Below are 72,089 nucleotides of genomic sequence, written 5' to 3'. Positions count from 1 at the left end.
AATCAAGATTTCAAACTAGGACTTACCTCTATCGACTCCTCTTCTAGACATAATGGTTGCGTGAGAAAAGATAGAAAACTCTGACATCTAGCCTCTTGTGCACTAGGTGTTTCCTATGAGATTAAAAATCCTAATTATTAATATCATGGAAATTAGTTTTGAATTTATTTCTAAAAATAAGGAAAATAACAAATAAATGATACTTATACATATGGACTCTTGCTACAAATGGAAATTCCAAAGTGTCTGCAATTCCAAATCTACCTAGATTCATCACCAGTAGTTGCACCATGTACAATAAAGAATATAACTAAATTTCATTAGCAAAAACATTTTACAAGAATGCATCAATATTTAATCACTTTTAAAGAATCTAATTACCTTTCCCTTTTCAATGGGTTGTGCCTCACCCCCCTCACTCTACCATCCATTGATAGGTGATACCTACAAGAGAAAAGAAAGATTAGAAACCATATATGTTCCAATATTAAACATAAAACAAATGAGAACATGACATAATGTATTGTAGTTGTATCAAGGCCAAATGAAGTAGTCAAGAGTGTGACATCATCAACCTATTTGAGCTCCTCCTTAATCATCAACTGAACATGAATGAAGATCACATACATGTATAAGTCAACATGGGTTAAAATTACTCTATTATAAATATTAACTTTAAATAACATATATCATAACAAAAAAAATTATGCACATACCAACATAGAAGGATCTCATGCCTCTACATGCCCTTCCTCTCTCATGTTAGGGTGTGTAGTCTTTGTATGTGTGTCTGGTGTATCATCATCAAATATAAATTGATACCCAAAAAGATAATCTATGGGACCTAGATAATTATTCTTGCATATTATGCAAGTATGGGGCACACAAACATGTGATGAGTTTGCAAATGATGCACTCACACTAGCATCATCAACACAAGGAGGCAACATTAACCTAGCTTAGGATATCAATAGGCTACTCAATCTATGGATAACTCTAATAGTCTAAGAGCTAGCCTCTACAATGATATCATGATGTTGCACTAGAGGAGGGGAGAGACATTAGTAGGGGGGACAAAAGTGTTAGCCTTCTTCTATTGAAAATGGGGTCCATCCTAAGGAGCTCCTCCTTCTACACCCATGTCGAGCCTCATGCTCTAGTAGTTCACCTTGAAGTGCAACACAAATTTGGCATATAGTTTTCTAGTGAAATAGAATGACACCTCTAAAGTTTAATAGTTCCACCATCGTATGAAATTCAAACTTATCAAACATATAAATATCACTGGCCATATGATGTGAACATCCACTATGAATAATCCATGTTTCATTCTTATTGACATGAGAAATACAAGTTTTCTCTTCCTCGTCCATTTTCTCATTAGGATCTAATTTTAAAACAACATATACAACTTCCTCACCTTGGTTCTCATCTTCTATATTTGGCTTGGTGTGCTCATCTTCAGTAATGTAGTGTGATTTCTTTCCTTTTTCATTATTTTCATTGTGATCCTTGTTCTTTTTTCATTTTTTCTCCTTCTTGTCTTTCATGTCTTTCATGTACTTGTTAGCACATCTAGGAGAAAAGTGACCAACTTCATTACATTTTAAACATATCAGGGGTAGTTTACCTTTGAATCTTCCTTTACCTCTTGGTAGCCTCCTTGAAAGTAATGCTTTAATATCTACCATATCATTTTCATCTAAATCTGAATCAATCTCATCCTTACTTCTCTTCTCTTTCTTTGAACTTCCAATGGTTAATGAAGATATGATGCATTCTTGATCTTGGGCATACTATTGTCATAGTTACTTAACTCAAATGCAGTCAATCTATGAACTAAACCATCAAGAGTAAGATTGATACTAGGCATAGCTCTCACTTCCTGAATAAAAGATACTCTTATAGCATAAATAAGAAATCATGTTTTAAGAATTTTACTTACAACTTCTTAATCAAGGATAACTCCTCAAAAAATTTAATAGCACTCACAACTTCTTTGATTCAATTAATGTACTAAACAATATTTTCTCCACCTTTCATCTTCATATCATCATACTTGCCTATTATATTTTCTTCTTTATTTCTTAACACATTCTCATTTCCCCCATGTACAAGTACCAGCTTGTCTCACATTTCTTTAGCATCAACATAGTTTTTGAGATCATCAAATTCAACATTATTCAATGTAGTAGAAATCTCAATCATTGCATTGTTATGTTCTTTCTTCGAGATCATCTCATCAACTATCATAGTTCCCTTGGGAGGGGTGTACTTATTCTCTATAAATGTAATGCATGGCCTCCAAATCCAAATAGATGCAACTTCATCCTAGAATCTACCACGATGATAAGTTCTCCTTGTTTAGATTTGGTATCTCTCTCTTCTACATCCTTAGATCTTTTACTTAACTCCCTTTAAACTTTCCTTTCAAGCACTTAGCTCTAATACTAATTCTTAAATAACTAGGGGATGAATCAATTATAACTAGTTATCCTACATGCCTTAAAATAATTTTCTACCAACTTCAACTTCATAAAATTTTAGAGTAATTACTCAATAACAATATCAAACATCATAATGCAAACTGATTTTTTATCTTTGCATCAAATTATAAACTTAATATACCTCATTGTTCCTTAATATGTTGAGTAATTATGATTGTAGATCTTCATATTCATTGAATCTGGACACTTGGTTAATACCTCTTCACCTCAATTTTTTTTCTCAATCTAAAAATTGTAAATCTCATTCATTAGATCTTCTATGAATTTCTCCAGCCATTTCTCTTGTAACTAACTTTGTCTTTGGCTTTCACACTTCTTGACATTCTTTATTTCCATTAAGAGTTAGCCTTAGATATCATCAAGTCTTGAAATAATTATTTCTTCCAATACTAAGTTAATATTACATTAGCGTTTAGTCAAAACTACACTAGGTTATTGGTTAACATTAGAATTAATCACTTATTCATTACATCTCAACGATAACAATGGTAGCTAAGTTATTATTGTGTTCCTTTATTCACTATGGAGTCTATCTTGCATATACACAATTTCAACACTTCATGTTAAATAATCAAAGCAACATGATACTATCATAGTCCAACTAATTGATTTGCACATTGAATACCATACTCTTATCAACACTTATATCATCATAGTTTCTTCAAATCCTCTTCATTAATCAAATTATATGGAACTCAACTGAATTAGCATAATGTCTAACCAACTAAGGCTTGACATCAATGACAACATAACAACTAATATGACTCTATCACATATAATTAATGATCAACATTATCATTTGGGGCTAACAGTAAGATATGAGATGGTTGAGCAAGGTGAGATTATTCTAAGGAGAATATGATAATGAGATGTGTTGTTGAGAAGATCTAAGTTGATGAGGTTTGGTATTGGATGGTATATTTCAGATGTGTTGCCATCAATGTCAAAGGGAGGATATTGTTAGACCAACTAATACAAATGCTAATAATGTTAAAAGGTTAGATATTTGAACTATTCAAAAGGTATATTGGAGAATTCTATCATTTATTATTTTTTCATCTATGTCAAGCCTATTTTCTTGAAGGATATTAGCAAGTTGACAAGTTGGTTACTAATTTATATAAGTTGCTAGATCATCTAAAGGATGTAATCCTAAGAAAATGAATGGTTGAGTAAATATAGGAGATGAATATGAAGAACTGATGTTAAGTGTCAAAGCTTAAATAGATAATTGATGAATTAATCTTTGAAAACATAATATTGGTTGATTATTTTACATTATTTGATGAGATGATGCATAAGGATTTTGCATTAGTCAATAATAAAGGGAGAAATGTTATGAAGTGAAAAGACAAGGACTTTAGGATTTCATGCATTCTTTGAGTTTCCTTACATATAGCTCTCCGTTTGAGCTTTCCTTCTATGTTTACCACCTATTAAACCATGTTTACTATGGGAGGTTTTAGGCTAGTTTATAATGGCCTTAGCTAGTGATGACCTAGTTGTTGATTCTGGTGTTCATGTTGTTGCTTCAAAAAGGCATGGTGCCTCCATTAAACAAACATCCTTGCAAATTTTTTCTGAAGGTCTTTCATGAGGTAATCCTAATATTATCCTTCCTTTGTAAGAATTTGATGCTACTCATGATTAGTTAGAACAACATACCTTGATAGGGTATTTTTTGGGTAGGACTCCTCCTAAAGTTATGCTCTGAGAATGGGTTAACAAGAGCTAGACTCCTCATGGAGTCTACCTTGACGCTGTACAAAACCTTACCAAAGGTTGTTTTATTTCATTTTGCCAAACTATCTTAGGCAGATGTAGTTTTAAGTAATGGTCCTTGGTCATTGTGTTCCTCCCTCCTAGTATTTCAAAGATGGTTTAGAGATTTCATTGTCTCTGATGACAAAAGGCTTAGGTTTCCTATATGGGTTGAGTTCTCAAGTTTACCCTTGCCGTATTGGTCTTTTATTGATTCCAATGCAAAGACTCTTGGAAAAGTTTTTCAATGCTTGTCCTCAAAAATGCGTATGCATTGAGGTTTATCTCTTCGAGGATCTCAAGGATTCTGTGGATATATATAGATTGGTTCTCAAGCCTTCTCTTAGAAGGTGCTTTATTTTAACCTACCCAACCCCTATTATAGGTGCTAATTAGTGGAACACAAGATTAGGGATTGCCCTATGGTTGTGCCTAAGGTTAAACCCCTACCTAAAGAGGTCCCGATCAAACTAGCATAAGCGAAGTAAAAAGAAGAATTGACCACTATTAGGCACAAGGGCAAGGCTCCCTCAACTCCTAATAAATCATCTACAATTTTTATTTTAGTTCCTCCTATTTCAATAGGAGTGTAAACTCTAACCATTGTAGGGTCAATGATGGTTTTGTCAAAACTAAACCTAGGTGTTTCATAGGGGATAAATGTGGTTGCAAGGTCTAACACCTTGGTTATGATTCACACCCATTTTGTTGCTTCCTCCATAGCTACTCAAAATGTGCAGTGTTCTTGCAGTCCTCCTAGACATGCTAAGAAACCAAATGAGAAATGGCGGGCTATCAATCTAGAGGATTTTCCTTTTGGCTTAAACCAAGTTTCAACTTTCTTGTAAAATAGTTACTCCTCTCTTGAGGACAAGGAAGATATGGAAGAATTTTCATGAATTTTTTATCATCGAATGTGTGAGGTCTTACAAACCTCTCCAGAAAGTACTATGTTAGAAATAGTTGTCATAGACTTGGTAATTTAGAAGTTAAAATCTCTAGTTTTATGCTTTCTACTACATGTCGCATCATTTGGCCAAATGGCATTATATTTTCATCTCAGGATGAATTTGGTAGAGGTGGTGTAGTTACTCTTCTATCACCTCATCTTCATTCTTCTATTATTTCACATGGTTCTGACCCCATGCATAGAATAATTTGGCTTTTTCTTTCTATCAAAAATAATTCTTTTGGAGTAGTTAATGTTTATGCTTCCAATGATGCTATATAAAGATCTCAATTATGGGGTTGGATGGTTGACAACTTTTCTCCAACTACTTGGGTTATGTGTGGTGACTTCAATATGCTTGAGTTGGCCTCTAATAAAGATGACATTTTTCCTTTTTGTTGCATAGCTGGGGAAAGGGAAGTGTTATACTACATGCATAATAAATTGGCACTTTTTTATCCCAATACTAACTACCATTGGCATAGTGGGGTCTGGCACACTTGGTCCAACTTTTGACCTAGCTCTAACCATATTTTAAAATGTCTCGATAATGCCATGATTACTGCACAATCTTTTTTCTCCTTTCTAAAGATCAAGATTTGCCTATCATTCCTCAATTGGATGTGACATTATCAGACCACTATCCCATTTATTTTTCATCTTGTGGCACATAGCTATCTAGTGGGCTGTCAGGACTCAATTTCTCCTTAATATGTCAATGTTGATGCATGCTTCCACTACTACTCATATCCTATGTGTCTAGAATTTAGAGCCACATTTGCATTCTCAAATAGGGTGGATTTAGTGGTGGAATGATTTTGTTACCAAAACTACTAGATTTTTGCACATCTATGGGTGATAGTTGGCATTTTTTAGATGACAATATTATGAATCCACTACCATAGCTCTCAAGAAAGCTTTCGAGGCTCTCAACTTTAACCCTTTTGATGTTGATTTGAAAATCTAGCTTTCAAAGCTTTGTCATGACAAATAGGTTGCAGATAATTATGCTACTTGAGGGGCCCAAATCAAAGCTCACCTCCATTGGTTGGAGGTTGGAAATAAGGCTTCAAAGGAATTATTCTAGTCTCTTAGAGCTTGTCATACTAATCTTGGGATTAAAAAAATCAAACAAGGCACTTTTGTTCTCTCTAGTATCCCTAACATCCTATTATCTTTTGTTCATTATTATGAAAATGTGTTTTCTTCACAAGGAAATTTGGTTGCTCAAGAAGAAGCCCTCAGAAAGTGTATTTATGTTATTCCAAACCACCTAGTGATCAAGCAACATACTTTCTATGAGAAACTTCTCACCATTTGAGACCTCAAGGAGGCAATTTTTTCCATGGCTGATGACAAGTCACCCATGTGTGATGGGTTTACTTATGAATTTTACAAACACCTTTGGTAGTCTATTGGTCCTGACCTACACAAAGTTTATCTTGAAGCCTATCATTCTAAGAGTCTAGGAGCTATTATCAATAAAGGAAACATCAAATTCATACCTAAATTTGGTGATCCTAAGGATATTTGTAACTAGCAGCCCATTACCCTATTTAATGTGTCCTACAAGATGATTGCTAAGGCAATTTCTCTTAAAATTTTCCATCTCCTACCTTTAATTGTGTGGCCAAAGAAAACTAGCTTTATTAAGTCCAGGTATATTATTGACAACATCATTGTTGTTTGGGAAGGCATGGAGTGGGCTTGCAAGTCCAATTAGTCGTCTATGTTTTTGAAAATTGATTTTTCCAATGCTTATGACCAGATTGAATGGCCTATCATTTTTGATATGCTCCAAGCTCTTGGTTTGGTCCCAATTTTCTTTAGTTTGTAGAGATTTTAATGCTTGTATTACTATCAATAACTTTCAATTTGAAGCCTTTAGGCCCTTTTCCTCCATTTGGCTGAGTTTCCCTCTAGCTTCAACTTTATATATTCTTACTGTTGAAGGGTTTGGCTACTTGCTAGCCCACTCTATTTCTTCTAGTTTGGTTCATGGAATCTCCTTGCTAGACTCTTCTTCCCAATTGGTGAATGGACACTTTTATTAATGATTCCTTTCTTGCACTTTTTGAGGATGAGGAAAACATCACTAATGGTTTGCAATGCCTGAACACCTTTTGTCAAGCCTTTGGCTCTACTATTCAACAACACAAAATTCTTTGTCATCGGCAATCTTTTTTGCCAGCTCTACCTTGTCTTGAATAGTTTGAATGGAAATGGGTCACACACAGGGAGATTTTCTACTTTTTGGGCATTCCTTTTGCCTTTCAAGCTTCACTAGTTGATTTATGGAACATTGTTCTTGTCAAGATCACAAAGAAGCTGGACTATTGGCTTACCAAACCTCTTTCTCTTGTAGGAAAATTTTAGATTTTCTCCAAGGTCCTAGAAGCTATGCATGTTTACTATTCTTCCCAAATAATCTAGAGGCCTTGGCCTTCTCTCCACATAGAAGCAAGGCCTCACTCTTTGTTCCAAATAGAGTAGACATGCCATTACTAGAGATGAATCATAGAAAGTTCTGGTTTGGCATTGTATTTCTTCTGGGTTTCTTGTTAATAGGCCTATATGGAAGGGGATTGACTTTCAAACCCTTCTCATAATGAAGGAACCAATCCACATACATGGCTCTTTTATTATTAAGAGAATATGGAAAGCTTGGGAAGCTATTAAACTTTGGCTTTGATGGTGTAGTGATGGGTTCCATGATGGGCTCTCTTTGAACCAATAGAACATTTGGTGGTCTCCTCTATTTTCCATTCAAGGTATTCCTTTGGAAAATACTCAAGGTGATAATGCTCTATTCTTTTTCAAACTTGGCATCAAGACTCCTAAGGACCTCTTTTCTAGGGTCTCTATTAGTCTTAGATCCTGGGAAGACATGCAAGTCTAGTTCTATCTTGTTTGTTCAGATTGGAAGACTTGTGATCTATTGCTTTCTGCAATTCCTAATCACTTAATTGACAAGGTGGGTATTCAATTTGTTCAAACTTGGTGGGTAGATTGGAAGTGGTATCTTGCCATTCCCTTTACTAGGTACAAGCCAAGTTTGGGGTATCGATGGCTTCCCCCCATTTGTTAATGATGGATACCCTCAATCAACACTAGTATTTGTAGTCTTCACTTTCTTAGTGGAGAAAGAATTTTGACACTATTTGGAGTGTCATTACTAAACCCAAGATTGCTCATTTTTCTTGGTGCCTTATTTTTCAAGGTCTTCCCCTTCAACTTAAGCATATTTTTATTATGAATCCTTAATGTCCATTTTTTGGACAGCTAGACTCTTTTTTGCATGTTTTTTGGTTTTGTAGAAATGCTCAAAACTAATTGCATTGGATTCATGATTTTTTTAAGCTATTTTAATCTAAACCTTTTTCCTAGCATATGTTTATCTTGGGTGATTCTCCCAAGTTTCTTAGAAAATTTACCCAAATCTAGCATACTTTCAGGATGGAGATTTTGTTTACTCTATGGAAAGATAGAAATGTTGTTCTTTTCACTCACAATTTTCTTGACATAAATGTTGCTATGTACACTATGGCATGCATTTTTAATAATTTAATGATGTAGATTTAAGTGTAAGCCAATAACGTGGCTCTGGAGGTGATCCACCTTCAGGAGCTTCTCAATCATTAGAGTAATGCTCCTTGTACAATTGTCAAAGTACCTCTTGATGCTTTGGTTGATACTATGCTACCCAAGGGCCACTATTGGGGGTGCAATTCTTCTAGCCACCACTTGCATATGCCACGCTTGTAGGCTTCCTACCATCGCTCTCCTAGTGGTGGAAATGGTGGTTGGTGTCACCACACAGCTTCTTTGCCTCATGGTAGCACAGGCTAGTCCCTGGGCCCAATGCCCCCCCCACCCCCCTAGTGCTTGGTGTATTGTGTCTGGTAAATGTTCCTTTTGCTCAAAGTTGGCTATCTCACCCCCACAAACTGATAACAAAGATGCATACCAAGCCCTTAATGTTGTTGTTAGTGGCTGGATTATTCCTAGCCCACCTGCCAATCCCAAGGATGATAGGGGATTTCATGATTGGGATGAGCCACCCCCCTCAGTTGGCACTACTTTGGCTATCTGAGGGTAGTTTCTTATAAGTTTCTCTTGATGAATAGTTGTTTATTCCAGCTTTGGCTATGTGAACTTTCACAGGTGATCTTGTATCCCCTAACCCCTTCTTTATGAATTGTAACTAAGTATATTATTTATTTATAGAAAAGGACTATTCATAAATTAAAAAAGACAAGGACTTAGTGTGTGCTACCAAGATGGAAATGTTGGTTGGTAAGAAAAGGTTGTTGTTTGGTGTAATGTTTATTGAACAAGTGTCAATAAATTAAGAATGTATTTTCATCGAGTAAGTGAGTGTTAATGAGCAAATAATATTAATCAAGCATGCAACATTAACCAAGTTGATGAGGTTATTTAGTAAAGGATGAACACAGGTCAATGAGAAGAGTAGTTTTGGTAAATCAATTATGGGATGACATCAAGTGAGAATCTAGATTATTCTAGAAGATTCTAAGGAAATAAGTTTGATATTAAAATATATGAATGAAATTGATTAGGTAAGATCACATGGACAAATTTTAAGGAAAGGTTTTTGATCCAAAGAAAAGTTAAAGTTCCTGCATGAATTGCATCTAACATGATGCATAAAATATTTTACCTACTAATAGATTCAATGAATGAAAGTTGAGCTATGATCAAACTGATGAAAGCAATTTAAGGAAATCCTAATGAATGTGATTAAGCTAAAAAATTACATACATAAGGAATAAATAAGACAGAGGTTATTGCTAATGGTTTTTGATAGCTAAACAAAGACAAAAGAGTCACCAAGAAGACTAGAGTTAGTATAAAGTGAAAATTAGAAGAAGGAGATTGATGTTATGATGAGCATGTGTTGATCATCCAAGAAAGGAAGAGTTTGAAAAAAATTGTAGAGTAGAATGAAGATTTGAAGAAGTAAAGGTAATATTATTTCAAATAGATTATTTCACATACTTTCTAACCATTATAGTATAAAATATCTTAACTGTGTGGATTTAATAGTCCTATTTGTAAATCCTTTGTAAGGTTTCATTCAAAAAAATGTACAAAGACCTCTAATCATACCACTCACGAATAAGGTGACATATGTTATTGATCTTGGTGAGAATCCCCTAACATGATCACATTTAACAAATATGTTTTGTAACCTTTAACAAGGTCGGCTCTTAACCAAGCCCACTTCAAAAGAGTTAATTTATTTGTGTGTGACAATTCCTATTGTGGGGTAAAAGTACAAAGTTTTTTCACCTTTTAGGCTGACTTATCAAAATGATAGAATTTGAGAATTTCTATCCAAAAATCAATTTTGTTCAAACATATGGTCTAGATAAGTTCATTCTAGCTAAGTTATATTTGGTTTGACACTTTTCCAATTGGAAATGTCTATTAAATGCATGTTTTATAATACTAGTTTGTATCCAATTACTAAAGAAATAAAATTAGTTTAGAAGACTGATGTTTTAATAACTCTTACTATTTTTTATGATATTTTTTTTGTAACATATAAACACCATTTTATAGAGCTCAAATTCAAGAATATTCTCATATAGAGTTTATAGTGTTTAAATTAGATATAGTGTATTGTAATTAAAAAATTCTACAAGCACGTATTTTAACACTAAAAAAGAAGTCAATTTTAGGAAAGAAAAATATATTAAATCATATTTAAAAAAATTAGAATTTATATGACATTCTAGAGGGGAGAGTCCTCTTCAAGAATGTATAATTTTTCTTTTGGTTAGAATAGATTTGTTTTCAAAAATGTGGTGGGAGATGAAAACTATCAATTTCAGGTGAGTCAAAATTTGAATCATTATAAAAGAGAAAATGTAGGTCTAAAATAAATTTTTATATTTGATTGTTCTAGCTATATATGTTATATATAACATAGTCTGAGCTCAAATGGAAATAAGTTTATTTCCATATAGATTTGTGGTGGGAACTAAACTCCTAATTTTTAGCATTTTTCAGCAACTAAAAACTCATCTATAAAAATTAGGAAAATATATCGATTCTTATTAAAAATAATTATTAAAATTTATAATCCTAAACTTCATCCATTTTTACACATTTCATTAGTTTACTTCTTTTTTAAATTCTAAATAATAATACTAGTTTTATGTCATTAAAGGTGAAAAGTTATACTAGATACGCTGAATCAAATGATGACTGCCAATCATGAATTGAATGGAAAAGATATTGAAATCACAACACTGATGTTGTAGAATGAACAACTAAGAAATGATATAAAAAGAGAAAAAGAATTTGTTGAAAGTTTCAACAAACTAAATGAAGCTATCAAGTATTTTGAGCAATTGATGGGATCTCCTAGATCCAATAGTGATACTACTGGATTGGGTTATACTAGTACTGGAGAAGGAGAATCATCCAAAAGTGGTGAACAAAGTAATAGCATTGGTAAGAACTACAAACCTACTATTCATAATTGTGGAAAGATAGGTCATATGTAACAAATGTTTGTAGGAACAATAATGCAAATCAGAACCCTAAGAAGAAATTCATGGGTAACTATCACAAGTGCAACAATCAAGGACATCAAGCACATGAATGCAAGAGCAAGACATCAAGCAATAAAGATATTAAGTTTCCTACTACAATTGTAAAAAGTATGGACATAGAGAGCATATGAGTGCAGATCAAAGCCTAATTGGTCATCAAACAAGCAAGTCAACATAAACCATATTGACAGATCCTACAATTGGGATTAAATACAATGTATAGTTGTCACTATTGTCAAGAGTATGGATATGTTGTTAAAAATTGCATTAGAACACATTTCAAAAGTGAATACAAAACATGCTTGAGTCAAACCACATGCTTTAGTTGTTTGAAGATTGGTCAAGGTAAAAGTACAAAGTTGTGTCACCTTTTAGGCTGACTTATCAAAATGACTAAATTTGACTATTTCTACCTAAAAATCAATTTTACTCAAAAATATGATCTAGAAAAATTCACTATAAGCTAAGTTATATATGTTCTCAAACTTTTCCAATTGGAAATGTCTATTAAATGCATGTTTTATACTAGTTTGTATCCAATTACTAAAGAAATAAAACTATTTCAGAAAATTGACGTTTCAATAAATCTTACTATTTTTTATAACATTTTTTAAATAATATATAAACATGATTTTTATAGATTTCAAAGTCAAGAATATTCTCATATAGATTTTATAGTGTTTTAGTTAGATATAGTATATTGTAATTCAAAAATTCTACAAGTACATATTTTAACACTCAAGAAGATGTCAAGTTTGACAAAGAAAAAAATATTAAACAATATCAAAAAAAATTAAAAATCACATGAAGTTCTAGAGGAGAGAGTCCCCTTCAAGAATGTATAGTTTTTCTTTTGGTTAGAAAAGATTTGTTTTGAAAAATGTGGTGGGAGATGAAAATTATTGATTTCAGATGAGTTAAATATGAATCATTATAAAAGATAAAATATAGGTATAAAGCTAATTTTTATTTTTGATTATTCTAGCTATATATGTTTTCTATAACATAATCTAAGATCAAAGGGAAATAAATTTATTTCCACATTATTTTGTGGTGGGAACTAGACCCTTAAGTTTCAACATTTTTTAACAAGTAAAACCTTGTCATTAAAAATTAGGAAAATATATCAACTCTTATTCCAAATAATTATTAAAAATTATAATCCTAAAATTCATACATTTTTACATATTTCATTAGTTTACTTCATTATCAAATTCTAAATAATACTACCATTTTTATGTAATTGAAGATGAACACTTATACTTTTCTTAGCCTTTTCCTTTATAAAAGGGTGACACGAGTTTGTGCTTTTACCTGTCACATAAGTAGAAATTGTCCAACAAGGTCAAAAGCACCTAGCAGTGAATTCAATAAAGGAAAAGGAAATATTGATGTTGAAGAAGTCAGAGTGTAGATGAACAAGACATGGAAAAAGAAGGAAGATTGCAACACATCAATTTCAAATGGGATCACTTCATCCAATGGATCAGGTGATCACACCATCCCAAACTAGGCAATCAAGAGGTATGTATGGGACTGATATTTCAAAGTTCAATTATGCATCAATTCTAAGGATTTAGCTCTAAAAATACCATGTATGCATGAAGTAAGATGCAAAGTATTGGTTAGAACTTAGATGAAAGCTATAATTTTTCATGTTGCTACTGAGCATGAAAAGTTTCACTGTGGTTGCCAATGGAAAGCTAGTTGTTTCCAAGTTATCAAATGTGATAGTGTTGGCCAAGATCGTTGTGTTTGTTGAGTGTAGTAGGAATTACATGGAAGCTGAGTGAGTCAAAATTGGTATTGGATCAAAGCTTACACTTGTTTAAGCATTGAGCATTAATTGTAAAGTTTTAAGGGCTATATGGTCAATTTTTTACTCATTTACTATTATTTGAGATTGATGAGAGCATGAAGAGCTGAAGGTGAATTAGACAAAAGGATTCAATCTATTTCAAACTAAATTCAACTCTACTTGACACCAGTCATCAAGTTTTTCAACATATTTATCAAGTGCCAAGCTACGTTGTTTGAATTTATGCAAACCCTAGTTAGTTTTTATGGCATCTAGCTCTTCTACTACTATGGTTAAGGAAGTAAATAAAGTTTTGAATGTTTAATTGATAAGTAATGAGATCAAACAACCACATTTCTGGGCAATTCTCGATATTGCATATAAAGGAGACCTATCTAGTGCGTTATCTATGATACAACCATAAGTTTTAATTATACAAGGTGTAAGGTGTTGCTACACTTGTAAGGTTGGAATTACTGGAGACATGGAAATAAGAGAGTTATATGGAAAATTTTGTGAGAACAGAGTATTGAAAGAATAATTCAAGGTTGTAGAGAGAAAAGTGCCCTAGATTTTCCAAACATGTTCAAGACATAATGGATAAAGATTGTTCTTAGTAGAATTCATGAAAATTTTGTATGGTTGGAGGATGGCCCGTAAAAATTGCAAAGAGGATTATTCACAAAGTGATAGAGTATCCAACCCTAGATAGACCTAAGACAATGAGTGATGCAAAAGAGGCAATTAAGAAGAATACAGGGGCATTATGGAACAAGAAAGGGATGACCATAGACACAATTACTAATCCCTTAATTGCATTTGTAGTGAGAATTATTGCACATAAGATCTAAGTTCAATCTAGTAGGTTAAATAATGTACCATGTATGTATGTGGATTTGGGTTACAAGATAGTGAAGAAAGACCATTCTTATGACCTTGCCAAGTTTCAATTCCAACAACTATATGAGAATATTGGAACCATAAGGAAAAAAAAAATGCACAATTTAGATTTGGTTCAATACTTTTTTTTATATCTTTCTATGTGTAGAAGAATTTTCCCACATTTGGGAAAATAGCTGGGAAGACTAACAGGTTAATTAAGTGTAGATTTGTGAATCTATAGAGCAACTAGGAGATAATTTTGAGTTTGTGATGACTAGCTACTTTGAAGACTTTAAGAAGTTAATGAAACAATGATAGGGGATTTTAGTATCACTAGTAGAGAAGCATTTTAATGATGTTTCTTTTCTAGTTGATGTTGATTTCACATATGTACAAGTTGTTTTTCCAAGGGTGAGATGGCTCAGACCATTTCCTTATGAGATTAATGTTGATGAGGCATCTACAACCATCACTGCTTTACTGGCAAGGGAAGTAGATAAGGAGGCTACTACTTTTGGAAACTATGATGTAGAAAAGTCAAAGATAACAATGGATTTGAAGACAACTTCTATAATGAGGAAGAAGAATAAGCTTGTGAACAAAATTAAGGAATAATTTGGTGAAGGGGCAGAAGGAGATGAAGAGGAAGAAGATGATGAAGATGATGAAGATGCATCTACCCAAGCACCACTTGCTCTTACACAGGGTCAAGGTGAGGACCAAGGAGAAGAAGAAGAAGAAATTTATGAAGATGTTGAGGGAGAAGAAGCCAGTGAAACACATGTTGCCACATAGGAGAAGAAGAGGAAAGAAAAGAAGCCAACAACAAGAAAACCTAAAAAGGTTGTGAAACCTTTACAATGAAAGCCTATAGTTCCTATTACCAGGGCTAGCACAAGAGCTACTGCTAAGAAGACTCATGACATTCATAAGCCTAAAGGCAAGAGAGCTAACACATCTACAAAAGAAGATGAACCTGGTCAAAAGAAAAGAAGGAAGTATATTTCCCTAGCTAAATAAGATGAGGAGAGGACTGAATCAAATGATAATAACCAATTAAAAGTGATAAGTCATAGTTCCTCTTCTGATTTGGACAACTTCTGTCAAAATATCAAGAATAATGCTAATTTAAGTGGATTTACACATGTTGAGTTTGATAAACATGGGAAGTTAGATATGGATAAAGTAGAAGAGTCTATTTATGCAATACCAACAACTTTCAAGATGACTCCAATTGAGATTGTCAAATATTTACCCAACAACCTATATGATAGAGTTGAGAAAAGATGGAAATATAGTCCCACAATAAAGAGAAACATTAGAGAGACTACAATTGCAAGAGTGATGCTAGATTTGGACAAATTTGAGATGACAAAAGCTATTAACAAGTATAAGGGAAGATTTTCTCCAAAGTACCAAGCCTTTAATATCTTATAGAACAAGATTGAACTTGTTGTTCAACAAAGCACACAAATATGGAAGGTAATCTATGGGCTGACAACACAAAAGGCCATTAAGAAAGCACCTAAGGAAGTAGGTGAAGAAAAAGAAAAGGAAACTATAGTTGAAGTAACAAATAAAGAATCTATAATTGAAATACATGGGGAAGGCACTACAAGTAGTTGAGGAAGAGAAACAACAAGACTAGGGTGTACCAGAAGTACACATGTTGACTGCGAATCCACAAGAAGATATAGTTAACATTAAGGATGTCTTTGATAGAAATGTTCAGAACATCAATCCCCTAATAGAGGATGATATGTAGAAGATATTGACTAGTTCCACCACCAAGGCACAATTATGTAGTCATCATGTGCTAGTGAGTGTCGATGAGATTGAGAAGGTAGGATTGGCATATGTAAGGGAGAAAACACAAGTATTATCCATTGCCTCCTCTCAATCTACAGAGGTGAAATCTAAAATTTCTATTGTAGTATATCAAAGCAATGACACAATGTCCTCACATGTCAACAAAAAGGTACAAAAAAATTCAATACTCACAATTACAATAATTCAGAAAGAAGGGATACCAATCCAAATAAGTTAGGAAGCCAATCCTACAACTACACCATAAACACAAGGTGGAGTCAATGGTGTACTAGATGAGAGATATACATTGAGCAGCCTAAAGGTTTTGTTGATCCAAAAAAGGACATGGTCTACAAATTACATAAAGAATTGTATGGTCTGAAACAAGCCCCTAGAGCATGGTAAGAAAGTTTACATAACTATCTTATTTAGATTGGATTTCGAAGAACTAATGATAACAATAGCTTCTATATCAAGGAAGGACTAGATAATAAGATTATTTTGGCAGAAATAGTTGTGGATGATACTTTGTTTACAGGAAATGATGATCAATGTAAAGAATTCTTAGAGAAAATGAACAAGGAATTTGAAATGTCAATGTTTGGTGAGATCAAATTCTTTGTTGGTCTTCAAATTTAGCAGAATAAGAATGGTATCTACATCACTCTTGATCAAAACACATAAAGGAGATACTGAAAAAGTTTGGCATGGAAGACTGCAACCTAGTTAAGACTCCTATGTGTACTGGATTGAAACTTACCAAGGATGATGAATCAAAGGAAGTGGATCAAATATTGTATAGATCTATGATTGGAAAGTTGTAGTATGTAGTGCATACGAGACTTGATATTGCCCTTGTAGTTGGTATTGTAGCAAGATTTTCAGCAAAACAAAAAGAAAATCACATGATGGAAATCAAAAGAATCATGAGATATTTGAAAGGAATTGAAGATTATGGATTATGGTATAAATTTGGAGGAAATCTAAATTTAAAAGTGTTTACTAATGTAGATTGGCTAGGAAATGTTGATGACAGAAAGAGTACAAGTCAAGGAGCTTTCTTTCTTGGAAAGAGGTTGGTTTCTTGAATAAGTAAAAAGAAAAAATGTACATCCCAATCCACAGCAGAGGCAGAATATGTTGCAGCAGGAGTAAATTGTTCAAATATTATTTGGTTTAAATAGTTATTGGAAGGTATGAAGGAAGAAATCAAAGAACCTTTTGTTATGTTTTGTGACAATACAAGTGCAATTAACATATCCAAAAATCCAGTGATGAATTCCAAAACTAAGCATATTGCTATAAAGTATCACTTTGTCAGAGAATTGGTATAGGATGAGGAGATTAGATTGGAATATGTCTATACAAAGGAACAAACTGCTAACATATTCACAAAGCCTTTACGTAAGGATGCATTCTTATATCTAAGAGGTAAGTTAGGGGTCATTCCCCTATCTGAAGCTCACTAAAATATAGTTTTAGAGATGCATCAATAGAAATAGAATTGAAAATCTATTAGCTGATACAACAAAGTAATGAAGACATTGCAAATGAATTAGTACTTAAGGTACATTGAAATTCATTTGAGTTATGTTCTCTTTGGCATGTGTTGTCAAAGAGGCAAAATTTATTGTCATACTTTTCTAAAATTTGCAAGAGAGAGAGTTTATGCAAGAGAGAGAGATTACTATGAAAAAGGGAGAGTTTTTTGGTAGATAACTAAAGTTTGAGGTGTAAAATTCTAGAGGGAGAAAATCTTCTACTAGAGAAAGTCTTGTTCTCAAATTTTATTATGCTATGACATGTTTTTTTTCCATCAATGCCAAAGAGGGAGATTGTTGGATACAATTATCTAATTGTGTGTTGTCTTCGATGTTACACAAATGTCATACAAGTCATCTATTAGTACTTATCGAGCTCAATTGGTTTACAAGAAGATTCACAGTGTCTACCAAGCGTTCTTAGACTTTACCTTGTGTAGAGAGTTATTATCAAACTTTCAAGGTTAGCAAAGGAAATTCAGTGTCTACCGAGCTAACTTGATCATCAAAGAAAAATGTGGCAAAAAATAGTTCTTACTGAGCTCTCATGGTCAGTGAAGGAAATTCAGTTCTTACAGAGTTCACTTGGTAGCTAAAGGATTTCACAAAATTTGTAGTGTTAACCAAGTTGAGAAAGTTAACTGAAGAAATTATTTCTTGAGCAATGGATGAGGAGGTATACATTGAGTAGCCTGAAGGTTTTGTTGATTCAAACAAGGACATGGTCTAAAAATTACATAAACCATTGTATGGTCTTAAACAAGCCCTTAGAGCATGGTATGAAAGGTTACATAACTCTCTTAGTTAGATTGGATTTCAATGAACTAATGATAACAGTAGCTTGTATATAAAGGAAGGACTAGATAATAAGATTGTTTTGCCAAAAATATTTGTGGATGATACTTTGTTTACAGGAAATGATGATCAATGTAAAGAATTCTCAGAGAAAAGGAACAAGGATTTTGAAATGTCAACATTTGGAGAGATCAAATTCTTTTTTGGTCTTTAAATTTAGTAGAATAAGAATGGTATCTACATCACTAGATCAAAATACATCAAGGAGATACTGAAAAAGTTTGGCATGGAAGACTGCAAACTAGTTGGGACTCCTATGTGTACTAGATTGGAACTTAAGAAGGATGATGAATCAAAGGAAGTGGATCAGACATTGTATAGATCTACGATTGGAAAGTTGCAATATGTAGTGCATACAAGACCTAATATTGCCCTTGCAATTGGTATTGTAGCAAGATTTTTAGAAAACCCAAAAGAAAATCACATCATGGCAATCAAAAGAATCATGAGATATTTGAAAGGAACTGAAGATTATGGATTATGGTATAAACTTGGAGGAAATCTAGATTTAAAAGTGTTTACTGATGCAGATTGGGCAGGAAGCATTGATGATAGAAAGAGTACAAGTGGATGACCTTTCTTTCTTGGAAAGAAGTTGATTTCTTCGACAAGTAGAAAGAAAAATTGTACATCCCAGTCCATAGTAGAGGCAGAATATGTTGTAGTAGTAGTAAACTATTCAAACATTGTTTGGTTTAAACAATCTCTGGAAAGTATGAAGGAAGAAATCAAAGAACCTGTTGTTATGTTTTGTGACAATACAAGTGCAACTAACATATCAAAAAATCAAATGATACATTCCAAAACCAAACATATTGATATAAAGTATCACTTTGTCAGAGAATTGGTACAAGATAAGGAGATTAGATTGGAATATGTCAATACAAAGGAACAAATTGTTGACATATTCACAAAGCCTTTACCTAAGGATGCATTCTTATATCTAAGAGGTAAGTTAGGGGTCATTCCCCTATTTGAAGCTCACTAAAATATAGTTTTAGTCATGCATCAATAGAAACAGAATTGAAAATCTATCAATTGATGCAACAAAATAATGAAGACATTGCATATGAATTAGTAATTAAGGTACATTGAAATTTATTTGAGTTGTGTTGTCTTTGGCATGTGCTGTCAAAGAGGGAGAGTTTACTGTCATACCTTTCTAAAATTTGTAAGAAAGAGAGTTTATGCAAGAGAGAGAGATTGCTATAAAAAAAGGGAGAGTTTTACTGCAGATAACTAAATTTTGAGGTGTAAAATTCTAGAGGGAGAAAATCTTCTACTAGAGAAAGCCTTGTTCTCAAATTTCATTATGCCATGACATGTTGTGTTGCCATCAATGCCAAAGAGGGAGACTTTTGGATATAATTATCCAATTGTTTGTTGTCTTTGATGTTACAGAAATGTCATACAATTCATCTATTAGTACTTATCAAGCTTAGTTAGTTTACAAAAGATGCATAGTGTCTACCCAGTGTTCTTAGACTTTACATTGTGCAGATAGTTGTTACCAAGCTTTCAAGGTTAGCAAAGGAAATTCAATGTCTACCAAGCTTACTCGATCATTAAAGGAAAATGTGGCAGAAAATAGTTCTTACTAAACTCTCATGGTCAGTGAAGAAAATTTAGTTCTTAGCAAGTTCACTTGGAATCTAAAGGATTTCGTAGAATTTGCAGTGTTGACAAAGTTGAGATGGTTAAATCAAGAATTTTCTTCTGGAGCAGTGGATGAGGAGGTATACATTGAGTAGCCTGAAGGTTTTGTTCATCCAAACAAGAAGGAAATGGTCTACAAATTACATAAAGCATTGTATGGTCTGAAACAAGCCCCTAGAGCATGGTATGAAAGGTTACATAACTATCTTATTCATATTGGATTTCAAGGAACTAATGATAATAGTAGCTTGTATATCAAGGAAGGACCAAATAATAAGATTGTTTTGGCAGAAATATTTATGGATGATACTTTGTTTACAAGAAATGATGATCAATGTAAAGAATTCTCAAAGCAAATAAACAAGAAATTTGAAATGTCAATGTTTGGTGAGATCAAATTCTTTTTTGGTCTTCGAATTCAACAAAATAAGAATGGTGTCTACATCACTCAATCAAAATACATCAAGGAGATAGTGAAAAAGTTTTGCATTGAATATTGGGAACCAGTTGGGACTCCTATGTGTATAGGATTGAAAATTACCAAGGATGATGAATCAAAGGAAGTGGATTAGACATTGTATAGATCTATGATTGGAAAGTTGCAGTATGTAGTGCATACAAGACCTTATATTGCCCTTGCAGTTGGTATTGTAGCAAGATTTTCAGCAAAACCAAAACAAAATCACATAATGGCAATCAAAAGAATATGAGATATTTGAAAGGAACTGAAGATTATGGATTATGGTGTAAACTTAGAGGAAATCTAGATTTAAAAGTGTTCACTAATGTAGATTGGGTAGGAAATATTGTTGACAAAAAGAGTACAAGTGGAGGAGCTTTCTTTTTTGGAAATAGGTTGGTTTCTTGGATAAGTAAAAAGCAAAAGTGTACATCCCAGTCCACAGCAGAGGAAAAATATGTTGTAGCAAGAGTAAAATGTTCAAACATTGTCTGATTTAAATTGTTATTAGAAGCTATGAAGGAAGAAATCAAAGAATCTTTTATTATATTTAGTGACCATACAAGTGCAATTAACATATCCAGAAATCTAGTGATGCATTCCAAAACCAAGCATATTGCTATAAAGTATCACTTTGTTAGAGAATTGGTATAGGATAAGGAGATTAGATTGGAATATGTCCATACAAAGGAACAAATTGCTGACATATTCACAAAGCCTTTACCTAAGGATGCATTCTTGTATATAAGAGGTAAGTTAGGGGTCATTCTCCTATCTGAAGCTCACTAAAATATAGTTTTAGTGATGCATAAAAAAAAATAGAATTGAAGATGAATCCATACTTAAGGTACATTGAAATTCATTTGAGTTGTGTTGTCTTTGGCATGTGTTGTCAAAGAGGGAGAGTTTACTATCATACCTTTCTAAAATTTGCAAGAAAGAGAGTTTATGCAAGAGGGAGAGATTACTATGAAAAATGGAGAGTTTTCCTATAGATAACTAAAGTTTGAGGTGTAAAATTCTAGAGGGAGAAAATATTCTACTAGAGAAAGTCTTGTTTTCAAATTTCATTATGCTATGACATGTTTTGTTTCCATCAATTCCAAAGAGGGAGATTTTTGGATACAATTATCCAATTGTGTGTTGTCTCTGATGTTACACAAATGTCATGCAAGTCATCTGTTAAAACTTACCAAGCTCAGTTGGTTTATAAGAAGATTCACAATGTCTACTAAGCATTCTCAAACTTTACGTTGTGCAAATAGTTATTACCAAGCTTTTAAGGTTAGCAAAGGAAATTCAATGCCTACCGAGCTTACTCGGTCATCAAAGGAAAATGTGGCAGAAAATAGTTCTTACCAAGCTCTCATGGTCAGTGAAGGAAATTTAGTTCTTACCAAGTTCACTTGGTAGCCAAAGGATTTTGTAGAATTTGCAATGTTAACTGAGTTGAGATGATTAACTTAGGAAATTGTTTTTGGAGCAATGTTTACCGAGCAAGGTTAGCCAATGAAGGATTTGATTATTTTGGGAAATTAAATTTATTTGTTTAATGTAATATTTGTAGCCGACTGATGTATGGTTTATTGGTAAATTTAACTTATGAATGAGCCAACTTGATAATCTGAATGGTATGTATGAGAGGTCAAGTTGCAAATTTTAAGTGTGATGAATTTGATGTGATATGAATGTGAAGGTGGACTGATTATTATTAGAGCGAATTTTGAAGAATGATCAGAGATCATTAAGGAGTAGCAAAGCTATATTTGATCAAGGAGGATCTAATGGTGCATAATAGAGATCTGTAATCAGAAAATTCAGTTACATCTTATCCAGGTCATTTCATTGTTACTTTCTAACCATTGTAACAATGAATCCTAAATCTCTTAACTGAGTTGGTTTAACAACCATATTGCAAATCCTTTATCAAGGTGACAGTTTAGTTGAATTGTTCTAAAGACCTCTAACAAGCCACTCCTAGCAGTGTGTTTTTTAACAGGGTCACACCTAACAATGTGTTTTGTAACCTTTGATAGGGTTGGCTCCTAACAAGGCTTACTTTAGAAGAGTGAAAATTGGTAGCTAGTTACTTGGTGGTTTTTCCCATATTGGGTTCACATTAAATCTGGTATCTCTTGTGTTCATATTATTTACTTTTGCATGCATTTTAATAATTGTGAATGATTAAAGATCAATAACAAGTTAATCTATTGAGTTAGAACATTTTTGTGAGTGCTTACTGAGTGATAGCAGTAACTAGTTATTTAAGACATCTAAGGGATCTAGATTTGTTTTTTTAGTAATTGATTCACCCCCTCTTAGTTACTCCATCTATAATTCCAACAATATAGACACTGGTTACCTTACTAGACATTGCTACTCCTACTCCTAGTCAAACACTTCACAAGCTAAGTACTGAAGCTACACAATTGCAAGCATAAAGGCCAAGTCTTGGAACATCTAATGTTGATGAGGTAACATCCTATGGTGACATCAACTTAGATGAGGTGATTGAGTTACCAAAGTATGATCATACAAAAATTGCAATGGAGCAAATGAGCATATTGTAGGATGCTCTAGCAAGGAAGAAACACCAAGAACTGCTCAGAAGCGAGCATAGGCATAATCAAGCACTTCATAATATGAAGGACATATTTCTTGATGCATTCATCCTCCTTAAATGTAATGAAGCCAAGCCAATCATTGAGAAGTTGGAAAATATTGTAGAGAATATCAATAATGAAGACCTAGATTCCAATGTCACATTATTTGAATTGTTTGAGAAGAAATTTCAAACCAAGGTGGATGAACAAATATCTAGTACCATTGCACTATACTAGGTTGAGTCAACAACCAATATTGAGGGTGTAAAGAAGATGTTGGAGAACATTTTCTCTCTTTACACCAAGTTATGTGATGTTCCCCTATTCACACAAGAAGTGCAGAGACATATTGACCATATGGAGGGAGATTTGAAGAAAACAAGTAACATTCTACAACAATCTCTTGGTCAAAGTTAGTCTCATTTTAGGAATTTATTATTAGTATAAGGTTAGTTAACAACTTTACATGCTCAAGATGCAAATATTAGGGCTACACTGATCAAAATCCAATCCATGTTAACCCCTCACATGGAGGTGTTACACAAGGAACTAGCCTATCTAGAGACATTATTGAAGAAAGATCCCCATATTTCTACACATGAAAGCTTAGTCACCCTTGTTGTTGAGTTAGACATATAGATAAAATCTCTAGAGGTAGCATGTGATAGCTAGGATGCATCACTGAAAATAAAGATGAAGGTCCATAATCTTTCTTGGACAAAAACACAATTTATGTACAACTCATGACATAAGTGTCAAAATGGGGAGAGTGAATGAAGGGGGAGAGAATGAAGAAAGGGGAAGAAAGCATGAAAGGAGAGATAAATTTTGGGGCAGACCAAATAGAAATAGAGTGATCTACTCAGTAGGACTATTTAGTTTCAAAATTAGAATAGAAAAATCAACTTAGGGGGAGTTATAGAATTTTTGAGGTATGGCTATTAAGTCATAAGTGTTTTACAAAATTTTGAAATCCTGAAATTTTGTATGAAAGTCAAGTACTATATGGAGATTATTTGAGTTATGCTCAACAGCTAAGGTTATTCATGCATGACCAAGTGTTTTTGCCACTCATGTCAAAGGCGAAGATTGTTAATCTCAAATTGGTTTTGACATATGAGTGACAACAAAATTAAGTCATTCGCTTAGTTCATGCTGAATAAGTAGTGTATGCTGATCATAAGTTGTCAGATATACAGAATGTGTCAAGTAACTAGTATGTGTTGAGTCACTCAAAAGTTGAGCAAACAGTAGATATCGAGTCATTCAAATGCTGAGTGATCAATGGATGTCAAGTCATTCAAAGGTTGAGTTACAACATTGAAGATACAATGGATCCCAAGCATCAGACACTTCAAGTGTTGAGTAAATAGTTTTGGACATAGTTGTTTGTAATGGCACAAACTTCTATGTAAACCATTTTTGAGCTGACTTAAGGATTTTTTTTATGATTCTAAGATGATAAGGACAAATCTATATTGTAGATCCCTATGCAGTATATACAACCAATCAATTAAAGGGATGTTTTAAGTGAAAAAATGGGTGAATCACAATCATTGATTCATAGCTAACCCTAAGTTACCTAGGTCTTCTTAAGGAGGACAAACCCTAAAAGATGTAAGAGTGGATGCGAGAAGTGTGAAGTTTGCATGTGAAAATAGAGTATTCATGGTGGCTAAGGAATTGAGTATTGAGATACATTGCAAAACTAGTTAGAGGAGAACAAAGGAAAGGAGTTACAAGAAAGAAGTGATACATCTTATTAGAGAGGATCAAGCACACACCAAGGTAGAGGTGATCTATTATCTAGTAGCAGAGTTTTAACCAAGGGATCATTGTTGAGACATTCTAGTAGGTGAATTAGTTAAATCTCTTAACAGAGTAGTCCTAATAGGCTATTGTAAATCTTTTAACAATGTTCTTACTTCATTGTAAGTTAAAGTTCTTTAATCAGGCACACTTCTAACAAGGTGTTGAAATCCTTTAATAGGGTAAGATCTAACAATCTTGTAAGCCTTTAATAGGGAAAACCTTTTACAAGGTAGATCATAGTTTATGATCAAACATTGTATCCTTCACTGGATACATTTTATTACAATAGTAGTGGAGATTTGTGGGTGTCATCCCCACCCCAGTTTTACCTTCTCATTGGAGGATTTCTAGGTAACCAAATATCTTGTGTCATATATGTGTTTAATTTTATTTTCTTTCATGCTATGATGAATATGTTTAGCTAGGTATTTCAGTTTACATGCAAAATGTGAGTTGGATGTGTGGTGAATGAATTTGTGGTTAAAGTTTTAAAGTATTAATTCACCCCCCACCTCCCCCATCCCCACTTAGATTTTACTTTCCCTATTGTATTTCCAACACATACAAACATTAGAAATCAGTAGGACCTTGCAATAATTAATGGAAATGATTGGCTAAATTGAGAAAAAGGAATAGCATCACATAGATGCTATTGTATCGTGCCATACTTCGTGAACTAAAAAGAGATTGAGGGTTAAAAATTCAATCAAACACTTGCAAATTTAGTATTGATTTAAAAAAATGGCTTTATTTAAAGATAAGACTTTGGATGCTCCAAAACTCCTCTTTATTTTATGATGTTTCATAATCACCAAGAAAGCTAACAAATTTGAATAATAAAATTGAAGATTATCAAATTGTAGTGTTCATTAAATCACTTGCTTATAATTGGTTATCAAGAGGGAATTTTAATTTGATATGACTAATTTTTATTTTTATTTTTTGTAGTTTGTATAAAATACTAGTTAATGTATATAATAAATAAACTATAAAAAATAAGAAATATCCATACAAGCATCATTTTAGCATTGACAAAATAATTTCATGCACTTAATAATTAAATTAGAAATTAATATAGAATTGTATTTTAAAATTTTATTTAATTATTATTTGTACAAAACATGATCTTAACAAATACCAAAATGTTGCTTCATAAACATTTTGTGAATAAAAAATTTACAAATATAAAAATCAATCTTTGAACCATTTCATTATTTATTTATTTTATGTGCTTAATTAAAATGCTTATCAACATTCCAAAAATGCACTTAATTAAATTTAACTTTTGATCTAGCAAACTTAATTTTTAAAAAATCAAATATACCTTGTGAAGGAGCAAACATTTTTTAAAAATTAATTGAGGGAGGAATAATGGACAATAAAATGAATTTCCACTATCATAATTATACCAAGAACCTGCTATGGACATCCCACAATTTAATTTACATGTCATCTCCCATAATTATAATTGACTCTTGTGGTTGTAGCTTACATGTTATTATGCAATCATCCTCTTTATTTTATGATGATCCATAATAATGATTCATAATCAGCAAGAAAGCTATCAATTTGAACAATACAATTGAAGATTATAAAATAATGGTGATCACTTATTATACTTGTGGTAGGCTACTATTGTGTTCACTTTGCACTTTTACTTAATTAGTTTATAATCTATGAACCAATCATTATGATTTTTTTGATTGATCAAATATTTATAAAGTTTAATATTAATTTATTGATCTGATTTATTATTAAATCTATTTTTCTCAATCATGATTGGTTCATTTGATTGTCTTATAGGACCCCTTTTTTTGGAGGTCTCATCCATATTGCTTTCTTTTGGACTATATTTCCCCTTAATTTTGTTAGTTATATTTTCACCTATTTTATTATTCTCACGAAATTATTTATAAACTTATTGATAATTACTTTTATCTCCCTTTTTATTAATTGATTTGAAATACTTGCTTTCTCTCACTTCAAAATCATATGTAACATTACTATTTTAAATTTATTTTTGATTAACTTTCAATATATTCTTAATTTGTTTTTGATTAAATAGCATGCTATATGTTATATTTTGTTATATATTTTACTATAAGTAGTGCATGGTAAAAAAAATAAAGATGTATTTCAACAAAATAGTCCTCTCATTTCTAAAAATAAAATTAATTAACATTAACTTATATTATTTTATTTTAGAATATATTTGATAATAGTAAAAAATTGTATACTACATAAGAATGATTTTTTTATACATTTATTTCTAAATCCTTCATCTACTTTATTTATTATTATAATGATAATATTGAATAGCTATTTCTATTAGGCAAGTACATGACACTACGTAGCACTTGTTCACAATTAATTTGGTTATCAAGAGGGAATTTCATCTTGATATGGGTAAATTAATTTTGTTTTATAGTTTGTATAAATTGTCACTAGTTAATGCACATAATCTAAACTATCAATAATAAGATCTATACAAACAACATTTTTAGTATAAAATAATTTTCTGCTCTTAATAATTTAATTAAAAATTAACATAGAATTATATTTTAAATTTTTATTCAATTAGTAAGTAAAATATAATCTTATGAAATACTAAAATGTAACATAATTTCATGAATAAATTTTTTTAAATAATTAATCAATCTTTCAACTATTTCATTAACTATTAATTTTATGTGTTTAAATAAAACACCTATCAACATTTTAAAAATGCACACTATTGTTTATTAATTAAATTTAACATTTCAAGTAGCAAAATTAAAATGCATGATTAATCAAATTTACCTTGTGAAAATTTCATGTGACGAGTTTTCCCTTTGCCTCTTTTGATTCTAGTTGCTTTTGAACAAGTTCTGCTAGGGTTTTCTTGCTTCATGTGAACTTGCAATTTTTTTTGCGTACGGCCTTTCGCTTGCAATCCCCTTCTGTCGGCACTTGTCATACCGCATTTACTGCGGGAGCTTTAGGTAAGGATATAATGGCTTCGGCCAGCGGTGAACCAGTTGTTTCTGGTGTTCACACTGCTGCTTCGCACTGCCATGGCGCCGCCACCGAACAAACGCCTGCGCAAGTTTGTCCCAAAGGTTTTCCATGAGATAATCCTAATATTGGCCTTCCTTTGCAAGAATTTGATGCTGCATGTGACTACTTAGAACAACATACCTTGATAGGGTATTTTTTTGGTAGGACTCCCCCTGAAGCTATGCTCAGAGAATGGGTCAACAAAAGCTGGACTCCTCATGGCGTCCGCCTTGACGCTGTGCAAGACCTTACCAAAGGCTTTTTTTCATTTCGCTTCGCTAACCCGTCGCAAGTCGACGCAAATTTTACCAATGGCCCTTGGTCTGTGTGTTCCTCTCTGCTTTTTTTTCAGAAATGGTCCCAAGACTTCTCTGTCTCGGACGATAAAAAGCTTAGGGTTCCTGTTTGGGTCAAATTCCCAGGTCTACCCTTGCCCTGCTGGCCTTTTATTGAGTCTATTGCCCAAGCCCTTGGCAAAGTTGTTACCAAGGAGCCAGAGAAATTTTTTAATGCTCACACTTAGCGGCATGTTTGCATTGAAGTTGATCTTTCTAAAGATCTCAAGGATTTGGTGGAAAAATTCAGATTGGCACTCAAACCTTCGCACAGAAGGTGCTTTACTTGAACCTACCTAACACCTATTATAGGTGCCAGTCTGCGAAACACAAGATCAGGGACTGCCCTTTGGCCATGCCTAGGGTCAAACCCCAGCCTAAATCGATGCTTGTCAAGTAGGTCGAAGGAAAAAAAGAAGAATGGGTTACTGTTGGGCACAAAGGCAAGCCTTCCTTGAATCCATTGGCCTCCAAGCGATCCTATGTAGTTGTAACCGTGATTCCTTCTACTTCCATTGAAGTGTCAGCACCTGCTAGAATGGAGACACCAGCGGCTTCTGTTGCACTTGTTTCAGTTTCGCAGGTTTTAAACTCTGCTGGCTCGCAGGGGATTAAGGCAGCCGCTAGGACCTCGTCCTTAGCTGGGGCTCATTCTCCTCTTGCAGTCTCTTCCATAGTAACACCAGTAACAAGACATTCTCACAGTCCTCCTAGACGTGCAGAGATATCAAGGGTCAAATAGCAGGCTATAAGTCTAGAGGATTTTCCATCTGACTTTCACCCAATTTCTACCTTTTTGCAGAATAGTTACTCCTCTCTCGAGGACGAGGATGATATGGAAGAGTTTTCATGAACTTCCTCTCTTGGAATGTTCGAGGTCTTACAGACCTCCCCAAAAAATTCTATGTCTAGGATACCTGTCATAGATTTGGGAATTTAGATTTTCTTTGCCTGCAAGAAGTTAAGATTTTTGGTTTCATGCTTTCTACTGCATGCCGCGTCATTTGGTAGGATAGCATCATGTTTTATTCTTAGCATGAAGCTGGCCGAGGTGGTGTAGTTACTCTCCTATCACCTCGCCTTCATTCTGCTATTATTTTGCATGGTTCTAACCCCACACACCGTATTATTTGGCTTTTTGTTTCCATTAACAATCATTCTTTTGGAGTCATTAATGTTTATACCTCCAATGATGTTATGGAAAGGGTGAAAATGTGGGTTTGGCTTGCTGACAACCTATCGCCAGCTACTTGGGTCCTGTGTGGGGACTTCAATATGGTTGAAGTGGCCTCTAACAAAGATGGCATTCTACCTTTCTGTTGGACAGCTGGGGAAAGAGAAGCCTAGTTTTACATGCATCATAAATTGGGCCTCTTCAATCCCAATACTAGTTGTCATCATGATAATGGGGCTTGGTACACTTGGTCCAATTTTTGAGCCAGTCCTGACCGCATATTGAAACATCTTGATCGTGCTATGATCTCGGCGCAATCTTTTTTTTATTTTTCTAAAGATCGTGATCTACCTGTCATTCCCCTGACAGATGTGACATTGTCAGACCACTATCCCATTTATTTTGGCATTTTTTGGCAAACAGCTATCCCCAAAGTGGTTAAGTCTCAATTCTTCCTTAACACATCTATTCTATTGCATGCCTCCACCATCTGCCACATACAATGTATTTGGAATTTGGAACCATGTTCACATTCCCATCGAGGTTGGATTCAATGGTGGAGTGATGCCATTACCAGAACAACTCATTTTTTGCACATCTATGGGCGTCAGCTAGCAATTTTTAGAAAATGATCTTACGATGCCAACACCCTTGCCCTCAAAAAAGCCTTTGAAGCGCTCACCTTCAACCACTTTGATGTGGATCTGCAACTTCAACTTGCCAAGCTTCGCCATGAAAAGAAAATTGCTGATAACTATGCTGCTTGAGGAGCTCAAATCAAAGCCCGTCTCCATTGGTTGGAGGTTGGCGACAAAGCCTCGAAGGAGTTCTTCCAGACTCTTCGAGCCCATCATACCAATATTGGGATTAAAAAGATAAAATAGGGAACTGATTTTCTTTCTAGTCTGCCAGACATCTTGCAAGCTTTTGTTCTTCACTATGAGAACATTTTTGCTTTGCAGGGCCATTCGGTTGCTCAGGAGGAGGCTCTCAGAAAGTGTATTACTATTACTCCAAACTGCCTCGCGATTGAGAAATTCTCTTTCTGTGAGCAACTTCTTTCCCTTTGAGACCTTAAAGAGGCAGCTTACTCCATGGTAGATGACAAATCCCCTGGGTGTGATGGATTTCCTTGTGAATTTTACAAACATCTTTGGGAGGAAATTGGTCCTGATCTGCACAAAGTCTATCTTGAAGCATACCATTCTAAAAGCTTAGGAGCGATCATAAATAAAGGCAATATTAAATTCATACCTAAAGCTGGTGATCCTGAGGACATTTGCAATTGGAGGCCCATCACCCTCCTGAATGTGTCTTATAAGATCATTGCTAAGGCACTCTCTCTCAAAATATTCCATATGCTTCCTTTAATTGTGCGGCTTGAACAAACTAGCTTCATCAAATCCATGTATATTCTTGACAACATCATTGCTATGTGGGAAGGTATGGAATGGGCCCGTAAGTCCAAGCAGCAGGCTATCTTTTTAGAGATAGATTTTGCTAAAGCCTATGATCACATTGAATGGCCTTTCATTTTGGCTATGCTTCAGGCTCTGGGTTTTGGTCCCAATTTCCTTCAGTCTGTGGAGATGCTCTTTGGTGATGCTAATGCTTGCATCACCATCAATAATTCGCAATCTAAAGCTTTTGGACTTTTTCATTCCATTAGACAAGGTTGTCCGTTAGCTCCAGCATTTTATGTCCTTGCTGCTGAAGGTTTTGGTTATTTACTTGCTCACTCTGTGTCTTTAGGGCTGGTCTGTGGCATTTCCTTTCCTGATTCTTCCTCCCAGTTAGTCAATGGTCATTTTGCTGATGATTCTTTTCTTACTCTTCTTGAAGATGAAGAAAACATCAAAAATACTTTAAATTGTCTTGACACTTTTTGTCAAGCCTCTGGCTCTGCCATTCAATGGCATAAAATGCTCTGTTACTGACAGTCTTTTTTGCTTGGTCCACCTTGGCTCAGCCAATTCCAATGGAAATGGGTTACTCATGGATAAATTTTCTGCTTTCTTGGCATTCCTTTTACTTTTCAGGCTTCCCCTGTGGAACTTTGGAATGTTGTGCTTACAAAGATTACCAAAAAGCTTGATTATTGGATCACTAAGCCGCTTTCTCTTACTGGTAAATTCCAGATTTGTTCTAAGATTTTGGCTGCCACCGATGTGTTTTATTCTTCTTGTTGGGCTCCCTCCAAAGCTTCCTATCTCAAATTAGAATGTTTGCTTAGAGATTTTCTTTGGGCCTCTGGTTCTGACCATCATGGTTTTCACAGAGTTGCTTGGGATTTCTGTTGTCTCCCAAGGGAATCTGGGGGTCTCGGCCTGCTTTCCACTCAAAAGCAAGGCCTTGCCCTCTGTGCTAAATGGATTATTAGATCTATTTCTGGAGATGAAGCCTAGAAAATTCTTGTCAGGCATTGCATCTCTTCAAGCTTCCTTGCTAACAGACTGGCGTGGAAGGGAATTGGTTTTCAGACCCTTCTCACTATGCGTGAACCAGTGGTCATACAGGGCTCTTTCGTTATAAAGAGCATCTGGAAAGCCTAGGAAGCTGTTAACCCTTGGCTTCATTGGGCTGGTAATGAGTTTCACAATGGGCTGTCCGTAAATCAGCAGAACATTTGGTGGTCTCCCCTGTTTTCCTTCTAGGATATTCCTCTTGCCAAGACTCAAGGTGCAAGTGCTTTGCGTTTCTATAAACATGGCATTCACACTACTAAGGACATTTTTTCAAGAGTCACCATGAATTTCAGGTCTTGGGAGGATATGCAAGTTCAATACCACCTTGTACGTGTCGATCGCCAGACTTATGAGCTTCTGTTGTCTTCCATCCCTATGCACTTACTTCATGAAGTGGGGATTCAGTCTGTTCGACCTTGGTGGTATGATTGGAAGTGGTTTCTTGCCACTCCATTTACCAATTATAAGCCCAATATGGGATACAGATGGCTTTTGCCCCACCTTTTGATGGTGGACATGCTTAATCAATGGTGGCATTTGCATTCTTCACTTTCTCAATGGAGAAAATGGTTCGACACTATTTGGAGTGCCATTACAGAACCTAAGATTGCTCACTTTGCTTGGTGCCTTGCTTTCCAAGGTCTTCCCCTAGGGCCTCGGCTCAAGCACATTGGGGTTCCTGATCCCAGATGCCCCTTTTGTGGCCAACCTGAGTCCTTTTTGCATATTTTTTGGTTTTGCAAACGTGCTCAGAATTATTGGCATTGGATCCATGATTTCTTCAAGCCTTTTAGGCCCAAACCTTTTTCATGGCACATGATCTTGTTGGGTGATTCCCCCATATTTCCTCAAAAGTTTTCCCAGATTTGGCATACTTTCAGGATGGAAATTTTGTTTTCTCTATGGAAAGATAGGAATGCAGTTTTATTCACTCATAGTTTTTTGGATGTTAACATTGCAATGTACACTAAGGCATGCATTTGTAACAATGTCATTATGCAGATACAAGTGCAAGCTAATAAAGTTTCCCTGGAGGTTGCCCACTTACAAGAATTGTTAAACCACTGGGGTAATGCTCCTTGTACCATTGCTAGAGTGCGTCCCGGATGCCTCGGCTGATGTCTCCTCATCTCGCAGTCATCATTCTAGACACCAGTCCTCTGGTCACCATTCGCACACGCCGCGCTCCCAGGGTCCCCGCCATCACTCTCCTAGTAGTGGTCATGGTGGTTGGAGGCACTGCTCTACTTCCCCACCACGTGGTGGTTCTGGCTGGTCCTCGGCTCCCCCCCTGGGTGGGCTTCTAGCTGGTCTCCGGCTCCTCCCCCTAGATGGGCACACTCTAGCAAGTTTCCACAGCTGGCCTTGGCAATTTCTCCTCCATGGCCAGACAAGAAGGATGCAGAGACTGCAACTACCCCAGATCCTGCGGATGTTGCTAATGGCTAGATTGTTCCTAGTTTGCCTCACAATCTCACTGGTGCATGGGGATTTCCTGATAAAGATGATCCTCCTCCCTTTGCTGGTTCCGCCTTGGCAGCATGAGGTTGTTTTAAATGTTTTTTTTTATGAATAGTTTATAGTTGTTGGTTGCAGCCATGTTGTTTACTTCGGCTTCGGTTGATTGAACTCATTTGCGGTGTGATCCTGTATCCCCCGGCCCTTTTTTGTAAATTGTAATCTTAGTAAATTTTATTAATTGAAAAGGACTGTTCATCAAAAAAAAAATTACCTTGTGAAGCAGCAAACCAAAGAAAATGTTATTAATTGAGTGGGGTATTGAATAAGGAATAATAAAAAAAAATTTCCACCATCTTAATTTCACCAAGAACCTTCAGTGGACCCCTTGACATTCAATTTACATGTCACCCATCATTATAATTGACTTCTGCGGTTGCAGCTTGAGATAATTCTCCAAGATTCCAGTTTGTCTTTTTTTGACATTATCAGCCATCTACAAACATTTTACGTCATGTCTATCATCACTATCATCGACTTTGATTTTAACGCCAGGACTATCATCATCATAATTGACTTAACTTGCTCATCATAGACCCTTAAACATCACACTAATGAGGACTGTATGCTGGTGCATTCTCCCTATTGCTATTTTTTTCCTTTTCAGGAATATACTGTCATGGTAAATGATGTTTTCCTTGTTTGGTTTTGTTCAGTGATTATTTCAGGGTGGTCAAGAATATTGGTAATTGTATTTTAAAGGATATAAGAAATGTGCCATTTATGGTTGCCAAACATCTAGTTGGTCTGGATGAAGCTCTCTTAGACTTTGAACGAACAATATTTTAGTCTAGAGAAAGTCATCTCAGTCCTCAAATTTTGGGAATTTGGGGTATGGGTGGCTCTGGAAAAACCACTCTTGTCAAACAATTATATACTAATAAATATAAAAATGTGGAAAAGTCTAGTTTCCTATTCAATATTAGAAATGCTGATTTAAAAAGTGCATTACACAAGAATACACAAGAAACTGTTGGAGTTAATGTTCCAACAATAGTCGATAATAATTGTTGCATGTATGTGGCAAGTTTTATTGAGTTGCTGACAACAAAAGTTTAGTTTAGGATTGAGTCAAAGAGTTCTAGTTTGAATCAGGTTCTTATTGTAAATGTGTTGAGTTAGGTGTCCACAAGTTTCAGATAGCTGTCAAGTTTGTATGTGTTGTCACATATAAAGTTTGTCGTCAATCTAATAAGCAATCATTTAGGAATGTTATTGGATAAAGCTATTGTATAAATTTGCACCTATTATTCAATAACAAGCTAGAAGTTCTTTCTTTCTCTATTTTATTTCTACTTTTCTATTTTTCCAATATGGTATCAAAGTTGTCTTCCTATTAAATTTTGTTTGATAGAAAAGTGCTAAGAAGACGAGGCCAAGAGAAGAACCAACGGATGATTATGTTTTCATTGAAAAAAATTGTTTCAATTTGAAGAGATCAATGCTTTGAAAAATAGGAAAAGATGTGGTTGAGGCTAGATGTATGCTAGAATAGTTGAGGTGTTATAGGATCGGAGAAGCTATACCTTTAAGAGAGTTATGAGGCATTCTATGTCAAGATGGTGTGTCCAATAGTTCGGGGAGATCTAAAAGTTTGGAAGCTTGGCATCGTACATTTACGAGGGTTATGAGACATTTCATGTGGAGATGGTGTTTCCAATGGTGTCTCAAAGTTGGATGATACTTGCATGACTATGAGAAAGTCTTACTCCTCTATTACCTATTTTGAAAATATAATTTCTACATAATGTTTCATTTAGTTATCACATTAAGTGGGGGTGTTGGAGTTAATGTTCCACCAGTAGTCAATAATAATTTTTGCATGTATGTGGAAGCCTTGTTGAGTTGTTAGCAACATAAGTTTAGTTTAGGATTGAGTCAAAGAGTTCTAGTTTGAATCAAGTTCTTATTGTAGATGTGTTCAGTTAGGTATCCATAAGTTTCAATTAGCTGTCACATTTGTGTGTATTGTTACTCATGAAGTAGTTTGTTGTCAATCTAATTAGCAGCTATTTAGGAATGTTGTTGGGTCAAGCTATTGTATAAATTTGCACCTATCATTCAATAACAAGCTAGAAGTTCTTTCTTTCTCTATTTTTTTTTCTGCTGCTCTATTTTTCCAATAGAAACAACAAAAACTAATAGAGGATCTAAGTCTTTACGGTGTATCAATTGAGAATATAGAGGAAGGGAAGGCTATTCTTGCTTCTTGTTTGAGATCTATTCGAGTGCTCATTGTTCTACACAATGTGGATAATATAGATCAAATGGATTCTCTAAGAGGGTAGTTTGATTGTAGTGATTACAAGGAAACTCGACATACTCCAACGTTGGAACATCTCATCCATTTATAAAATGAAAGCACTAGACTGAGTTCATGCCCAATAGCTTTTTAGCTGGCATGCTTTCTTAAATCAATGTCCACTTAGTGGATTTGACATCCTTGTTGAAGAATTTATAAGGGTTTGTAATGGCTTACCATTATCTCTCAAAGCATTCGAAGCACAACAATATGGAAAATCCAACAAAGAATATTGGAAGAGTCAATTACAAAAGATAGATAGGATGTTACCTGATGATATCATAAGTAGCCTAGAAGTTATGATGCCTTGGATAATGAAGAGAAGGAAACATTTTTAGGTGTAGCTTGTTTGTTCATTGGAGAGAAGAAAACTTTATCCATTGCAATTTGGGATACTACAGGTGGCCTATGCAGATAGGAAGGTCTCTTAGTAAATGTCTTGTTGAAATTGATGATATGACTGTATAAGAATGCATGATCACCTACGAGATTTGGGAAGAAAAATAGCAAATGATAAATCACTGACAGTCTCCTCAATAGATTATTAGCATTGGCAATGAAATGCAGGTAATCTAATACTTATCTTTGTCAATCACTATATATTTCATTCTTGTTTCCATTAAGTTTAATATTTCAATAATATTTTGATTTCATTATTTTTTAATTTAAAAGGGAATTTCTATTCAGGCAATAATGGTTAAAATAGTGACCTTACTTCTTAACTCCTTTGACTTTTCCAATCTCTGTCATTGACTCCTTTGCTGACTAGGAAACAAACTCTCCAGGACCATTATCCCTCGAATGGCTATACTCTGTTCGCCACATTCTTTTATGCTTTGTTGTACATAGCAAATCTCCAAAGGCTTCATTGAATTTGTTTGGCAATGGATCAGGTACATTGCATGATGTTATAGAGTTGGAGGAGGGTAATGGTTTTTTACAATTGTTGTCAGACAACATTAAAAAATCCACAATAATATTCTACTTCACAAACAATCAAAGGTAGATATATATTTACAACGTAAAGAGGTCAAAGAACAAGTAAAGAAAGGATTACTTGTGACAGGAGGAGAGGAGAGAATTATGGAGGCGTTGACATATTTATGTTTTTGTTAGATTAATATATAGATGTATGAACTAAAAGAGGGGTAAAATTTTTATATAGATTTATGAATGTCTTATTATTTGATTTCTATTTTTTTGTGAAGGCTAGAGAGAATTTTTTTAAGAATGAAGAATCAAGGTGTATTCATTTGACTAAAATTTGTTTGAAGCAATTGTAGTCTCATCAATGAGTGCTAGAGCCATGTACTAAAAAAACTTGATTTCTGTTGGACTCATTCAAAACTAATTGACTAAGAACCCATTGATTTATTTTTAGAATAATATTCCTCTTTAAAACTTATTATCCAGCATATTAGTTTGTCATATAAATATCTATTGTATATCTCAATGAATAATTTATTTAAACGAATGATTTATTTAAGGTACGTTCCATGAGACTCTTTCTCATTAGAGTTCTTATCTTATTTAGGTTACATTTGTTGCTAAAATTTATTATTAAACCAGTGCTCGTTATAGTATTTGCAAATAGATTTTTTAAATTTTTGAGACAGACAGAGTTCCTTACCATCAAATATGTGTGAACAGCTTTATACAGCATATCACGACTACACCGAGCAGATGCTGGCATGATTTCTACAAGCTCCAAAAACTCGCTTGGGTTTAACACTACATCAAATGCTATGCGAACCAGATACTCATCCCACATATTATCAATAGTTTATACTGTGTTCTTGTTAAACCGACAACAACTATTAGAGCTCTGTTCCAGTGCTTCCTTAGATCCCAAACTTACTCGGCAGATTCATCTATTTTGCAATTGATATACTCTTGAGCAATGAACATGGAAAAGATGTTTCTCATGCTTTCGACTTCAAGGCTGAATGCAATACTGATATCGCTCTTGATTACGGGCAACAAAAAATCTTCAATAGTTGCAAGGTCTAGGTGAGAAGCAATCTTAGCTTGTAACTGGGCCTTACTTTCATCACTAGATCCAAAAATCAAAGCTTCAGAGAGCAGGGTAAACAAAAAATGAATGGGTATAACAATAGATCTTCTTCCCAATGGCAGCAACCTTATAATACCTTTCATCAATCTACATTTCAGTGTACTATTCCCACTATGACACGTGTTAGAAATAATCCATTTGTTTGCATACATAATTATAATAGGGCTGACGTATTTTTCTTTCATCCCTTGTCTACGCATAGAAGCTATTATCCTTTCAAAAATTTGGAAAGGAAGTACCAAGAGGTCCTCAATCCACCAGCCTTTTGTCGTTTCTTCTCTAAAACTTAAATCACTAAAAAACTGACATTCAGCCGCCATGGCAGACCTAATTCTTTTATGCTCTGGATCAAGAACTTCCATGGAAGCCATGAAAGCGAGTGAGTCAATGCATCTACTCATGATAAGAAGCTCATCTACCAAGGGAAGCAAACACTGGCATTTCTAAAGCACAATCAGAGTGTCTTCCCAGCTCTGTAACACAACGTGAGTAAGATACAAATCACTTCTTTCACATAGATTTCCTCTTCCAAATTCTTCAATCATTTTGGAAAACTCTGCTGCACATGTCAAGGCTGCAACATTTAGTAGATCCATGAGAATGGTGGAGCCATAGCAAAACAGAACAAGCTCAAATATCTCAACCCAAGCAAAACATGATTTGGGTAACACAATATCTTGGGATTCTGACAATTTCCTTTTCAGGCAGCCGCTCCTGGCAACAAGTGGATACTGCATAGAAACAACTCATTCATATTTCATACCATGAAAGCAGATTTTAGCCTCAAATCCTATTGGAATATTAATTGTCGTTGGTTATTTCTCCTTGGAGCCAAATGCCCACCTACCTCCCTGACGGCTTGCAGAACAATCAAATGAATTTATTGCATGGTAGGTGAAAATTTTTGAATTTAGAAATGAGGGGGAAAAAATTATGCAAATATGACAAAAAAAATGATTTGATTCATTCGACCAGACAGAGGAAGACAGAGAGACAAAGAGAGAAGAAGACTAGATTAGAAGTTGCAAAGAAGGAAGAAGAGAGAAGTGATCAGCAGATCCATATGTCAGAGTGTAGAGAAAAGGAAGTTCATTTCGTGCCTGCACGTGTTTCTTCTCTTGTCATTCTGTAAGTTTATCATTTTTTTGATTTGACCTGTTGAAGCAGTGATTGCTCCAGGCATTGTAGTATACAGCCATTAGAGCTGCAAGTTTGAAGTTTAAAGTTTAAAGTTTAAAGTTTGAAGTTTAGGGTTATTTTAGGATTTTCTGGTTGAAGCGGAATGCTCCTAGTTTTGTAATAGTTTGAATCTAAGTTAAATAGAAGCAAGCAAGCACACTTGAATCTATTGCTCTTTCCTTGTTTATTACATTTGTGAAGTTTATTGTTGAGTATTTCAAGCTTTGAGTCTCTGGTTTTAATGGTGAAATTATTCACATTGGAAGTATGTCACTCAGTTTGCTCTTTAGTTTGAGTTTTAATTTTATAGTCATTACCGAGTTCAGTCGGTGCCTTCATCTACCAGGCTCCTCTCTATAGTGTCTACCAAGTTCACTCGGTAATCACACCCTGCATTATCTACCAAGTTGATTATCCATCTATCGACCTCACTCGGTATCTAGTGTTTACTGAGTTGCCCTTCATTTATCGAGCTAACTCGGTAAGCTCTCCTGCCAACTATTTTTCTTTGGTTACCGAGCAAAATTTATCACTCAGTAATAGTTGTTCCTAAGCATATTTTTAGGGTTGTGAGTTTTGTTTTTTAATATTTCTCACATGGTATCAGAGCTTTGAGGCCCCACATCCATAGTGAGTTAGGGAATTTTCTTTCTGGGATATTTATCATGGCAGGAGATGCAGGAAAGATATGGCAATAGCCACCATTATTTAACAGACAAAATTATGATACATGGGCAAAGAAAATGAAGATCATTATGGTTGCAAATGATTTGTGGGAGTTTGTAGTTAATGGGTTCAATGATGTGACAAACCTAGCTCAATATGTTGCCCTCATAAGTGCACAGAAGACTCATCTGAAGGAGTCAAGAAGGAAGGATGCTAAGGCATTAAGTTTGATTGGACCAGCAATGACAAAGACAATATTCTCAAAAATTGCAGCAGCAAATTATGCAAAGGAAGCTTGGGATATCCTTGAGACGAACTTCAAGGGGACTAATAAAGTCCGTACTATAAAGCTATAGAATATAAGGAGGGAGTTTGTGAACCTTCAGATGAAGGATAATGAATCAGTTGTAGACTTCAGTTCAAGGACCTCCAATGTGATTAACCAACTAAAGTCAAATAGAGAAGACTATCAAGAGCAAAGGATAGTGGAAAATATATTGAGGAGTTTACCTCATAAATATGACAATTTGGTCATGACCATAGAAGAGGCAAAAGACCTCACTGTTTTGACAATGGATGAGTTGATGGGTACACTTCAAACCCATTAGCATAAGATCAACAAATCTACTTCTTCATCTTCCCAAGAGAAAGCATTCAAGGCTCAATCAAATCCAAGAGGGAGGGGGAGATGAAGAAATGGCTCAGGCAGAAACTCCATAGGTAGAGGCCGAGGTAATGGAGGACAAAGAAATGCTATAGCAGAAAGCTCAGGAAGAGCAGATGGAGCAAGTAGCTCACAAAATACTTCAAGAGGAGGTGAGAAAAACTACAACTCAAATAAGAGTAATGTAGAATGCTACTACTGTCATAAATATGGGCATTATGCAAATGAATGCTAGAAGAAGCAGAATGATCAGTCAGGACAAGCAAATGTGGTTGATGTGACTATAGAAAGTGGAGCCAATGCTATTGCCTTCATCATGTGTAATGTTGGTGAATAAGAAAGCCCTAAGGTTTGGTACCTTGACAGTGGATATAGCAACCACATGAGTGGTAATGAAGCCTTGTTTTCATTCATTAACAAGAGTTTCAAATTTGAAATTAAAATGGGTAACAATGGAACCCTACCAGTTATGGGCAAAGTATCTATTATGGTCTGCACCAAGAAAGGTGAGAAAAGGGAAATACAAAATGTGTATTTCGCCCCTGGTATGAAGCACAATTTGATGAGCATTGGTCAGCTCATTCAAAATGGATACAAAGTGTTGATGGAGAATGATAGGTGTATCATTCAAGAAAAGGATGGGAGCAAAAATTTACTTGTAGCAGTTCAAATGACCAAAAACAGAATGTTTTCCTTGAGGATTGAGACATGTTTCTCATCTCAAGTTAGTGCTGCACCTCCCAAACAATCAGCTCTAAGGAGTGTGATTGAAGACCCCTCATGGCTATGGCACCTCGGGTATGGTCATCATGGCTATGCTGGTTTAAATTTGTCATCAAATAAAAGAATGGTAGAAGGTTTGCCACATATATGAAATTCATGTGACAAGTGTAAGGCTTGTATTTTGGGTAAGCAACATAGGCTTCCCTTTAATTTTGAAAATTCTAGGAGGGCTAGATATCCATTAGAGTTAGTGCATATTGACCTAGTCGATCCTATGCAAGTTACTTCCATTGGGTGGAGTACTTATTTCATGACATTCATTGATGATTTCAGTTGTAGAACATGGGTGTATTTCTTAAAGAACAAATCTGAAGCATTTGATAAATTTGTAGAATTTAAAGCCCAAGCTGAAAGAGAATGTGGATACTATATTAAGGTCCTCAAATCAGATAGAGGAGGGGAGTATACCTCCAATTTTTTAATAAATTTTTACAAGAAACATGGCATAAAGAAAGAGCTTATAGCCAACTACACACCACAACAAAATGGAGTGGCTGAAAGAAAGAACATGACCATTGTTGAAATGGCAAGGAGCATGATGAAAGAGAAATGTCTCCCAACTAAATTTTGGGGAGAGGCTGTGGCAACAACAGTTTACCTAATAAATAGGTGTCCTATAAAGGTAGTTCGTGATAGAATTCCAATGGAAGCATGGTCACAAAGAAGATGGATAGTTGAACACCTGAGGGTGTTTGGATGTGTTGCATATGCACATGTGCCTAAAGAGAAAAGGAAAAAATTTGATGACAAAGGCGTGAAATGCATTTTTATAGGGTACAACCCAGAATCAAAGGCATACAGATTGTATGACCCATTAAACAACAAGATGATGCTTTCAAGAGATGTGAAATTTTTTGAAAATCAGTCTTGGTATGGTCTAACTGATGAGTCACTGAGCACTTCAAGTAAAGTGCCAATTATAAGTGAAGAAGATGCCGATGAACATCAAGAAGAAGGAGAAGATAGAAGAAAAGGAAAGTAGCCCCAGTCATTACCAAGCTCCTCTAGGCATGATCGAGTGTTAGTGCCAAGCAGCAACAGCAAAGATTCTAATCCCACACTCTCCTCCCTGTTACCAAGAAAGACCAAGAGTCTTAGGGAGATATACCAAGATGAAAGGTATGAAGATTATGATGAGACTGTTAATTTTGCATTATTTTTTCATAGTGATCCAATTTATTTTGAAGAAGCTATTAAGGAGAAGAAATGGTGTAAGGCCATGGATGAGAAAATAGATGCTATTGAAAGAAATGAGACATGGGAGCTAACTGATTTGCCTCCCAAGAAGCAAGTGATTGGAGTGAAATGGGTCTATAAGACCAAATGCAATGCTGAAGGCAAGATTGATAGACATAAGGCAAGGTTGGTAGTCAAGGGCTACAAATAGCAGTATGGTAGAGACTATGATGAGACTTATGCCCTTGTTGCAAGAATGGAAACCGTGCGTGTTGTCATAGCAATTGCAGCTCAGCACAAGTGGAAAGGTATTTCAAATGGATGTGAAGTCTGCCTTCCTTAATAGTGTATTGAAAGAAGAAGTGTATGTGGAGCAGCCACCTAGTTATGAAGTTGCAGGTGAAGAGAACAAAGTATATAGGTTGAAGAGATCTCTTTATGGGCTCAAGCAAGCTCCACGAGCATGGTATAGTAGGATTGACTCATATTTGATGAGTAATGGCTTTAGCAAAAGAAATGGTGAGCCTACTCTCTACATCAAGGCATCAAATGGAAATGTGTTGATTGTTGTCTTGTATGTAGATGATTTGATTTTTACTGGTAATGACAAGGATCTAATTGGTGAGTTCAAAGAGACCATGAAAATAGAGTTTGAAATGATAGACCTAGGTCTCTTGAAATATTTTTTAGGCATAGAAGTAAAATAAATGCATGATAGCATCTTTATCTCTCAAGAAAAATATGCAGGGTAGATCTTGGAGAGATTTAAAATGCATAATATTAAGGCAGCCCCCACACCAACAACAATAGGTCTGAAGTTGAACAAGGAAGACTCTAGCAAGAGAGTGGATCCAACACTATACAAGAGTATGGTTGGAAGTCTAATGTACTTGACTACAACTCAGCTAGACCTAATGCATGTAGTAAGTTTGATTTCTAGATTTATGGAAACACCAAAGGATTCTCATTGGCAAGTAGAAAAGAGGATCCTAAGGTATGTGAAAGGTACCAAGGGATTTGAAATTTTGTATACTGCAAATGATGATTTCAAGTTGGTGGGTTATACTAATAGTGATTGGGTTGGAAGCTTAGATGATAGGAAGAAGACTTTCGGATATATGTTTCATATAGGATCGGGTGCAATTTCATGGGCATCCAAGAAGCAACCTATTGTTGCTCAATCTACAGTAGAGGCTGAATACATAGCAGCAAATGTAGCAGCATGTCAAGCAATTTGGCTAAGGAGGATCTTGACAGATTTGAATGAAAGGCAATAGGATGGAATCATAATTTATTGTGACAACATCTCATCAATTGCATTGTCCAAGAATCCAGTCTTCCATGGGAGAAGAAAGCATATAGATATCAGATATCACTTCATCAGAGAGTTGGTGGAGAATAAGGATATCAAAATGGAATTTTGTAAGTCTGACTAGCAACTAGCAAATATTTTTACCAAGCCATTAGGCATTGGAACTTTTGTACACTTAAGAGAAAGTCTTGGTGTAGTTGATTTGGATCAGTAGTGATCCTTGTTTGTTTGGCTCGGGATAAAGGGGGAGTGTTGGAATATTAATTGTGGTTGGTCATTTCTCCTTGGAGCCAAATGCCCACCTACCTCCTTGATGGCTTGCAGAACGATCAAATGAATTTATTAAATGGTAGGTGAAAATTTTTGAATTCAAAAATGAGGGGGAAAACATTTTGCAAATATGACAAAAGGAATGATTTGATTCATTTGACCAGACGAGGAAGACAGAGAGACAGAGAAAGAAGAAGAGCAGATTAGAAGTTGCAGAGAAGGAAGAAGAGAGAAGTGATCAGTAGATCTAGATGTCAAAGTGCTGAAAAAAGGAAGTTCATTTCATGCCTGCAGTTGCATGTGTTTCTTCTCTTGTCATTCTGTAATTTTATCATTTGTTTGATTCGACCTATTAAAGCAGTGATTGCTCCAGGCTTTGTAGTATGCAACCATTAGAACTACAAGTTTGAAGTTTAAAATTTAAATTTTTTCAGTTTGAAGTTTAGGGTTATTTTAGGGTTTTCTAGCTGAAGCCAAACGCTCTCAGTTTTGTAATATTTTGAATCTAAGTTGAATAGAAGCAAGCAGGCACACTTGAATCTATTGCTCTTTTCTTGTTCATTGCATTTGTGAAGTTTATTGTTGAGTATTTCAAGCTTTGAGTCTCTGGTTTTAATGGTGAAATCATTCATGTTGGAATTCTATCACTCAGTTTGCTCTTTAGTTTGAGTTTTAATCTTATAGTCATTACCGAGTTTAGTCGATGCCTTCATCTACCGGGCTCCTCTCTGCAGTGTCTACTGAGTTCACTCGGTAATCACATTGCTTACTGAGTTCACTCAGTAATCACATCCTGCATTGTCTACCAAGTTGATTATTCATCTACCGACCTCACTCAGTATCTAATGTTTACCGAGTTGCCCTTCATTTATCGAGCTAACTCGGTAACCTTTCTTGCCACCTATTTTTCTTTGGTTACTGAGAAAAATTTATCACTCGGTAATAGATGTTCCTGAGCAAATTTTTAGGGTTGTGAGTTTTGTTTTTTAATCTTTCTCACAAATCCAATTAAAATCTTGTCATCATCACCTTATGGAGTCTGTAACAGCTCTCCAAGTGAATTGCAACTATTGTAGGTAATCTAGTGGCTTCACACCTTCAAGAAAAACCCATTTTAGAGAACATCTCTGTTGATACAAACAAAATTTTTTGGACCATTGCATGAAAATCACTCAAACCCAACAACTTCATCTCTCAACAAAATTTTTGCCAATTACTCCTCTTGTGAGATGGTGCTCTGTTTCATCTCTTAATAAAATTTCATCTAAATGAAGCAATGTTTTCTTATTAACCTTTTAAGTCTACATCAAACTATGAAATTATATCTTACAAATCATTAACTATAGCATAAAACTTTCCACTAATATTACACCCATATCAAACATTGACACCTATCTTCATGGCGAGAGTGCATTAGTGTATGTTGAGTGATGAAGTGTCATATGGTGAGATCCCATATGGTGAATTCTTGTACGGTGAATTCTCCCACGGTAAGTCTCCCATATGGTGTGTCTCTTGTATGGTGGTTGGCTATTTTTAATGTATGGGGTGACATAGTAATATGTGCAGTGTATGACATTTATTTGTATGATGACACAATGTTATTTTGTTTCATGAGGCCAGAAGCGTGGTGTTGAAGGTGTATGGTGATGTTGTGATGTAGTGGTGCTGAAGGTGTGGTGCTGAAAAATACAGTGATAGACAGTACATCAGATAGTATGGGCAATACGGTGAAGTCATGAAGGAATCAGTTGGTAAACTGTTTTGCCTATAACTATTTCTGGTATTTTGTAACGAATTTGTAGGGTGTTTTTAATGGCTGCAAGAATTCGTTTGAAGAGATATTGATAAAATCATGTTGATTGAAAAGGTAGTCTGAGCCTATAAAAATCTAGTGTTGTATGTAAACTTCGTTTACTATAATACAAAGAGTTGCTCGGGTTTTGGGTGGTGGGTTTTTTTCCAAAAGGGTTTACATTAAATCTGTGTTTTCTCTGTGTCTTTTGATATGGTTTATTGATAGTTTATTAATTTGCACATCTTTGCAATTTTTTTTATGCTTATTTCCCTATCATATTTGGCATTTAGAAAGTGTTTCCACACCATTGCTTTCCTAACAAGTGGTATCAGAGCCTGGCTAGTTGTGTTATCCTTATCGGGTAGGGTTTGGTTTTTTGTACCAATTTGGTTTCAGTGAGAGTTTGCAAGTTTTTTGTCTGTAAATTGAGATGGCGAGTACATCAAGATGAGTGGACATTGAAAAGTTCAATGGCACAAACTTTGAGTTGTGGAAACTTAAAGTAGAAGATTTGCTAGTTGATCGAGACCTGTGGAGTACCGTGTCAGGCATTAAGCCTTCAGGCATGAAACAGGAAGATTGAGAACTAATGGATCGGAAGGCCAGAGGATTAATAAGATTGAGTCTTGTAGACTCAGTTTTATTGAATGGACCCATGAAGAGAAAGCTGCACATTCCTTGTAGAAAAAGTTAGGAGACATTTATCAGGGAAAATCTTTGGTAAACAAGATTTTCCTAAGAAATAAATTGTACTCCTTGAAGATGGATGGTGGAACGGCTATGGAAAATCACCTAAACTCATTTAATATGGTGATTGCATAGTTAACATCTTTTGGTGTGTCTATTGATGAAGAAGATCGACACATGTTGCTATTATGCTCATTGCCTAATTTGTGGGATTATTTGGTAACAGCCATAGGAAGTACAACTACCAATTTGAAAATGGATGATGTAGTTGCAAAGAGAGTCCTTTGAGGCAGCCAAAGAAGCCCTGAGTGTCAGAGGAAGATCTAAAGAAAAGAGTAAGAAAAAGGACATAAAGTCGAATCTCAAGAGCGATTTGCCACTCCTGGAAAGAAGTCCAAGGTGAAGTGTTGGAACTATGGGTAAAAAGGTCATATCTGAAAGGATTGCAAGGAGGAGAAAAAAAAGAAGAAGAAATTTACTTCTGACATTGAATCTTCTCAAAGTGATGCGGATGCCTTTGTAGCAGACTTGGCAGTGCCTGCGTCTGAAGATGTATGGTTGGTGGATTCGAGAGCATCATTCCACATGACACCTCATAAAGAAAGGTTCTCAAAATAAGAACCATATAATGGTGGAAAGGTATTCTTGGTGAGCAATTCCACTCTAGAAATTGTTGGCAGACAAAGAGTCAAAATTTAGTTTCCTGATGGCAGAATAAAGGGAATTGATGGAGTGCTTCACATACCTGGTCTAGCTTGAAACCTCCTATCTATAAGAAAGTTGAATGATGTTGGAGTTTAGGGAACATTTGTCCATGGTGGTTCTAATATGAATAAGGGTTCTATTGTTTTAGCTAAGGGTGAATGCATTGGAACACTATATAAGTTAGATGCCAAACCGATGTGTTGTAATAGTATCTCAGTAAAGTCTGGTAGAAGTAGTGAGATAACCCGTGGTGCAAATGCTATGGAAGTTAAACTTCCTATAGAGAAAACAATGCTTTGGCATCATAGGCTTGGCCATATTGGAAAGAAAGGTTTAAAAACCTTGAAGAATAAAAATTTGGTTGAGGGGTTGGTTGATTGTAACCTTGAATTTGATTTCTGCGAACATTGCATCTATGGACAACAAAATCGTGTTCAGTTTTATTCTAGTTCTCAAAAATCTTCTGGATTGTTGGACTATATTCATTCTGATGTGTTTGGTCCTGTGGATGTTCCTTCTCTATCTAATTCAAGATATTATGTATCATTTATTGATGATTATTCAAGAAGAACATTTGTTTATTTTTTGAAGAAAAAATTAGAAGTGTTCAGTCAGCTTAAGGAATTTAAAAGTCTTGTTGAAAATTAGACTGGAAGAAAGATTAAATGCCTAAGGACAGATAATGGTGGAGAATTTTGCAATGCAAATTTTGACAATTTTTGTATAGATCATGGCATCAAGAGGCATAAGACAATGCCTTATACTCCGCAACAAAATGGAGTAGCAGAAAGGATGAATCGATCGTTGATGGAGAGAGCAAGAATTATGTTGGGGGGTACTGGTCTAGAACCAAAGTTTTGGGCTGAAATAGTGGTAAAAGCGTGTTACTTGTTGAACCGTTCTCCTATGGCAGTGCTAATTGATAAGACACCAATGGAAGCATGGTCTGGTAAGAAGCCCTCAATAAGACATTTGCATATTTTTGGTTGTGAGGCATACGCTCATGTACCTAAAGTGAGTAGGTAAAAGTTGGATAACAAAGTTGTGAAGTGTATCTTTATCAAGTACGATATTGGTGTGAAGGGATACAAATTGTGGAACCCTCTCATTGAAAAGGTCTTGTATAACAGGAGTGTTATCTTTTAAGAAATGAAACCTAACTCACTTGACCAGCAAGAGAAAATTGAGAAGAGAAAGGAAGCAGTTCAAATCCCTTTAGCTTCCAGACAAGAGGTATTTTAGACTCCAAATGAAGTTGAGAATAAGAATCCAAAAATACCTAAGAATGAGAACGAGGAGAACTCAAGCAATCATAAAACTGAAGAAGAAACTAATCTTGAACCTCATGATGAACCTCAAGAAGTTTTACAACAAGAAGTGAGGAGATCTACTCAGGCAAGGTGAGAACCTGATAGGTACGGTTATTCACCAAAAATATTTAATTATTCTATGTTGAATGTTAATTGTGCCTATGCATTGCTTACGAATGTCGATGAGCCTAGGACTATCAAAGAAGCAATTAATATGCCAGATTTAGATTCTTGGTTGTCAACCATGAATGATGAAATGAAATCTTTGGAAAAGAACAAAACCTGGGATCTGGTACCTTTGCCTAATGGGAGGAAACCCATTGGATGTAAATGGGTATTTAAGAAGAAGTACGATCTAGATGGAAGGATTGAAAAGTATAAAGCAAGATTGGTTGCGAAGGGATATTCTCAAAAAGAAGGGGTTGATTATGGAGAAATATTTTCTCCTGTAGCTAAGCTAACATCTATCATATTTCTATTGTCACTTGCAGTAGTACATGACTTTAAAATTGAGTAGATGGATGTGACAACGGCATTTCTTCATGGTGATCTTGAACAAGAGATATACATGTCCCAACCAGAGTACTTTGTAGGAAAAGGTAAAGAGCATTTGGAATGTAAACTAAAAAAGTCTCTGTATGGTTTGAAATAGTCACCCAGAATGTGGTACAAAAAATATGATACATATGTTTTGTCTTTGGGTTTTACAAGATCTAAATAAAATCATTGTGTATATTATAAAGCTAAAGGTAATCGAATACTTATTGTTGCTCTATATGTGGATGATATGTTATTTATAGGCAATAGTAAGGAAATGATTTTGGAATTAAAATCTCAATTATCCCTAAAGTTTGAAATGAAAAATTTAGGGTCAGAAAAATTTATTTTGGGGATGGAAATCATAAGGGATCGAGTAGGTAGAAAACTTTGGCTCAGCCAAAGAAAATATATTACCAATGTTCTGGAGAGGTTTAATATGACTGACTACAAGCAACAGGTAGTTCCAATGTTACATGGAACAAAGTTGTCAGTCAATGATAGTCGAAAAACTCCTGATGGAATTGAAGAGATGAAGTGGGTACCTTATGCAAGTGTTGTTGGAAGCCTTATGTATGCAATAGTCAATACAAGACCAGACATTGCATAAGTAGTGAGAGTATTAAGTCGGTTTATGGCAAATCCGAGGAAGTCACATTGGGATGTTGTGAAAAGAGTCTTGCAATATTTGAAGGGTACGTCACAGTACGCGTTATGCTATCAAGGTAATTTAGTGGGATCTAATATGTCAGTTAGCATTCAAGGATATGTTGATGTGGATTGGGCCGAGGACATTAACAGGAGAAGATCCACTAGTGGATATGAATTCATGGTGAATGGTGGTGCTATCAGTTGGATGAGCAAATGACAAAGTGTAACTGCATTGTTGACAACTAAGGTAGAGTACATGGCATCTACCAATGCATGTCAGGAGGTAGTTTGGCTTAAGCGTTTGTGTTTGGATATTGGCTATGATGCAGGAAGAATTATAGTTTTTTGTGATAGTCAAAGTGCAATATGTTTGGCAAAAAATTTGACTTTCCATGCTAGAACAAAGCATACTAATGTACAATACCACTTTGTATGTGACATGGTCGAAGATGGAAGGGTAAATATTGAAAAGGTTGATACTAAAGAGAATGTTGCAGATGAATTGACAAAGCTAGTGAACACAAGTAAGTTCCAAATGGTGCACAAACTTTATGGGGCTTAATACCCCTAACTTTTGTTAGCGGTACTCAGAGACTGATTCAACACTTCGTCAAGTGGGAGATTATTGAGTGACGAAGTGCCATACGGTGAGATCCCGTACGGTGAACTCCTATACAGTGAATCCTCGTATGGTAAGTCTCCCGTACTATGTCTCTTGTATGGTGGTTGGCTATTTTTAATGTATAGAGTGACACAATAATATGTGCAGTGTACAACATTTATGTGTACAATGACATAATGTTATTTTGTGTCATGAGGCCAGAAGTGTGGTGCCGATGGTGTCGTGGTGTCGGAGGTGTATGGTGATGTTGTGATGCAGTGGTGTCAAAGGCGTGGTGTCAAACAGTATAGTGACAGACAGTATGTTAGGCAATATGGACAATATGGTGAAGTCATGAAGGCATTAGTTGGCAAACCATTTTTCCTATAACTATTTCTGGTATTTTGTAATGAATTTGCAGGGTGTTTTTAATGGCTGCAAGAATTCGTTTGAAGAGATATTGATAAAATTAGGTTGATTTAAAAGGAAATTTGAGCCTGTGAAAATCTAGAGTGTTGTATGTAAACTTCATTTACTATAATACAAAGAGTTGCTCAGGTTTTGGGTGGTGGGTTTTTTCCCGAAAGAGTTTCCCACATTAAATCTGTGTTTTTCTCTGTGTCTTTTGATATGGTTTTTTGATAGTTTATTAATCTGCACATCTCTGTAAGTTTGTTTATGCTTATTTCCCTATCATATTTGGCATTCGAAAACCATTTCCGCACCATTGCTTTCCTAACAGTGTACAGTCCTTGGTCATATCAGATATCACTATGTTGAAGATAGTATCATTTTAAAGCATATATGCAAGTTTATCCAAGCACTAGGGGGATTCCACAAAGCTCTGGGAACATATGGTTATGTGGAGTAAAGATCTTGTCATTTCTTCTTGAAGTTCATGGGGAAATTAGTCACCTAGGTGAAGCTCTTCTTTATCAAGAAAAATCCTCAATTGCATGGAAGAGAGTGCATTATAAAGAGTGGATGCAAGAGTGTGTTTGACATTAGGGCCATGATGGTTTATAAATATACTGTATGGATGGTACGAGCTCTTCAAAGGCATTTAAATTTTCATTATATGCCTGAGTCCCAGAATTAGAAGTAGAAGTAGATTCCATGGAATGGAGTTTACAATTTGTGAGGAAGAAATAACAAGAGGTAAAATATAGAATGACATAAAATTTTGTCTAGTGGCTATGTGAAATGGGGAAGAGAGTCTGAGTTAAAGATGAGCGATGAGAAGAAACATAGAATCATTTGCATGTGAAGGAGTGATGAAAAAGTTACACCCAATATTTTTGATTATGATAGATAAGACATTGGATAATGGTAGGTAAAGTGAATGATAGGTGAAGTCAACAAGGGTTGCAGGGCAGCTAAGTTCCTGCCAAAGAATTGTCAAATAACTAAAATATTTTGCAGTTCAAAAATTAGAATTGTCTGAGTGGTGAGTTGAATTTATTTTACATAGAATCTTTAAATAATGTTAACTTTAGAAATGATATATGTGAGTGGAAAATATAATTTTTCTTATCATACAACCAAGAAGCTCCAAGCCACAAGGAAATTGATATTTCACAAACCCTTAATGGATACCGCTGATTAGAAAATATAAACTATTTTCACTAGCATTAATTATGCTAGGGTTGTTCCATAAATCTATTTATACTAAACAAAACCCTAGTGGTAGTAATTTGATGCAAACACCCATTGATTTAGCTCAAACAACATGACCTTTCTATAGTACAACGTAGAAAATGGAGAATAATGCAACTACATAATATTCAAGAAAATCATACATAATATGCATCTGACCTTAGATTTCCTTTGGATACTGGTACCTCCCCATAATTTTATAGATGCATATTTGGTTTCCAAGACAAGACTAGATGTGAAAAAGATTAATGGGCTAAGTGCCAAGCTTGCATTCATAGGATCATAATAACAAGAACACAAAACAAAATTATTAAGAAGACTTTGTTTTTCCTTAACAAAGGAACTCTATTTTTGAAGTAGCTGAATAAAAAAAATTTATTACTATTCCTCCTTTTTATTACATCATAGATGAAAGACTTATTCAAAATATTATTTATATAACACTAGCCCCTAATTCTTACACTAGAAGAAGACAATGTTGACTGCCTGGTAACAACAATTCCAATTGCTTATTTAAAGGTAATCTAAAAGTATGCATGATCTCAAGCATAATCTACTATAAAATAGGATAGTGAAACATAAGTTTATAACCTAAACTAAATCTAAACATGCTTAATTTGATTGAAATTCAAATGCATGCAATGAAAGCCAACATGCTCTTTATTTAAAACAAAGACAATGTGAAGAGCCTTTGATGGTGGAATGGTGGAGTTGGAGATGGAAAGAATGGTGGAGCTAGAGTTATTGAAGTAGTGCATCTAGATGTTTTGAAATCAATGGTATTAATCTTCCTACTCCCCCTTGATGCTGAGGGGGGCCAACAATTTGATCCTTGAGTGCCAAAACTAATTCTTTGCAATTGCTATCATGAAGATGTCTACTATTTTCCCTTTTGTGTTGATATACTTCAATTCAATCACTTTTTGTTGGAATATTAATTACATATAGTCATTTACCCCTGGAGCCAAATGCTCACCTACCACTTGATAGACTATAGAACAGAGAAAAAATTTAATGTGGGTACGTAAGTTTTCAAATTTGCAAAAGAGGGGGAAATATCTTTTGGCCAGTAAGAAAAAAGGAAGGTTCTATTCCATTCGATCAATCAAAGGGAGAGCCAGCCGAGAGATCAAAAGTTGCAAAGAAGGAAAAAGAAAGAAATTAATTAGTAGATCCAGTCATGCAGAGGATAGAAGGAAGCTTGTTTCGTGCCAGCAGTTGCATGTGTTTCTTTGCTAGTTATTCTATAAGTTTTTTATTGTTTGATTCGATCAGTTGAAGTAGTGATTGCTCCAAGCATTGTTGTATGCAGCCATTAGAGTTGCAAGTTTAGAGTTTAAAGTCTAAAGTTTTACTATTTTAAAGTTTTAGGGTTATTTTAGGATTTTTTGGTTGAAGCCGAATGCTCCTAGATTTTGTAATAGTTTTAATCAAAGTTGAATAGAAAGCAAGTAGGCATATGTGAATCCATTGTTCTTCCTCTATTTCTTGCATTTAAGAAGTTTATTATTGAATTCCTCAAGCTTTGGCTCTCTGGTTTTAATGTTGAAAATATTCACGATATAAGTTTGGACACTTGGTATTGTTTTGGTAGAAGTTTTCTATAGTTCAAGCTGAGCTAACTTGGCATATTCTTCTACCGAGCTCCATCCTATAGTGGTGATTGAGCTCACGCAACATCCACATTGCCAAGCTCACTCAACATCCATTGGTGCCAAGTTTCCCTTCATGTGTCGAGTTCACTTGGCTCCTTCATGTGCCAAGCTCACTCGGCACACTCCTACCACTCGACTCCTTAATGTGTCGAGTAAGAACTGGCACTCGAGAATAGTTAGTGTCGAGAAATTTTTAAAGTTGTGATTACTATTCTTTACATGGTATCAGAGCTTTGAGGCCCCACATCCACAGTGAGTTGGGGAATTTTTTCTAGGATATTTGACATGGTAGGAGATACAGGAAAGATATGGCAGCAACCACCATCCTTTAATGATCAAAATTATGATACATGGGAAAAGAAGATGAAAACCATAATGGTTGCAAATGATTTATGGGAGTTTGTGATAAATGGGTTCAATGATGTGATAGACCCAAATCAGTATGCTTCCCTCACAAATCCACAAAAGACACAGTTGAAAGAGTTAAGGAGAAAAGATGCAAAGGCATTAAGTCTAATTAAGATAGTGATGACAGAGATAGTTTTTCCCAAAATTGTAGCAGCAAATTATGCAAAAGAAGCATGGGACATCCTTAAGACAAACTTCAAGGGAATTGATAAGGTTAGAGTAGTAAAGCTACAAATGATCAAAAGAGAGTTTGAGAACTTCAAATGAGGGACAATGAACCTATTGTCAAGTTTAGCTCATGAGTCTCCACTTTGATAAACCAACTCAAATCAAATGGAGAAGAATATGATGAGCAGAGAATTTTTGAGAAGATATTGAGGATTTTACCTTAGAAATATGACAATCTTGTCATGATCATAGAGGAGGCTAAAGACCTCACCACATTGACCATGGATGAGTTGATGGGAACTCTTCAAACCCATGACCACTGGATAAATAGGTCAGCTACTACTTCCCAAGAGTAGTCTTTCAAGGCTTAAGAGAATTCAAGTGGTAGGGGGAGAGGTAGAAATGGCTCTAGTAGAGGCTTAAGAACTAGAGGTCGTGGAAGGAATGGTCAAAGAAATGTTGGTGTAGAAAGCTCAGGAAGAGTAAGCAACCAAGAGGGACCAAGCACCTCTCAAAATAACTCTAGAGGAGGTAAGAAGAATTACAACTCCAATAAGAGTAATGTTGAATGCTACTACTATCATAAGTATGGGCATTATGCAAGTGAATGCTAGAAGAAATAGGGTGATCAGTCAAAGTCGAATACTAATGTGGCTGATGTGAACATGAGAAATGCGAACAATCCCACTGCCTTCGTCATGTGTAACATTGGTGAAGAAGGAAGCCCTAAGGTATGGTACTTGGATAGTTGATGTAGCAACCACATGAGTGGTAATGAAAATTTATTCTCTTTCATTGATAAGACTTTTAATTCTAAAATTAAAATGGGAAATAACATAACCATTTGCATAGTGGAAAAAGGATCTATTATGGTCCGAACCAAGCAAGGTGATTAGAAGGAAATATAGAATGTGTATTTTTCCCTGAGTATGAAGCACAACTTGATGATTGTTGGACAACTCATTCGAAATGGATACAAGGCGCTGAACAAAAATGACAAGTGTGTCATTCATGAGAAGGATGGGAGTAATAGACTACTTGCAGTAGTCCAAATGACAAAGAACTAGATGTTCCTTTTGAGGATAGAGACATGTTTCTCTTCTCAAGTCAATGTTGCAACTCCCAAGCATGCATGTACAATAGTAAACCAAAAATCATCTCTTAGCAGTGTGATTGAAGACCCCTCCAAGCTTTGGCATCTCAGGTATGGACATCATGGATTTTCTGGTTTAAATTTCTTGTCCAAGAAGAGAATGGTAGATGGTTTGCCAAGTATTGTAAATTCATATGACAAGTGTGAGGCTTGCATATTGGGTAAGCAACATAGGCTTCCCTTTCATTTTGAAAATTCTAGAAGGGCTAAGGCACCATTAGAATTGGTGCATTTTGATTTGGTAGGCCCTATGTAAACTACTTCTATTGGGGGGAGTACTTATTTCATGACATTCATAGATGATTTCAGTCATAGGACATGGGTGTATTTCTTAAAGAATAAATCTGAAGCATTTGATAAATTTTTAGAATTTAAATCCCTGACTAAAGAGGAATGTGGACTCTATATTAAGGTCCTTAGATTAGATAGAGGAGGGGAGTATACCTCCAATATGTTTGTAAATTTTTATAGGAAAATGGCATAAGAAAAGAGTTGCCCAACCAACTATACTTTGCAACAAAATGGAGTGGCTGAGAGGAAAAATAAGACCATTGTTGAAATGGAAAGGAGCATGATGAAAGCAAAAGGGCTCCCAACTAAATATTGGGGAGAGGTTGTAGCAACAACAATATATTTGATTAATAGGTTTCCTACAAAATCAGTTCCTGAAAATATACCTCTTGAGGCTTGGTCATGGGGCAAATGGATAGTTGAGCACTTAAGAGTGTTCGGATTTGTAGCATACACACATGTTCCTAAAGAACAAAGGAAAAAGCTGTATGACAAAGGTGTGAAGTGCATCTTCACAAGGTACAACCTAGAATCAAAGGCCTATAGGCTATATGATCCAATTGCTAAGAAGATCATCATTTCAAGAGATGTGAAATTTCTTGAAAGTCAATCATGGGATGGCTCAGTAGATGAATCCTCAAGCACTTCAAGTAAAGTTCCTACCATTGAAGAGGAAGAGGATGACATTGATGATCAACAAGAAGATGGAGCAAAAAACATAGATTGTAGATAAAGGCAAAAAGGGAAGCAACCCTTAACATGTCGAGCAATAGCTCCAAGCACTTCAAGATAGCCAATAGCTCCAAGCACTTCAAGACAACCTCAAGCTAGTATGCAAAATAGTAGCAGTAGCAATACTAAGAATTAAGACCCCACTCTTGCCTCCCTATTGCCAAGAAAGACCAAGAGTTTAAGGGAGATATACGAAGAAGAAAGTTATGATGAAGATTATGATGAGAATGTAAATTTTACATAATTTTCTCATATTGACCCAATTTATTTTGAGGAATCTGTGAAAGAGGGGAAATGGTGTAATGCCATGGATGAGGAAATAGATGCCATTGAAAGGAATGAAATGTGGGAGATAACTACATTTCCTTCTAAGAAATAAGTAATTGGAGTGAAATGGGTATACAAGACCAAGTGTGATTCTGAAGGAAAAATAGATAGGCATAAGGCATGTTTAGTGGTCAAGGGGTACAAGTAGCAATATGGTAGAGATTATGATGAAACATATGCCTCAGTTGTGAGAACGGAAACTATGTGTGGGGTGAATGCACAATGTTGGGTCACAATTCTGCGAAAGTCAAATCCGCAGAATGAGACCTCTTGGAAATGGGCACCGGATTTTAAAAAATGGGCACCGATTTTCGGCTCAGGCACCCGACCCTAAATTTAAAAAATGGGCACCCATTATTTTTAAAAATCAAATACTCATTTTTTATTTTCAAAAAATGAGTACCTGTTTCTCAAAAAATTAAAAATTTGAATTTTTAAGAAATAGGCACCCATTTTTTAAAAATAAAAAATGGGTACCCATTTCTTAAAAATTCAATTTTTAAAGTTTTTGGTAGAATTTACATGTTGCTTTTAGCTTTTCAAAACAGGTACCTATTTTTTGAAGTTCAAATAATGGGTGCTTGTTTCTTACAACATGAGGTGGGTTTTTTTTTTCTTGCCTCAAATTTTGGTTTGGGACAGGCTTGGTGAGACCAAGCCTATGCCTTGGCCTCTCAAGATTTGGCTAAGGCATTGAATTGACAAATTCATGCCTTGCCATAATTTTTAGAGGGTCTTCCCGATCAAATTTTTTTATGAAACAAAAACCCATCAGAGCTCTCACTATTTTAATTTCAGAAATACAAATTTTATAGTGTTATGATTTTATTTACTATTTTTGTATTATTTTTTAATCAAAGGTGGTACCTAAACATAAAATAGTAACGTTCACTAAAACTTTAATAACTTTTTTATTTTATAATTTTTCTTAAATTAATTTATATGTCATCAATCAGTATTCAACTCTTTTGAAGTTTTTTTTTTTTTTTTAAATTGAAAAAAGTGAAATTTTGATCAAATTCTGGTGTCCCTACATGAGAGGTTTAAATTTTTTCCTTTATAGCCAATTAAAAATTAATATAAAAAAAAATTCATTAAAAAATTCAAGAAAAATATTCTCATCAATCTTTGGTGTGTCAGGTAACTCCATTCAGAAGGATTCACAAAAATTCATTCATTTGTGTCAAATTATGGTGTCTGTACACGAGCGTGGTATGGTCCTGAAATAGGCATTTTGAAAAAGTGGTTTTTGAAGATCTATATCAAAAATATAATCCATCATATGGGTATACAAATAAATTACATATTCAAAAAGAAGATTCCAGGCACTACAATTTTTATTTCTGAAGTTTTTTTATATTTAATCTCTAAATGGCTCAAATTTTCGCATCAATTGACAAAATATTTCAAAAACAGGAAAAACACTTCCACTTTTTGGCCAAAAGTGAGACCCAACTTCTTGCACTGACCCCATGCTGTCATAGCAATTGTAGCCCAACACAAATGGAAGGTATATCAAATAGATGTGAAGTCTACCTTCCTAAATGTTGTATTGAAGGAAGAAGTTTATGTGGAGTAGCCACCTGGTTATGAAATTACACGTGAAGAGAACAAGGTGTATAGACTGAAGAGAGCTTTATATGGGCTCAAACAAGCTCCACAGGCATGGTATAATAGGATTGACTCATATTTGATGAGAAATGGCTTTAGCAAAAGTGATGGTGAGCCCACACATTACATCAAGACAACAAATGGTAATGTGTTGATTGTTGTCTTGTATGTTGATGATTTAATATTCATTAGAGATGATAATTTCCTAATTGGTGAGTTCAAGGAGGCCATTAAAAGTGAATTTTAAATGACAGACCTAGGTCTCTTGAAGTATTTTCTAGGCATAAAAGTAAAACAAATGCATGATGAAATCTTCATCTCTCAAGAAAAATATGCAAGGTAGATCTTGGAGAGATTCAAAATGTAGAACGGTAAGGTAACCCCAACATCAATGACAGTAGGTCTAAAGTTGAGCAAGGAAGATTGCAGCAAAAATGTGAATCCAACACTATACAAGAGCATGGTTGGAAGTTTGATGTGTTTGACTGCAACTAGGCCAGACATAATGCATGTAGTAAGTTTATTTTTAGATTTATGGAAACATGAAAGGATTCCCATTAACAAGCAGGAAAGAGAATCCTAAGGTATGTGAATTGTACCAAGGGATTTGGAATTTTTTATACTATAGAAAATGATTTTAGGTTGGTTGGTTATATAGATGGTGATTGGGCTAGATGTTTAGATGATAGGAAGAGCACTTCTGAATGCATGTTTCATATGGGATTGTGTGCAATTTCATGGTCATCCAAGAAGCAACCTATTGTTGCTCAATCTATAGTAGAGGCTAAATACATAGTAGCAAATGCAATAGTATGTCAAGCTATTTCATTAAGGAGGATCTTGATAGATTTGAATGAAATGCAAGAGGATGGAACCACAATTTATTGTGACAACATCTCATCAATTGCACTATCCAAGAATCTAGTCTTCCATGGTAGAAGCAAGCACATAGAAATCAGATATCACTTCATCAGAGAGTTGGTGGAGAATGGGGATATCAAGATGGAATTTTGTAAGTCTGGGCAATAGCTAGCAGATATTTTTACCAAGCCATTAGGTATTGGAAGTTTTGTATACCTATTTATTTGGATTAGTAGTGATCCTTGTTTGTTTGGCTCGATGCAAAGGGGGAGTGTTGGAATATTAATTGCATATAGTCATTTGCCGCTAGAGCCAAACACTCACCTACCACTTGACGGACTGTAGAACAGACATAAAATTAAATGCAGGTAGGTAAGTTTTCAAATTTATAAAAGAGGGGGAAATATTTTTTGGCTGGTAAGAAAAAAGGAAGTTTCTATTCCATTCGACCAGTCAGAAAGAGAGCTAGTTGAGAGATCAAAAGTTGTAGAGAAGGAAGAAGAAAGAAAGTGATTAGCAGATTTAGTCATGTAGAGGACAGAAGGAAGCTTGTTTCATGCCAGGAGTTGCATGTGTTTCTTTGCTAGTTATTTTGTAAGTCTTTTTATTGTTTGATTCAACCTATTGAAGTAGTGATTGGTCTAGGCATTTTTTTATGTAGCCATTAGAGCTACAAGTTTAAAGTTTAAAGTCTAAAGTTTTACCGTTTTAAAGTTTAGGGTTATTTTAGGGTTATCTGGTTGAAGCTAAATGCTCCCAAATTTTGTAATAGTTCAAATCAAAGTTGAATAGAAAGCAAGCAGACATACATGAATCCATTATTCTTCCTCTATTTGTTGCATTTAAGAAGTTTATTGTTGAATGCCTCAAGTTTTGGCTCTCTAGTTTTAATGGTGAAAATATTCATGATATAAGTTTGGACACTTGGTATTGTTTTTGGTAGAAGTGTTCTGCAGTTTAAGCTAAGCTCACTTGACATCTTCTTCTACCAAGCTCCATCTTGTAGTGGTAACCAAGCTCACTCGGCATCCCGACTGCCAAGCTCACTTGGCATCCATTGGTGATGAGTTGCCCTTCATGTGTCGAGTTCAGTCAGCTCCTTCATGTGCCAAGCTCGCTCAACACACTCCTACCACTCGACTCCTTCAAAGGAGCAATAAAGTGACAGGCATAAGGAAGATAAACCATTATCTGTAAATGATGAAGGTGACCATCACGTAGGAAATTGATACCATTCATAAATAGAAATAGTGAGTTGGATACCATGTAGAACTCCACTAAGTGATAGAGAATCTGAGGAAACATAAAACTTCTATGTAAGTTGTTGTAAGAACATCATCTCATAGTGGCATGATCATTCAATACATGCGAACCTCAATATAGCTCTACTTTTCATCTCCCAAGACAAATTCTCCAAATTTTCATAGATATCATGTATCTATGGGTGTGGTTTATCTCAAGTGCACAAAAAACATATATTATCTTGTGGCCTTTAATCCAACTACATCCAAGTGTCTTTTTTATTTTGGTACCTTCCAACAATCTCCTCACCATTTGTGCATCACACCACCTATCAACTTTTGAATACATGTTTGATAGAAGTACATAGGTTATAGTATTATTAGGGTATAACTCAAAGATAAGGTTTTATGTAAATGCTCCTAACTTTACATTATTATGTGGTCTATAGGCATCAAGCAAACATGTGCACACAACCATCTCGAGTCTAATTGGCATTTTGATGATAATTTTATGAGTTTCTTCAAGATAGCCAACACGCTAAAGAAAATCAATCATGCATACATGATGCTCAATGGTTTACATAATGTAGTGATACTCATTCATGTTATTGAAGTATGTATGTCCTTATTCCACCAAGCTTGCATAGGTACATGCTAATATAATAAGAAAAGGTTTTGGTGGATGTCCATGCCAAGTTTCAAATCTCCCATTTTGGCATAGGTTGGAAGTATATTGGAAATAGTTGTTGAGTTTAACTTTAAATTTGTCAATTTCATTTCCTTAAATACCTGCATGGAATTTCCAAATAACCAATTTGGTGCATATGCTACAACCGGAACACTCCATGAGATGATATATGGGCAAGTTATTTGTTTGAAAATCTTTAAAATGTCATCAAGAGCACCACATTGCCCATAGCCTACAATCATGGTATTTCAATAAACTATAATCTTTTAAGGTATTATGGTGAACATTTCACATGTCTTTTGTATGCTAAAACATTTTAAATAGATAACTATAAGTATGTTTTGAATAATAATATCTAACAAAACCCTCTTTCAATTATGCTCTAAATTATATCCATACCCTATGCTAAATTTCTCTATTTAGCACAGGGTGGGAGTGTTAGAAAGAATAGTCCACCAAGATAATTAAGAGGGGCAGGGGGGGGGGGGGGGGGGGAGGGGGGTGGGTGAATCAGCTATCCAACAATTAAAACATTTATCTTCCTTAAATAAACTTAACCATTCAACCAAAATAAACAACAACCATACAAAGATGCACATAGACAATTACGCCAAATATGTTGACTAGGGAAACCCTTAATCAAAAGCAAAACCCTGATAGGAATGATGCCTACAAGATGATGTACTAATATAAATATTACTTGTTAGAGGGTGGACCCTATTAGGAGTCTACTACAATATTCAATGCATATGAGTCCCTATTAGGAGACTTTGAATCCATGTTAGGAGATTCCAACCCTATTAGGAGTTGTAGTATAATGTATACAAGATGAGCCCACTGCCCAAACATGAAATTTCAATTAGAAGAGGAGCTCACTTCTCAAACATGCAATTTACTATTATGTTCTTCTTTCCTCTATTCTTTCAACTAATTCAATCATTGTCAGACCTTGTAGACTAAGTCAAGAACCTTAGATCCAAATATCAAACCTTGAATCACTTAACAAAACCTTGGCAACGAAGTTTCCTTCACTTCCACACCGCTCTTCTCAAATTTTCATTCAACTTTCTCTACTACTTATGAAAAAATCTAATCCATATCATGATAAAGGAAAATTTTCTTCCTTTATACCGAGTCCATAAAACAATTCCCTAAATCGACTATTAGACCTTCTCAATTAATCATTATAGGACCACATTAAGAACATGTTATACTTAGTGATAACAATAATCTTCCACCTTATAACTTGAATAACTTTCCATACAAATAATATTATGATGAGTGAACTTAGTCACATCATCACCAACATGTCTTCTTCACATTGTCAACCTTGATTCTCAGAATAACAACTTTGCTAAGATATATAACAAGTTTACTAGAACATGCCTCTGTAAACTCTATCTTAGAATAGACATCACCAAAACTTACTTAACTTCTTCTAGACTTATCATTTCTTCTTCCAACATTAACTACATGTACTAGATACTTAGAAGTATCTCCCATAACCTTAGATAGTTAGAATACTCAACTAGTCATTTGTACCAACTTGATCTTTCTGCTATTCTTCTATCAAATACCATAGAAAATTTCTATGTTGATATCAATAAAAAAATCAGTTATGAATGTAATATATCATCATAGTAAAATATCTACAATACTTCCTCATAGGAATATCAACATTCATGCTTCCAAAAATCTCTCAAAAATCTTTCCCTTTGGCATTGATGGCAATATAGATGAAAAAAATATAGTTCCAAGAATACCAACAAGACTGTTCATCTTTATTTTTAAATCCTCTTCATCAATCTTTCTCCCCATTGATATACCTTAATGTACTTTCTATCAAAGCATCATTCCATGGTGTACTTCACTTCTACCCCATGATTTTTTTTTATGCATTACTTCTCCCCCATTGACATCAATGTCAAAAGGTTTCAACAACTACCAAATTCTGCAACAACTAATTCTTACTAGCACAGGTGTCCATGACACTATTCAAAACAACATCCAACAAGAGTCCTAGATGACTCTATCCATCACTGATACTCCCCCATGCAGGAAGCATCAACATTCAATCTAGACAATAATGGTTCTCTATTATACTGGACTAATGTACTTTTGCATCTTTTACTCCTGCTTCTTGCTTAGCCAAGAAACCAATCTTCCTCCAAGAAATAAGGGTCCACCACTAGTGATTTTTTTGTCATCCATACTACCTACCCAATGAGCATCAATATAAGCACTTATAGTAAAATCATTAGATCTATCATACCACAACCTAAACTCTAACATTCCTTTCAAATATCTAAATATCCTTTTGACTATTGCATAATGTGCTTCTCTAGGATTAGCTTGGAATCTTGCAACAATTCCAATTGCATTTGCTATATGTAGCCTTGTGTGAGTTAGATATTGCAATTCTCTGATCATAGATTTGTACTTCTTTTGCTCAATAGTTGGTGTGTCCTCCTTTGTAGATAACTTGAGTCTAGTTACCATAGGTGTTCCAATTGGTTTGCATGTTTCCAAACTAAACTTTTTCAGTAAATCCTTCAAATACTTAATTTGAGAAATAAAGATTCCTTCTTTTTTTTGTACAATCTGTAATCCTAGAAAATATTTCATTTCTCCTATCATACTTATCTCAAATTCTTTCTTCATCTCTTCTGCAAACTTCTTACTTTCTTCATCATTTCCTCCAAATATGATATTATCAACAAATATTACTAAAATCATTAAATCATCATCAGTTTCTTTCCAATACAAATTACTATCTACCATACCTTTTCTATATCCAAGCTTTGTCAAATGTTTGTCCAACCTTGCATACCAGGTTTTGGGTGCTTGCTCCAATCCATATAACACTTTCTTTAATTTGCATACTATGTCTTTATCATCTGTCAAAGGACAACCTTTAGGCTTCTCAATGTACACTTCTTCATGTTCTTCATTCATAAATGCTTACTTGACATCCATCGGATACACTTTGAATTTCTTTTGTGTTGCATAGGCTAAGAATAATCTTACTACTTATATTCTAGCTATTGAAGCATAGGTCTCATCATAATCTATTCCTTCTTTCCATGAGTAACCTTTACATACCAATCTTGCCTTGTTCCTTACAACTTCACCTTGCTCATTCATCTTGTTCCTAAATACCCATTTAGTTCCTATCACATTTTTGTCTGCTCATTTGGGAACCAATTCCCATGTCTCAATATTTACTATCTAATCCAATTCCTCTTTCACAACTTATTTCCAATAATCATCTTTACATGCTTCATCTACATTCTTAGGTTCAACTTGAGATATCAAACATATTTCTTCATTGACTTTGCTTCTTGTCATCACACTTTTATCTCTACTTCTGATCATCTGGTTAGATGGGTGATTATTTATCATTCTTTCATTAAGTAGGAGTTTCTATCTCAACTCTTGGCTCTACTAAAGGTTCTAAGCTTTGTTCCCACCTTGACTCTCCTTCATTCTACAAATCATTTTTAGTCTCAAGAAATACTTCATTATTCCTTGCCTTAGTAACAATATCATCATCTAAATTGTAATCAACTATTCTCTCTTGTATCCTAAATTTCTCATCAATTCCCACATTTTCACTTTCCATAATAGTCTTACTTCTTAGATTGTAGCATCTATAAGCTTTTCTTTTTAATGAATAACCAAGAAACATACCTTCATCACTTTCTAGCATCAAACTTACCAATATCCCCATCTCTTTTGATATAAAACTTACTCCCAAAAATTCTAAAATACTTAACTGTAGATGAGTGACCAAACCATAATTCATATGGGGTCTTGCTTGTGTCTTTCTCGACTTCCACTCTATTCATAGTGTAGACTATTGTATTTACAACTTCTCTCCAAAAAATCTTGGATACATCATTCTCAACTAAGATAGTTCTTGTTGCTTCTATAACTGATTTGTTCATTCTCTCTGCAATGTCATTCTGTTTAGGGGTTCTTGGAGTTGATAACTCTCTTTTGATTCCATTTTCTTCACAAAACATGTTAAACTCATTTGAAGTAAATTCTCCTCTTCTTTCTAATCTCAAACATTTAATCTTCATACCAGATTCATTCTCAACTCTATTCTTGAATATCTTAAACTTGTCAAATGCCTCAGATTTCTCTTTAAGAAATGCAACCCACATCATTCTAGAAAATTCATCAACTAGAATCATAAAATACCTTTCACCATAGAATCCTTTAGTCTTTGTAGGACCACTGAGATCTGTGTGTATAATGTCTAACTTTCCTATAGTAGTAAACTTCTTGCTAAGAAATGAAGTTTTGTTATGTTTTACCAACACACACTCCTTGCAAATTGTGTTAGTAGGCTTTACAATCTTAGGCAAATCTCTAATTGCAAACATACTACTAGTCTTCACAATATTGTCAAAGTTTATATGACAAAATCTCTTATGCCATAATCAACTATAATCTACCTTTGCAACCAAACATGTTGCTTTAGTAGGATTCAACTGAAATACATTGCCTCTAGAACGGGTTCCTATTCCTATTACCTTTCCATCTTTATCTCTGATCATGCATGTCTTCTCTATGAACTACAACTAATAACCTTTGTCTACTAGTTGTCCAACCCTCAAAAGATTGTGCTTCAAACAATCAACAAAATATACATCCTTAGTGTTAGTTTTACCATCAAGAGTTATATATCTAATACCTTTAACTTGGCATGCTGCATTGTTTCCAACTCTGACAATGCCTCCATCCTAACTTTTGAAGTTAGCAAACTTGTTCATATCACTAGTCATATGATCTGAAAAACCACTGCCAATTATCCAATCAGATTTATTTTCAACCTGTAACACCAATGCTACCTTTTCTAGACTTTCTTCTTTAATCGCCACAAATCCAATTTCATCATCACTAGCACTTATCGCTTGATCATCAGAATCATTTTTTTCATTTGCATACAAACACTCTCTTCCTTTTCTAGGTTTGTAATTTCCTTTGTAGTTTTTCTCTCTTTTAAGAAACTTAGATGCATAATGACTATATTCATCACAAGTCCAACATTTAAAGATTTTCTTACCTCCTTTTTCTCTTCTTACTAGAATGGTTACTCCTTCTTCAATCTTCATGTCTTCCTTAGATATGTTGTCACTAGCAAAATCTCCTCTAGCACTTGTGCTCCTTGATAAACTAGGTCAAATGTTCAAGGGACTAAAAGCTATCTCTATTCTAGTCAACTATCCAAACTATCTAAGCTCATTCTCAACTACTTCAAGTCTTCCAAGCAATGTCTCCTTTGTGAAATATATGGTACAAGATATCAATGACTATATCATCTAAATTGCTGGCTTAAATGGTGGCATTAATCTTTTCAATATCTTCCATATAACCTCATCATCTTCTTTGGTTCCTCCTTGATATCTAATACCTATAGTAATTTCTAATATTCTGCCTACATATGTTCTTACAAATTTATTTTCCATCATTTTAGCATCTTGAAATGCATAAATCCAACTTTGTAACCTTAATTTCTCAAAATGTTCACTACCTTCAAAACTATTTTCCAAACCTTTCCAAATCAAGTGTGAAGTACCAAGTGATTTTACTTTATTGTATTCAATTTAGGAAGTACAGTCAATAGTGCTTCTTTGGCTCTCATATCACACATAGAAAGATCTCTTTCTACATTGGTACAATTTTCCAAATCATTCTCAGAAATGATTGCCTTCACTATTTTTTTCAAGATCCAATATCTCAGAACCATACATAGTAGATGTGTCTTCATCTTTTCCTTCCAGCTATCATAATTTGTTCCATCAATCTTCGGACTATCTTTCCTAAACATGCTTGTCATAGTTCTCCCAAAGTTGGTAAAATTTATCTTCAAGGACCTAATGCTCTAATACCAATTGCTAGAAATAATAGTCCAAGATATCTAGGCGGGGGGGGGGGGTTGAATTAGTTATCTAACAATTAAAACATTTATCTTCCTTAAATAAATTTAACCATTCAACTAGAGTAAACAACAACTTTACAAAGATGCACATAGATAATTACACCAGATATGTTGGCTAGGGAAACCCTTGATCAGAGGCAAAATCTTGGTGGGAATAATGCCCACAAGATGATGTACTAATATAAGTATTCCTTGTTAGAGGAGGGACCCTATTAAGAGTCTATTACAATATTCATTACATATCATTCCCTGATAGGAGACTTTAAATCCCTATTAGGAGATTTCAACCCTATTACAAGTTGTGCCAACCATGTTAGGAGTTGTAGCATAATGTATGCATGATGAGCTCATTACCCAAACATGCAATTTCAACTACAAGAAGAGCTTACTACTTAAACATGCAGTTTACTATTATGTTCTTCTTTCTTGTGTTCTATAAACTGAACCAATCACTACCAAATCTTGTACACCAGGTCGTGACCCTTGGATCCAAATATCAAACCTCAGACCACTCAATAAAACCTTGGCAATGAAGTTTCCCTCATTTTTGTATTCTTCTTCTCAACTTCACTTTCAACTTTCTTTGCTGCTTACCAACAATTCCAATCCATATCATGATAAAAGAAAATGTCATTCCTTAATACTGAGTCCATAAAAAAATTCCTTGAGTCAGCTATTAGACCTTCTCAATTAATCATTATAGGACCACATTAAGAACATGTTATACATAGTGATAACATTAATCTTCTACTTTGAAACTTGAATAATTTTCCATACACACAATATTATGATGAGAAAACTTAGCCCCATCATCACCAACATGTCTTCTTCACATCCTCAACCTTGATTCTTAGAATAACAAGTTTGCTAAGAGATATAACAAGTTTACCAGAACATGCCTCTCTAAACTCTATCTCAAAATAGACATCACCAAAACATACATAACTTTTCCCAGAATTTTCATTTCTTCTTTCAACATTAATACATATACTAGATACTTAGAAATATCTCCCATAACCTCAGATAGTTAGAATAGTCAACTAGCCATCCATAACAACTTGATCTTTCCATTATTCCACAGAAAATTGCTATGCTGACATCAATGACAAACTTAGTCATGAATGTAACATATCATCATAGTAACATATCTACAATACTCCCTCATCGGAATATCATCAACATTCATGCTTCCAATAATCTCTTAATAGGGAGTATACTCGTAAATTTGAATTAATTGGGTTGAATATATTTTTGTTGTATTTTGTGAAATAATGAAATCTGTGTCTTGTGTACATTGTAATTTTACAATTCCATAAAAATTTGTCTCGCTTCTTCATATTGTCAAACACTTAAAGAGAATCAATCAAATTACTAGAGTTGACATACATGTTGATAAGCTTGTTTTGCACAAATTTATTGGTGGTAAATGAAACTTGTCAATGATTGATAAGAGAGTGGGTTTGCTTACCTTGTAAAATACCAATCTTTGTAATTCAGATTTGCAATAATAAAAGATTTGAAGAAGTGTTGATTAAATATTCTTTCTAGTAAGAAGAATGTGTAACACATCTTTCATCCAACCATCTATATATGATGCTCTTAGATTGATATTAACAGTGAATGGTAGTGGCATTTGGTTAATCTTTCATTTCAGTTTCCATTTTCTTTTAAATGGATTACTATCATTCTTTGAGTGTCAAATTTAAGGGGGAACCACCAACATGTCTAGAACATGCTATTTTTTTAATGAAAACTATAGAATTATGATATAGAAGATGTTGCATCACCTAAAATATTCTATCACCAATGAAGGCAATGACTTCTTTGGGGTTTCTTGATCATATTCCAAGGTAGCACTTATAGACCAACTTATTGATCCATACTACATCTGGAACTCATACCTTCTATTAATGAACTCCCAAAAACCTAAATCCAAATTATAAATCATCCCATGATATCAAATAGAAATACAAAGTTAGGCCAATGTGTTCTTTCAAAATTGAAAGACAATTCATGTAGAGCTTGTTCATATACCCCCCCCCCCCCCCCCCCCCTTCTTGTTCTCTAATAAAATATATTCAGGGTTCTTGAACTCATCACCAAAGTAGGTCTAAAGTTTAATTATTGTCATTTCCAATTTAATCATTTCTTGCATGTTAATCTATTTTTACTCGCATATCTCACAACCTACAATGTTTATCAACAAGTGTTGATAAGACTTATTCAAGTTAATTTCTTGATTCTTATCTCATAGAAATAAGGATAAAATCATAATGGATAAGTACAAAATGTGATAGATAAGGATGGAAGTGGATAAAACCTTTAATGGAAATTGTCCTTTATTAAGGGCCACATTCAATGTTACAAGATTTATTAATGTTCTCTTAATTGTTGATAGTATAATGATGCCAGAAAAATGCATTATTTTCTAATATCAGACACTTTTCCAACATCTAACACTTTTATGCTCATTGTGGTTCCCATAATGCAAAAGTCTATTAGCTTAATAAGTGGGCATGCATGAAAAAATATAATGTTATTTCTATTTATGCCAACCTATTTTATTTCCTCTAGCAATGTGTTCAATTTAGTTAGTTGCATTTATTAACAAAATATGTTCAGTTTAACTAGAAAATTACAATAGATAAAACATGCAACAATTCAAGATAGGTTAGTTACAAAATTTTTAGGATTCCTTTGAAGGGCAAGTAAAGATTAGTTCATTTTAGGAAAATGTTTTCTTGCCTAGGATATTGTAACAAGGACATGAATATTTGGAATGAATTTGTGTGAATTCATAGTTAATTAACTCTCAATTTTCTTCAAAAGTGGGAGTGTCTTAAATGTAAACTTAGACTTTTCTAGATGTTGGTCATTGTCAAAATAGATTAATCCTAGTAGAAGGTTCATTAATTTTTAGTGGAGACAAATTTCTTTTCCAAAATTTATAATTCCATTTCAGAGTTATCTAGGCTAGAAGCACCATGTTTCCCATGAATACTTCCATAGATACTGAAATGACATGTAAGAAAACTTAACTGCGCATTGGAAGATATTATTTTCTTATAAAAATTGCAGTCAACTTACTCTACTTCTTAAATGTGTTAAATTTTGCATATTGTGTACAAAGATTTCTTCTCTAGATTGTAAAATTTTTAGTTCAATTTTATTTAGTCTCACAACACCATATTTAATATAAAGATTAGCAAAAATATTGCATTGGTAGAGAAAGGCTAAATCCTTTCTTTGATTTGAAGAAAAGGTTTGGATCATAATTTTGAAAGGTTATAGTGCATGATTTCCTTGCTAATAAAGTATGAATTGCAGTGAGCTTCAAGTTAAGCAATCCTACTATTATGTCACAAATGTGAGATGCTAACACATGGCCATCCATGTGGATAATTGTAGCAACTAGTGGATTCTAAATACCTCAAACTATCGCAATAGGATGAATGAATTAACTAAGAATAAAATTTCCTGAGACTTCATATTCCCTTGCAAAACATGATACTTTAATGCCACCACTTCTTGAAGATATAGAACAAGAAACTCTATCAAGAATTGCACATTAGTTCATTTCCACTTAGCTGATTAAAATAGAAATGCATACTCGAGAGTCTTGGGTACTTTCCCAGAAACCCAGGCATGTGAATCAGGGTTGAATGCAAGCTCACTCCATGCCTAAATATCATTGAAAACATTCAATGAATCAAGATGCCTATTAGATTGTAGCATAGAGAAGTAGCGACCAATTTGGTTACCTTTAAATCATAGGTTACCTTTAAATCTTTGAACTCAATTATAGGAAAAAGAGGATAGAGAAGCGTACAATTTAGAAAATTCATAGCTAAAATTAGTTGTGGAGAAAGAACAAAAGGGATGATAGATAAGAGACACCATAGTAAATGGCTTTATATGATTTGGGATTGTGAATTATAGTGAATATAGTTCAATTTTTAAGTTGGAGAAAATGACATTTACTTTCCTTATATTTGAAAAAAAAATAGTTTGTGTACTAAGACAATGAGTGTAATTCTTTTGTGGGTTGAATGATTTCTTCTAAGCCTAGTTTTTAGGCTAAATTTTTATTAAAATTCCAATTCATAGGTTACAAAAATGGACTTAGAGTTGTGTAGCATTTTTGTTACTCTGACCAACACATTGATATTTGTTCATTTTATTTTTAGGTTGAACAAGTTGCGATAAGCTTAATTTGTAGTTTGAAATGTCTAGACCTAGAGATGTTTTTACTTTTGGTAATTGAGATAGCTCTTTTTCCATCTACTATCGATTGGCATATCTAGACTAATATGGGCTTATTTTATCCATAGGTTGATGGAATTTAAATTGTTTGATATGGGCTCATCTTATCTATAGGTTAATGGACTTCAGCCATGTACAATGACCACTCAAGGGATTATGTTTCAACCACTATAGTCATCATTACTGATAAAAACATGAGAATAGGAATGGGTAAAAGATTGCAAGTGATGGCTAACAGAGGTAAGATTTTGTATTTTATGGATATTTGTGTTGATTAGATGAGGTGACCAAATTTCGATGCTTCATTTCAAAATCACATTTTTACCACTTCCAACAATCTATTGCCACCTTCAACAATGTCAAGGAAGGCTTTGTCAGCTATACATATTTTAATCAATATATTATTGCAAAAGAGGAAAGATCAATTTTATTACAAAAATGAGAAATGGATTCACACCTCGAAAAGAAAAATGAATTTGAAAAATTGTTATCAATACATAGTTCTACTATTCCATCTAGAAGAACAATGGTGATAGATTACCATCTTACCAATTATGAAAGAAATTGCAAAATGGTTCTTTAGAAGCTCAAAGGAAAAGCTACTTTGGGAGCTTCTTTGGAAGTT

At 34.6% G+C, this 72,089-nt stretch overlaps 1 pseudogene; it reads right to left on the bottom strand.

The window, feature by feature from the left end:
* Positions 1 to 34,085: 34,085 nt before the first annotated feature.
* Positions 34,086 to 46,536, bottom strand: LOC149540306 (BTB/POZ domain-containing protein At5g48130-like; annotated as a pseudogene).
* Between the last annotated feature and the right edge of the window lie 25,553 nt (positions 46,537 to 72,089).

Source organism: Cupressus sempervirens, chromosome 9 (genome assembly GCF_028749045.1).
Source record: "Cupressus sempervirens isolate cs-2001-9-10 chromosome 9, ASM2874904v1, whole genome shotgun sequence".
In the NCBI taxonomy this organism is placed as follows: domain Eukaryota; kingdom Viridiplantae; phylum Streptophyta; class Pinopsida; order Cupressales; family Cupressaceae; genus Cupressus; species Cupressus sempervirens.
Note: the sequence above shows the minus strand (reverse complement) of the source record. Positions and strands in the feature narration are given on the sequence as shown.